We start from the raw sequence: 70,229 nt of genomic DNA on the forward strand, positions 1-70,229 counted from the left end.
GGTTTTTCTGAAATCATTCTGTTTGTCATTTCTTATGACACAATAAAATCCCATCACAACTTGTTCAATCATTTCCCGAATGATGGGCATCTCCTCGATTTCCCATTCTTTGTCATTACAATATTTTTGTACATACAGGTTCTTCCTGCACCCCACCCCCTTTTTAAAAAATTTCTTTGAGCTACAACCCTAGCAGTGGTATTACTGGATCAAAGGGTATGCAAGGTTTTCGGAGTTCCAAGTTACTCTCTAGCATAGTTAGATCAATCCACAACTCCACTAATAATGCATTAGTATTTCTGTTTTTCCACATCCTTTCCAACATTTATTATTTTCCTTTTTTAGTCATATTAGTCAATTTAAGGGACATGAGGTGGTACCTCAGAGTTGTTTTAATTTGCATTTAATTAATAGTGATTTAGAGCATTTTTTCATGACCATAGATAGCTTTGATTTCTTTTTTTGAAAACTTCCTATTCACATCCTTTGACCATTTATCAACTGGGGAATGACCTGTTATAAATTTGACTCAATTATCAATAAACTAAGCCTTTATCAGAGATATTTACTGCAAACATTTTCTCAGTTTTCTCTTTTCCCTCTAATTTTGGTTGCATTGGTTTTGTTTATGCAAAACTTTTATTTTATATTATCAGAATTATCTATTTTATATTTAATAATACTTTCTACATCTTGTTTGGTCCTAAATTCTTACTTTATCCATATGTCCATATAATATATTCTATTATATAGGTAATATCTATATAATAACAGATAAACTGCTCCATGATTTCCTGATTTGCTTAATATGACTAAATCATGTACCCATTTTGACCTTGTTTTGATATATTGCTCTATACCTAATTTCTGCCATACTCTTTTCTGGTTTTCCCAGCAGTTTTTTTTACCAAATAATGAGTTTTTGTCCCAAAGCTTGGAGGGGCTATTGCCAACTGTCCCTCGGGGGACAGAGAAGACGCGCAGCAAGATTTCAGAGGGCCTTGACTGCCAAGCCGAGGCGTGTGGGTTTGATTCTGTAGCTGATGGTGAGTCATTCCATGTCCATAGACGAGGGTGATATGATCACACTGGGCTTCAGGCAGATGACTCAGACGGCACATGCAAGATGAACCGGAGGGAGGGAGGGCCAGCTTCAGAGTGACCAACTAAGAAGCCCCAAAGTGGGCACTGATGCCAGTCAGAGGGAGGCAAGATGAGTCACTCGGTGGGTCAACAAAGATCCCTAAGGGCTTACAAAGTGCCAGGTGCCACGCTGAGCACAAGATGACACAAAAGGTAAGAATGGCTGGGAGCCGGACCCCAACGACCGGGACTCATCTTGGATGCCTGCCATCCCTTCCGGGGAGTTGTGACCTCAGCCAGGCTCCCACAGCACTGCCTGGGGACCACTGAGAGCATTCCCCACTGCCCTGAGATCAGCTCAGAGCTACCTCCGGAGCCCTTGGAGGAAAGGCTTGGTACCCAGGAGCCCCCACGCCCACAAAGTCTCACACTTGTACATGTATACAAATTGATAAATAAATGAATATATTGGGAGATATATTGGCATATATTGGGAATGGCTATTAACGTTTTTTGCTGATAGAAGTGTTCAAAAAAGTTTGAGTTCCACTGGTGTAAAGTCTTGCTCCCTCCTCCCCAAAAATGGCCTTCTTGAGGGAAAGGCCCATTTCATTTCTGTTTGTACATGTTTGGTAAATGCTTATTGGTTGATTTAATGGAGGCAGGGCTGGACTTGGGGGAGAAGCAGTCATATGAAAAAGGAGGAAGAGGAGGAAAAGGAGAATGATTGGAGGAGGAGTGTGTGTGTGTGTGTGTGTGTGTTGGCTGCCACCATACATTGTTGTTCACTTGCAGGTCACTCAAATCCCCAAGAAAGCTTCAAATGAAATACTGCCTTGCCCTGCCTCCCTATTTTATGCTTTGTTTCAATTCAATTTTCTCTCTCACAAAATGGAGCCCCCCATTTCCCAAATCCATATAAAATCCTTTGCTTTTAGGGCCCCTTCTTTTGATTGATTGGTTCCTTCATTCCCCCCCCCCCAGGTTTTTTTTTTTTTTAAATAACTTTTTATTGACAGAACCCAGCATTTTTTACAGCATTATCCCTTGCACTCACTTCTGTTCCGATTTTTCCCCTCCCTCCCTCCACCCCCTCCCCCAGATGGCAAGCAGTCCTTTACATGTTAAATAGGTTACAGTATATCCTAGATACAATATATGTGTGCAGAACCGAACAGTTCTCTTGTTGCACAGGAAGAATTGGATTCAGAAGGTAGAAATAACCCGGGAAGAAAAACAAAAATGCAAGCAATTTACATTCATTTCCCAGTGATGAACCTTCATTTTAAGGAAAGTCCCCAGGCCAGCTTTATTTTTTTTTCTAGTAAATTTATTTATTTTTAATACACGTTGCTTTATGAGTCATGTTGGGAGAAAAAAAAATCAGAGCAAAAGGGAAAAACCATGGGAGAGATAAAAAACAAAAACAAAAATTAAAAAAAAAAAAAAACAGAATAAAGAAGTGAACATAGCACATGTTGATTTACATTCGGTCTCCTTAGTTCTTTTTCTGGATGCAGATGGCATTTTCTGTCCAAAGTAGTGGGATTGCTTTGCATCACTGAACCACTGAGCAGAACCAAGTCTTTCACAGCTGATTGCACATTCTCGCTATTACTGTATACAATGTATTCTTGGTTCTGCTTGTTTCACTCAGCATCCGTTTATAGGAACCTTTCCTTTCCTTTCCACACCTTTCTAAAATCAGCTTGTTCATCATTTTTTATAGAACAATAATATTCCATTACCTTCATATACTACAACGTGGGCCAATTTTATCAATGGCGGATTCCTCAAAAGCAAAGTCAAAGGATCTGAACAGTTCTCAAAAAAATTATAAATTATTCACAATCATTTGAAAGAATGCTCCCAAATCCTAATAAAAAGAAATGCAAAACATACCACTTTGAGCTTTTACTTCACACACTATGAATTAGCAAAAATGACAAAAGATGGGAATAGTCAATGTTGGAGGAGTCATGGGCACGCTGGTGTATTGTTGGTGGAGTTGCAGGTCAATACCACCATTTTGTAAAGCACTTTGGAAATACATAAAGAAAATGACTAAAAAGTCTACACCCATTGACCCAGAGACTCTTTATTACTGGGTCCACACTCCAAGGAAGCTATCAATAAAAGGACCCATAGACACCAAAATATTTATAGTTGCACTTTTTGTGATATCAAGAGAATTAGAAACAAAATAGTTGCCCATTGATTGGGGAATGACCAAGTATGGAATGGAATATTCCTGTTGCAAGAAACGATGCGTGTTGAATTGCAAGATGCCCGTTGATTGGGGAATGACTAAATCAATTATGACACATGTATGTAATGGAGTATTCCTGTTGCAAGAAACGATGCATGTAGAATCGTACATGTTTAACCTGTATCACATTGCTTGCTGTCTTGGGGAGCAGAAAGGGATGAACAGAGGGGGAGAAAATTGGAACCCAAGGTTTTTCAAGGGTGAATGATGGAAACTCTCTCTGCGTGTATTTAGAAAAATAAAATACTATTAAGAAATGATGCATGTGAAGAGAGATACCTTTGGAAGACCTCCTCTATGAACTGATGCAGAGGGAAATCAGCAGAGTCAAGAAAGCGCTCTACATGTCAATGGCGAGAACGACATTTCCGAAAATCAGAAGTCAGATAACAAAATGATAAAGCTCAACCAGGACTTGAATGGAGAGATGAGAGGCTGCCTCCAAATCCGGCCCTTCATGACAGTGGAAGGTCCTCATACACTGAACATGTTTCCAGGCTTTTTCCAATGATTAGTGGTGTCGAGTCTTCATCTCTTTTTATCTCTAAAGGGTATTATTTGTTATATGAATGCCTGTTTGGGAGAGAGACTAGAGAAAATTATGGAAATGTAAAAAAAATTAATAAAAATTTTAGAAAAAAGGGCTGGTACCTGTTTTTAGGGAACATTATAAACACCCACTGCCTTAACAGCCCATCAAATGCTCCAATGGGCAAGGCTGAAGTAAAAAATGTGAATTTTCATCAAGAACCACTTTATTTACCGGGGAGTGGCACAAAATCGCCCAACATGGCGCTCGGCATCATCCACTTGCCTTCTTCCCAACGGCCAATGAAGAGGCCAAAAGTGAATCCCATAGAGACTTTTTTTTTTCAAAAATCTGGGATTTGGGAATTTAAGTTTGGTCTTTTAGTGAGTAAATACGCTTAACCTTCTATTCTGGTCCACCTTCCATAGTCAGTTTTATTACAAAGAATAGTTATCAAAATTATACGACAATATAGTTCTTTATGAACAAGAGAAAACACAGCTTTAGAAAGAGCCCGAACCGATGAAGGTTTTCTCCCCCAGCGTGGGCAGGTGGTCAGGCGCTCGATGATCCGGTGGGTGGCTGACATTTCCGGGGGATTCCCACCAAAGGCTGTTTTCTTCGGAATAATTTACGTCGGCAATCAGGTCTCGGGAGGTTTGGGGAGGCGGCTCACAGGTCTTCGTGGGACGGTTTTGGAGTTTCCTTTGGTTCTTCATCTTCTGTTAAAAGCAAGCACGCCCCAGGGGTGAGCAGCCCTACTTGTAAAAGGGGGGGGTCTGAGCCACCACGGAATGGCGCCCAGGAGGACCCCGCAAGTAGCCGCAGCCACCAGTGTCTCCCCTTCAGAGCCAGCAGGGAGCTGGGGAGTCGCCGGGAGTGCACCTGCTGCCAAAGGCGGAACTGAGGCGGGTCTCTGCGGGCCGACACGCGGCTCCAGCCCTGCTCCTTCTCCCCCTTCCCTTGTCCTCCCTGGGGCCCATCTCCTCCTACACAGAGGTGACCATCTCCTGGCCACTCCTAGCTGGGACGTGGGCCCTTTCCTGATACTGGTATCGCCTGGGCCAGATGGACAGTGCCAGGAGCCGAAGGCCACAGAAGAGCCTCTGGGGTCCTTTCCTCACTTTCCCACACCCGCTCTTCCCAGCTGTCCAGTGCTCATGCACAGGAGACCCTCCCGCCCTCCTCCTTGCTCCTGGCTCAGATTCTCCCCGCTTGGAGCAGTGACCGCGAGCACCCCAGTAAACAAGCAGTTGGGAGGCTCTGCCCCTCCAGGGGGCTCATGGGTGAGCTGGCTGGGACATCTAGGGGAGGGGGGAAGGCCTGCCAGGCCTGGGAGGCCTCGGGGCAGAATAGCACAGGCCCTGCAGCGAGTAGCGTGAGCCGGGTCTGGAAAGGTGGCCAACCAAGGTGCATTTTATCCTACAATCTGAGGGGAGCCACAGCAACTGCTGTTGCTGCTGGGCAGGAGCATGCAGAGTCTGGAGGCAGGAAGGCCCAGGAGGAGGCTGGAAGGGCCAGGAGGGCCCGTCTCTCCTTCCAGCTGCTGACCTCCCCTCCCAGGCTCCTCCTCTTCCCAGAACCACCCCGGAAGGATCTCCCTTTGCTAACATCCTTGGTGCAGCTCAAGGTCCAGGCCCATCAGATGCCCCAAACAAAAACCTCCCACCTCCTGCCTGGGGAGTGCACAGGGCTGGGGGGGGGGGGCGAGGAGGTGCACAGGGCCGGGAGGATGCACAGGGCCGGGAGGATGCACAGGGCCAGGGTAGTAGATGGGGCTGAGGGGACGCCTTGCAGGGGGAGGGATGCAAGGAAGCCTCCGCTGGCAGTGCTGTCACTCACCTGGGGTATCCTTGGCGGGCACACAGGTGCCATCTTTCTCCTGGAAGCCCTCGGCACAGGCGCAGGCGTAGCTGCCCGGGGTGTTGAAGCACTTCTGGTGCTCCTGTTCACACGCCTTCTCTGGGAGGGAGCACTCATCTACATCTGCACAAGATGCCCACGTGCCCCCATGAGCATCCAGGACCTGATCGGTGTGGTGCCCCAGCTTCCGAGGGCCCATCGACTCGGCCAGAAAGGTCTTGGGCTGCCTTTCCCTATGGAGCCTCTCCCTTCCTTCCCCAAGGACCTCCCCCCAATGGTGCTTAGTAAAAAGAACCAAGAGAACACCATGTCCGCTGATGACTGACCACTGAGCGAGCAGAGTGCTCAAAGGCTGCTGACCCCTCCTCAATGGGAGATCATCGAAGGGCCTGGAGAGCAGATGAAGCCCACCTCCCCCTTGTGACCCAGCCAAAGAGGTGGGAAGCTCCTGGGACAGGAGCTGTATACACTGCCGGGCAAGATCCCACCCACAAAGGCTTGGGTCCCAAGGGAGGGGTCAGTGGGGCTGGAGGAGGGCAGGAGGACACTGGACCAGAGCCGCCAGTGTTTTGGTGCTTTGTTCTATGTCCAGAGCCCGCTGAGGAGCAGCCCGGAGGACGGGGGCCCTGGGCCCCCTTACCCACCTTGACAGGAGCCATCTTCCTGCGCATAACCGGCCGAGCAGTTGATGCAGTGTTCCGGGCCCTCGCCCACACAGCCCGAACAACTGGGGTCACACTCTAGGAACAAAAGGGGCACACTCAGGACGCCGGCTCCCAGCCTCGGGGCCTCATCAAAGTCATTCACTTACACTGCAGGTAAGAGAGCCAGCACGGGGTGGGAGGGGAGCCCCAGGGCCCGGGTTCCAGGTTTGGCTCTGGACTGCGAGCATCCTAGGCCAGCTCCAGGGGAAGGCCGGGCTCCCTTCCAGCCCCAGAAGCTCCCCAAGCCCGGCCTTCTGGCCATAGCTGGGCATCTTTCCTAAAGATTCACTTCCCAGCTTTACCGCTTCCATCCTGAATTCTAAACATCGGCTCCTAAAACATTCGCTCAATTTGGACTTTTGCCCAGAGGGCTCAAACTGTGCACACCCTGAGCCGGCAGTGTCTACTGGGCTTATATCCCAATGAGATCTGAAAGGAGGGAAAGGGACCTGTATGTGCAAGAATGTTTGTGGCGGCCCTATTTGTAGTGGCCAGAAACTGGAAACTGAGTGGATGCCCATCAGCTGGAGAAGGGCTGAGTAAATTCAGCTCCAACAGCCCAAAGACCCGGTTCCCTCCCCTGAGTAAACTGTGGTATATGAACGTTATGGAGTATTATTGTTCGGTAAGAAATGACCTGCAGGAGGATTTCAGAAAGGCCTGGAGATCGCTGGAGATCATTAGGCATGGCAACAACAAGATTATATAATGATCACTTCTGATGGACGTGGCTCTCTTCCACAATGAGACGATTGGGATAGGGAGAGCCATCTACATCTACAGGACTGTGGGGACTGAGTGTGGATCCCAACGTAGCATTTCTACCTTTTTGTTGTTACTTGTTTTTTTCTCATTTTCCTCTCCCTTTGACCTGATTTTTCTTGTGCAGCGTGATAAATATGGAAATAAGTTTAGAAAAATTGCACATTTAACCTATATTGGATTGCTTATTGTCTGAGGGAGAGGGACAGAGGAAGAAAAACATGGAGCACAAATTTTTGCAGGGGAGAATGTTGAGAACTATCTCTGCACGTATTTGGAAAATAAAAAGCTGGTATTTTTTTGGTTTTTTTTGTTGAGGCAGTTGGAGTTAAGTGACTTGCCTCGGGTCACACAGCCAGGAAGTGTGAAGTGTCTGAGGCCAAATTTGAACTCAGGTCCCCCTGACTTCAGGGCTGGGGCTCTACCCACTGCACCACCCAGCTGCCCCAAAAGCTGGTATTAAAAAAAAAAAAAAAAAAGAAGAAGAAATCTCCAAGCATTTGCTTTTAAAACTTTGAGTGTACCAGGCAGCTTGCTGCAAAGCTGTGTGCCCCTTACTTCCTAAGTCACCTGCCCACACTCACTCCAGGGCACGAGGCAGAAGTGCCCCAGGACAGGACCGTGAGCCACAGGGGATGTTCGAGGCCCCAAAAGCCCCCAGCTCCTGTGAGAACTACCCAGAGACCCGGGGTGGGGGCCGACCTTTGCAGGAGAATGAGCCGTTGTTGTTGAGGCAGTAGAAGCCCTCGTCACAAGCAGGAGTTTCTGCCGCGCACTCGTTCACATCTGAAACAAGAGGGGTGAGTATGACTGGGGCTGGCTCCCGGCAAGGCTGCAGCTCAAAGGCCTCTGTTCTCCTGAGATGACCCGTGACCCTCCACACCAGCAGCCAGAAGGGGCACCCCCTGCTCAGTGGTCCTGGTCTGGTCACATGCCTCACACACTGCCCACCCCGCCTCCTCCCCAGAGACCCGGAGCCCCAAAGAGGGAGCAAGGCAGGCTGGCAGAGGGCTCCGAGCCAGGGAGGCAACTTCTTGGCCCAGTTCTGCTAGGAGCCCACAAGGCTCCTTGTCCTGGAGGCTCAGCCCCAGCACCCACCTCACCCTGGACCCTGCCTCCTCCAGACTCAGTCTCCCCTTCTGTAAAACAGGTGTGAGGATGAAAGCACTGTCATCAGACTCATGAGAAAAAACCGGACGGGGCCCATATGTACATGTCAGCTGTTCCCCAGTTCTGCTTTTAGGGAGTCACAGGAGGAGGGGCCCTCTCGGCCGACTGGCTTAGAAACGGTTCCGAGGGGCCAAGAGCCTCCCCCCTCTGCCTCCACCGGCCACGTCCCAGAGTCACCAGCCAGCCAGCGGCGAGGGCCCAGCCTCAGGTAATCTCAGAGCGAAACGGATTCTCTGCGGGACGTAGACCGACCCACACCTGAGCGAGAGTCCCTTCTCCACTGTTCCCACCATCTAATCTCTGCTCAAAGACCTGATGGGGAGCTCACCACCTGGAACAGTGGCCCACCCCAACCATTGGCAAGTTTTTCCTCTGCTCATTTATTATTGGTCTCTGCAATCTCCACCTATTGCTCCTAGTCTTAGGGCCAAGACCAGCACCACAAACCTGCACTCGGCAGGTAAGATGGCCCCTCACCGCCCCACCGAGCTCTCTGGACACCTGGCCCGGATGCCTGCCCGTGGCTGTGGAGCCCCCACAGAATGGCTCTGAAAGTGATGGGGCCTCCTCCCGGTCAGCTGTGCGTGGTCTTGGACAGCCCCCCTCTGTAACATGAGGGGTCGGGGTCTGGCCCCTCCTCGCAAAGGCTTCCAGGACTTGGATAAAGCCGCAGGGAGCCCCAAGGCCCGACCCAATCTGCCCCCTGCCTCATCTTCAGCTCCAACAGCCCAAAGACCCGGGTCCCTCCCCTGAGCCTCTACTCTCCCCGTGGCTCCCAAGCTCGCCCTCCAACCCAGGGCTCTACTGCGCGTGCTCCAGACCCAAGCCCGCGTCTCCGAGAAGTCTCCCGGCGGCCCCTGCCCACCCCCTCCTCCCTTGGCTCTGGAGCTCCTGGGGCTGTCAGTCGCTCTGGCTTGGGAAAGCCCGGGTTAGTGTCCTGTGTGAGCGCTTCTCCAGAGTCTCCCCCAGTGCGCGGCGAGTGTCCCGAGGCCCCCGAGCGCCCTTCCCCTGTAGCCCCACATGGAGCCGGCGCTCGGCAGCTAACCCCGGGGACGACCGCACGTGGCCAAAGAGCTTCAGTCAGAGCTGCCCAAGCTACTGCTTGGCAGAGCCTGCTGAGGCTACTGGGAAAACCTGACGGACTCTGTGTTTGCCAAGGATCGGCGGGCAAAGGAGAGGAGGAGGGAGGGAAGAGAGAGGGGGAAGGATGGAAGGAAGGAGGGAAAGAGGGAAGGAGAAAGGGAAAGAGGGGAGGGAGGGACAGAAGGATGGGAGGAAGGAAGCAAAGAGGAAATGGAGGGAGGGAAGAAAGAAAGGAAGGGAGGGAGGGAGGAAAGGGAGGGAGTTTCCCATCAGAAAATTGTGGATGATGATAGAATCTCTTCCTACTTCTAGCCTCTCATCTCCTAGATAGGAGGGAGGGAAGGAAAAAAGGGAAGGAGGGAAGGAGGTGACAGAATCTCTTCCTACTCCTCTGGAGCTGTCAATAATTAACCAGCACTGGTGAAGCCCCTGCGGGCCCCAGACCTGCCAGCTGGCACAAAGAACGAAGCCGTCCTTGAGACTCTCGCCAGGACAAGGATGCCCGGTGGGGCCCCTTGGGGCCTCTGCCCCCAGCCGGTCACCCCCTCCGAAGGGGGCCAGCTCTGCCCTGGCACAAGCCTCCGTGCCCACCATCAGCCTTCTCCCGGGCTCAGGGTAGGGGCCACCTCCTCCAAGTGGCCTAAGGCGCCAATGCTCCCCGGGCATCCTGCCTCTTCCCAGCATGCACCTTGCCCTGCAGCGGCCAACCAGCAGAGATGGCAGGCTTCACCTTCTGTACTTAGTCCAGCACGCTAAAAGCAGCAGGTGGTCTCTCCCTGGCCAGTCACCCCTCCCTCAGAGCAGAGGCCCAGAGGGCAGAGGAGGGGGGCCCCCCCAGAGCAGCAGGTGGTCTCTGACACCTCCTGTGGCCATCCTGCCCCACCAGCAGCGGGCTTAGCTGTGTAAGCTCTGCCAGGCTTGTGGGCATCTCCCCTCCCCCCCCCCGCCATACCACGGCCCCATCAGAGGACAGGGGTGCAAGAACACCCGATCTCCCAACCTCTCTGGGGGGAGCACTGGGCTTGGAGACAGGAGAGAGGAGGCCCCGAGGTCAAATCCACCCCAACACTCACCCTTACTAACAGCATTTTGGGATCCTGAGCTCCCGGGATCCCCACAACACTCCTGAGAGACTGGGCTTCTCGTTCCCATTTCGAGGTGGGAAAGCCGAGGCAGGCGGTGTGGAGCGACCGGCTGGGGTCTAACGTCGCTTCCCGGCCGCCTGCCTCGGTTTCCCCGTCCGTCAGCGCGCTGCGCCCCGAGGCCGCCCTGACTCACCTCCGCAGGTGTCTCCCATCCAGGCCCAGCCGGCTTCACACTCTCCGCAGTCGCTGGCGGTCGGGCCGGTGCAGTTCTTACAGGCTCGGTCACACACTGGAAGAGACCCGGCCGTGAGCAGCACGGACCCTCGCACACCTCCCAGATCCCTCCTTGGGGACCCCCCAAATGTTAATGAATCAGAATCGGAGGCGAGGTCCGGGGAAAATGGGGGCAGGGGAGGTCCAAACGTGGCCAGCCTGGGCCCCAGACTCATCTTTGTCCCGAGGGGCCTCAGGGCCTCGGCTTTCCCTCCCCCGGGGTGGGACGCCCTGGAAGGTCTGGCGGCCAAGTCACCTATGCAGACGGAGTGGGTCTCGTTCCTCCAGGTGCTGAAGTAGCCCTCCACGCAGTCCATGCACAGCGGCCCCATGTAGCCCAGGTGACACTTGCACTTGCCGTCCCCGCCGCGAGTCCCGTCGCCGTTGCAGTAGCCGTTTCCCCCACACGGCCGCTTGGACCCCCCGGGACACTCTGGAGCCGGAGGGGAAACGGGTCTCACTTAGAAGGGCTGCTGGAGACCAAGGGCCCCCCGAGATTCGGCCTGAGGGCCCCGGCTCGGCCCTCCTCCCCGAGGGTCCCCTTCCCCGTCTGTCTGCCGCTCTCCCTGCTCTCTGTGCCCCCTTCTGCCCCGACCGGACAGCCAGCAGCACCCCCAAAGCCACTCTGACTGAGAACCCCAGGCGGAGGGACCCCATAGGGCTCTGTCTGGTACCGATTAAAGTAAAAGTCCAAAGTACCGACAACGGGGCCAGAGGGAAGGGGGTCACGATGCACACCCAGAGTATGGACAAAGCAAGGGAAGAAGGGCTCATTTACTGCCCCATTCCCTCATCCATCACCGGAGGGTCCGCAGCGTGCCAGGCCGGGGTGGGTGCGAGTGTGTGAGAGACAGAGGGGGCGGGGGTCACCCACAGTGCCCCCCCGCACCCCCAGGCGGCTCTCTCTTCCCCCCCCAAGGGGGCAGGGAGGGTGTACCGCGGCACTCTGGGCCGTAGGTTCCAGGAGGGCAGCACACTTTTAGGGTTTCCACACAAAACCACGTAAATAAGTCGGGGTGGTTCTTCTTCCTGAGGAACGAGAAGCAGGTTTTATCACCGAGCCTGAGAACGTGCTGGGTTCCCCTCAAAGGAACGCACGCCCGGCCGAGCGGCGAGACGGGGGCCGGCGCCGAGACGGGCTTCCCCACAGTGGGGGGCCGGGGCAGCCTCCTGGCGGGGAGGCAGCCGGGGATCCAAGCCCCCCGTGGGAGACGCCTCTGCAGGGTCCGCCCGGTACCCAGGGCCCGGGGCACCAAGTCTGGGAGAGGCAGAGCTGCCGCCCAGAATCCCGCGAGGAGGCTCGAACCCTGGCTCCCCAGCTCGCGAACCCACTGCCTCCGGACACGAAGGAGCCGGTGACGAAGCAGGGGCCGTTCCCAGGACGGCGGCAGACCTAGGCTCGTGTCCCCCTTGGGCAGACGAGGGTCCCAGAGGTGGCGGCTCCCGTTCCCGGCCACGCGCCGGGTGGGATTCACACTCGGCCCGGTCTGCTCGGGCATCGGTTCTCTGGCCGGGCAGCCCTCCGCACCCCACCAGAAATAACCCAGGCTCTACCTCCCTCGTCCGTCTCTGGCGGCCCAGGAAGTACAACAAGTCCGCCGGCCCCTGCCGGCCCCCACGCCTCCCCCGCCCAGGCCCCGGACCCTCTCCCCCAAGCACCGACACTTACTGATTGAACCACCAGTCCTCGAGGTGCTCCTCGTTGTTCTCCACCATGTTGTTGCAGTCGAAGGCGTCGCTCTCGCACAGGGTTTCGATGATTTCTAGGAGCCGGATTTCACTGGAATGGGAAGCCACGAGTCGGCGCTAGAGGAAGGGAACCTTTCCTAGTGCCGGCCTGCGGTGGTGGGGAGGGGGCGGCGGAGGGCAGCCACCGCGGGGTGGGGGCAGACTCTCGCTTCCAGGAGCGGCTCCTCATCCGGCTCCGAGGGAGAAGGGAGACGAGAGCCAGGCTTCTCCTCCTCCGCGAGCCCAGCCCGGGTGGGCCCTGCCCACGCCTGCTCCGGCCTTTCCCCGAGTGCTCCCGATGGCCGCTGGTCGGCCCGGTTCTGGTTCCCTCCTCCACGCCCACCCCCGGAGACGGCGGCCGGGGCCTCGGAACCAGCCGCACGCGCGACACAGACCTGGACTCGTATTTCGATAACGTCTTCTCTTCCCAAGCTGTGTTTCCACCGCCGAAGTTTTTCTTTTCTGTGTTTGCCAGGCCCTGCCAAAGGAAGGCCGGAATATTTGTTCGGGGAGGGAGAGTTTCCACCAACTCAACGACAAGTGTTATCGGGAAAGCGACGGAGGCGCGAAGAGTCCCTTGGCTCCCGCTGGGACCCGGGAGCATCGCGCCCTGGGCATCTCGCGGCTCCTCTTTCAGAGCAAGCCTGGAGAGACGCCTCTCGGGTCCCCTTTGAGTCTGGCTGCGGTTGGATCTGGCAGAGACTCCGGTCACTCCCGGTCCTGAGCAGGAGCCCCCCCCCCCCCCACTGGCACCCACCGAGCGCTTCCTGTCCAAAGCAGGGCAGGCGCTGGGGCCAGAGGGAGAAGGGGGCGGGGCCCGGGCCGAGCCTCAGAGGGAGCCGGGGAAAGGAGGGGTAAGGGAGAAGACAGAGCCCCCCCCCACACTGGCACCCACCGAGCGCTTCCTGCCCAAGCAGGGCAGGCGCTGGGGCCAGAGGGAGAAGGGGGCGGGGGCCGGGCCGAGAGAGGCCTCCGGGCAGGTGGGAGAGCGCAGGCCGGGGAAAGGAGGGGTAAGGGAGAAGACAGAGCCCCCCCCCCCCTGACACTGGCACCCACCGAGCGCTTCCTGCCCAAAGCAGGGCAGGCGCTGGGGCCAGAGGGAGAAGGGGGCGGGGGCCGGGCCGAGCCTCAGAGGGAGCCGGGGAAAGGAGGGGTAAGGGAGACGACAGAGCCCCCCCACGAGCAGCCTCGGGCCATGGCAGCGTCCAGGGTGGCATCCTGACGTGCCCACTTCTCCAGGCCAAGGCCCCACGGGGGTCACACTCAGCTCCCTTCTGAGGGATTCCCCGGCACTTCCCAAGAGCCGCTCCTGAATGCTCCGGCCAGCTGTAAGGCTGCGGGGGCTGCCACACACGGGTGTGTATCACAGTAGCCCCCTGAGGTCCGAGGGACCTCGGAGACCCCAGAGGCCCCCCCCCCCATCTGACGGCTGAGGAAACTGAGGCCCGGAATAGCGCACACCCTGTGGGCGGCTTCCCACCTCCGACAGTGAAGGGAAGGGGGAGGGGCTGCAGTGTCAGAGGTAACCGGGGCATGGGATGCCGGGGACCAGGGACAGCGGGGAGACCCCAGAGGGGACCCGGCCGTGTGCGACCCCGCGCCCTCTCTGCTCTCCCCCCTCGCACCTTGTTGAACTGCTCCACGATGTTCTTGCAGACTGTGCACGGCTTGTGGTTATGCGGGGAAGAGGAGGAGGACGACGCGGAAAGGGAGGCTTGGGACAGCAGGAGCAGGAGGCCGAGCTGGAGCAGGGGCCGGAGCCTCCGGCCCCGCGGACCCCCGGGAGGACGCATGGTCCGGACAGCGCGGACCAAGAAGAGACAGAGGGAGGATGGACAGGGAGACCCACGGAGAAAGGAGAGATCCGGGATGGAGGCGGGGGGGAGGAGAGATCCGGGATCAGCAGGGAGAGAGAGCAGAGCAGAGATCCAGGATCAGAAGAGGGAAAAGGAGGGAGGGAGCCGGGATCAGCAGAGAAGTCCGGGATCAATGAGGGGAAGGAGGGGCTCGGGATCAATGAGAGGAGAGGAGGACTCTGGGACTAGGAGGGAAGAGGACGGGTCTGGGATCAACCGGGGGAAAGGAGGAGGAGTCTGGGATCAGGACGGGAAAGACGGGTACGGAATCAATGAGAAGAGAGGAGGGCTCTGGGACTAAGGAGGGAAGAGGACGGGTCTGGGATCAATGAGGGGAAAGGAGGAGGGGTCTGGGATCAACGAGGGAAAGGAGGAGGGGTCTGGGATCAGTGAGGGGAGAAGAGGAGGGATCCGGGATCAGCACGAGGGATCCAGTAGGAGCCGGGACACGGGAGGCTCCGCCTCCAAGCCTCGGCTGGTCCCTGAGCGACCCGGCTCGGGACCGAGGCCCGAGCTCGAGACCGCGCAGGCGCAGAGAAGGCCAGCGAGGCTCCACCTCCTTCGCTCGGAAGCCGGGTACCTTCTGTGCCGGTCTATTTCATGAGGATTCTAGCCAAGCCCCACCCTCCTTGCCAACTCTCGGACGGTCATTGGTCGAGAGGCCGCCGCCCTGAGAGTACGTGAACGAATCAGACCTCGCCAACAAGCTCGAACCAATGGGAGAGGCCCGTGTCAGCACAAAGCCAGTATTGGAGGTTCGAGACCTGCTCAGCTCCGCTCCAAGAGTTGCGTCATAATGGATGGCCATCTTGACTAGGGGCAAAGGCTGTGGCTTCCCGCCCGTGCGGCGGCCATGTTTGGTCTGGCCGCACCACCCGAGGCCTTTAAAGGGCCATACCCCCGAGGCCTCCTCAGTCTGTGGCTTTCCGTGCTCGGAGCGCCCCGCCCCTCGAGAGCCGCTCAGCGACCGTTAGCCGCTGACCGCGCGTGCGCCGCTGGCCACGCCACGCCGCGCCACGCCGCGCCACGCCAGCGGGACGCGACGGGCGCGACGAGCCAGACGGGACGGGAGTGATTCCCTCCGCGGAGACAGAAGCTGGAGCTGTGACCGGGAACGTGCCGGAGCCGAGGCGGGCGGACCGCTGAGCGGAGGAGGGTGAGGCCGGGGCGGGGCCTGGAAGCAGGAGGGTTGCGAGCCCCGGGGCTGACACGTGGCGGCGGGAGCTCGCGGGGCAAAGGCGCCTGTTCCCCTTCGGCGTGGGTAGGGTGTTGTGCCGCCGGCTCCCGCTTCTCTTCTCCCCGCGGGGCCGGCCGAGGCGACCTCCTTCCCTCGGTCAGTCTGACTGAGCGCGCTCCCTGGTCAGCAGCTGGGCCGGAGGGGGAGGCAGGGAAGCGCCCCAGACCGTGCTGACCCGGAGAGGGGCCTCGTCCTGGTTCCGGGGGCGCCCCCAGTCCCCCGGGGCGTGAGCGTCGGTGCTCCTTTCCACGTGGAATTAGTTCCCCTTTTAGGGTTGCAGAAACCGAACCGGCTGGAGGGTAGGAGCAATTTGCAAAACTTTGTTTTCCTTCTTATTTTGAAAATCCACTTGTTTCTCAGAGGCCAGCGTTCTTTTCAGAGCATCCTGCTATCCCTAGTTCGCCAGCAGGCAGCGCACAGCTAGCCCGCCGGCTTTTTAAAGCTCTTCATTAAGCGCCTGCTGTTTGCTAACCTTTGCCGCCTCATCCCCCGGCCTCCTGCTTCCTCGGTTCTCCAAAGCTCGCCTCCCCCTCCCGCGGTCCCGTTTCTCCGTCGCTGGCCGCTGACCCAGCTCTCTGGGAGTTTCCCAGCTCCAGGCCCGACCAGCCGTGGGCCAGCTTTTTCTTGCATTTGGGCAGAGCGAAAAATTGGGTTCGGGTCCTGGTTCTGGTACTGACTAGCTCTGTGAGCTCTGAGCCTCGGTTTCCCCCTCTGTAAGTAACGCTTACCCTGTTCATCTCTTGGAGAGTGGGGAGGAGAACCGTATCAATGTGAGTTTTGCCATTTTAACGTGCCGAATCACAGTCCGCCTTCCCCGTCTCCGAGCTTTTCACCAGAATGTTATCTTCGTACTTAGCTTATGTTTCCTTTGTTGGCTCCTCAGTCACCTGTTTCCAAGAAAACTCCTCCCTGACAGCGCTGCTTCCTGCTCCGGACACATGGGCTCTTTGGCTTCAGATACTGAACAGACTCTCCACCGGGCCTGCTTTGCTGTGGGATTCTTGAGATGGCCTTTGCCATTTAGAAATTTGCCCTCACGTTGACAAAGTCCCCAAAGGAGGGGGTGGAGAGAGGGAGGGGAAGAATCGGGACAGAAGTGAGTGCAAGGGATGCTGCTGTAGAACATTACCCTGGCGTGGGGTCTGTCAATAAAAAGTTATTTAAAAAAAAGTCCCCAAAGTCAGAGGCCACTCAGCGTTCTGTGAAAAAGCCAACATGGCGGCCAAATCTTATTTCTCTCCAGTGACTTTCACCCGTTTTAACGACAGCGGCGTTGAGAGTACCACCCACCTGTTCTCTGTGGAGCCGTGTTAAATTTCCCCCCTACAGTCGTGCACAACTGTTGCTAGATGTGGAGCGTCTAGATGGGCGTCAGGTTCTCTGTCTTGTGGCCCCGGTTCACAACTGGAAGGCTCCCCCCAAGGGCAGTAGAACTGGACAGTCTTTATTTGGGGGGAATAGGGGTAGAAGGGCAGGGGCTAGGCAGCGTAAAACAGCCCCCGATACGCTTCCAGGGACCCTCAGAGAGCTTTTCATACCCTTCTGGCCAAGATCACCAGCACGTGGCTATTGGGACCCGAGATCGAGAGCTGCAGCTAACTGATCCCCACTCGGCCCTGGTTCTTTCCTCTGACTTCTCACAGAAAACGTCCCCGTCAGTTGGGGGCCGGTGGCGGCGGAGGAGCGAGAGAGAATCCGGGCATTCTGCGGGGATGTGTTTGTTTGTTATTTGCATATTATACACTGTATTTTATATTATCATATATTCGTTAGCTTTGGCATTCTGTTTGTTCAGAGGCCTAACTCTCGGGTCTTGAGGTTGCCGTTTCTCTCCCTGGGGTGACACGGGCCTCAGGTCAGCGGCCGGGATGAGGGAGTTCCCATCCAGGTTCTCGGCATTTCTCCTTTTGTGTTTTCCTCAGACAGAGCCTTGTCTTTCCTCGTCTGCCAAGCCTGGAAGGGCAGTGCCGGGCTCGCGCCGCTCGCTGACCCAGGCTCCCAGAAGGGGCTGCCATGGCCGGGAAGAGACAAGGGAAGCGGCAGCCCCTGCTGCTCCTGCTGTTCGTTGCTGTCGCCTTCATCCATCTGGCCGCCTGTCCCTACGCCAAGGTGGAAGAGAGCTTCAACTTGCAGGCCATCCATGACCTGCTCTATCACCGCTGGGATCTGGACAAGGTGAGTGGTGCGGGGAGGAGGGCGCCCTCCGGGGGCCTGGGGAGCCCCGCCTCACCGTGGCTCTGCTTGGTAACCGTGTCCCCTTTCTCTGCAGTACGATCATCATGAGTTTCCTGGCGTCGTCCCAAGAACGTTTCTTGGGCCGATCTTAATCGCGGCCTTTTCCAGCCCTGCTGTCTATGTGCTGTCCGTGCTGGAAATGTCCAAGTTTTATTCTCAGCTGATAGGTAAGGAGCCTTTAAGGTGCAGGGGGAGCTGTCCTCCCCCACCAGAAATTCCCTTCTCGGATGCCGAGCCCCAGTCTGCGGGCTAGGAAATCCAGCCGTCGCGGGGACGAGTGGCCGGTTAGGAGCCGGCTCCACGGCCCGTCTGTGCCAGGAAGGGCTCGCTCTGTGCGTGGTGAACGGAGGCCCAGAGGAGTGCGGCAGGTCCGCGGCAGCAGCCGTGGCGGTCGGGGGGCTGGCGCGCCCTGGGGGCTGCCTTTTCTGTCGGAGCGCCGAGTTCTTTGCCTTCCGCCAAGCAGAGAGAGGGTACGTGAGGAGGTGCTTGCCTGCGTTTCCCTTCCACAAAGAGTACGTAGCTTTATGGTTCATCCTAGAAGGAGCTGAGGGTCGCTGAGGGGCCGGCCTCGGGCCTCCCTCCCTCTGGGTCGGTTGCAGCAGATCCTGCCTTGCCAGGACACCGCTCTGCAGCAGGTCAAACAGCAAGACGACCAAGAGAAAGCCTTGGCTCAGTTGGAAACGATTCATTCCTGGCGAACGTTGGCCTTAGGCCAAGCTTTTCTGCCACAGTTTACGTTCTGACAAGAGATTCCTTGTTTGGGCGGCTAAGGCAGTTTCCCTAAATTTTATGATTTGAAGTGAGTTTAGTGGAAAGACTCAGCCTCACCAGGCAGCCAGTCAGCCCCTGCTTGATGAGCCACCCTCGGGACACCGTGGAGGGAGTGCCCTCAGTTCTGGTGATCCCCATCTCCAATTGTCCAGAGGGCCCCGCAGGGGAGAGTGAGATGGGGCCTTGCCCGGCCTCCCTCGCCTTGCGTATCCCGGCATCGTCTCCCTGATGTCCAGGTCCTCCTCGAGAATCAGCGACGAAGCTTTTTGAGACCTTTTCACTACAGGAAGAGCGGTGTCAGGCAGCCCCTTGGATGGGCGCTGCCCGCTTTCTAAAGCTCCATTTAGACTCGGTCCTGGTGCCACGAGCCCCTTCTGCCCCAGGGGACCAGTGTGGACGGCTTGTCCGGCACCGATGAGGGCCATTAATGCCGATTCTGTTGTGGCCAGAAGGGAGATTTAAAGGCCTAGCATCCGATGGCATCAGGCTTTAGGCGTCCTGTGCAGCCTGGCCTGGGGCTGCCCGGTGTTGGCAAAGGTTCGGGTCTGTCACGGGGCGTTCCTTCTGTGTCGTGTACCCGACCACAGAGGGCTGACCTCGGGGAGCGCGTCTTGGGCTTGTGGCCGCTGTGTAAGGCAGCTGGCAGAAAGGGTCGATGCTTGGAGGTGATACTGCCAGGATAGAGGGGAAGGAAGGCTTCCTGGAGGAGGTGGCGTTTGGGCTGAGATGGGCAGGACTGGACAGGGCAGGACAGCTGAGGGTCAAGGTATTGCAGCCAGGCTTGAGATGGCTTTGGAGGCGCTGCCTCACCCAGAGTCTGCCTTCCTGAAAGGTGTGCGAGCACCCGGTGCCAGGCGCGTTCCTGAGTCACAGAAGGGGGGGGCGACTTTAGACAGAATAGAGCTGCCCGGATCAAGCTCGGGCCCAAAGGCCTGGCACGGCCAGGGGCCTGTGGGCGAGGAAGAGTGCCCGTGTGCTGACTGTGCTTGTAGCTGTTACAAAGGGGGAAGCTGGTGGCTGGGTGCACGCAGGAACAGCTGGGGGTCCCTGTGCAGGCAAGTGACTGGGATAGCTCTTCCTGGAAGGATGGGGAGCAAGGCTAGATGGTGGGGCGGTGGCTGATGAGGTGCCGGAGATGTCTGAACAAAGGCAGTGAGAAGTCCCTGAGGTGGGACCGAGCAGGAGGGCCCATGGGGGCAGTGCCTGTGACTTGTGGGCACCAGCTCCGGCCTGGCCCATCCATCTTGCCTTGGGTCCTCACACTGGCAGGTGGGGCGCGCCCTCCCCCTTCTCTGGGAGCCAGCTCTGTGCCCCGAGAACAGGGATCGAGGGCCCCGGTCTCTTGTGGGAGTGGGGGCCAGGCCGTTTGCCCTTGAGGGTCCGTACCCCCTGTTCTGGGAGCGCGGCCAGCTCCCCACCCACCGGTGACCAGTGTTTCCTTCTCCCTTCCCCCCAGTGAGAGGCATTCTGGGGCTCAGCGTCATCTGGGGCCTCTGGAAGCTGCAGAAGGAAGTGCGCCGGCACCTGGGAGCCACCGTGGCCACCGTCTTCTGCCTCATCACCGCCTCCCAGTTCCACCTGATGTTCTACTGCACGCGCACGCTGCCCAACGTGTTTGCGCTGCCCCCGGGTACGTGGGGGCCCGGGGCGCCCGCCCGGGGAGGAGGGCGGCGGCGTCTGCGCCTGGCGGGGCCGCGGCCGAGCCTCCTCTCGTGTCTCCGCAGTCCTGCTGGCCCTCACGGCCTGGATGCAGCAGAAGCGGGCGCGCTTCATCTGGCTCTCGGCCTTCGCCATCGTCGTCTTCCGGGCAGAGCTGAGCCTCTTCCTGGGCCTCATGCTGCTGCTCACCTTGCTGAGTAAGAAGGTCACCCTCCTGAAGGTGCTGGGCCACGCCGTCCCCGCCGGCGCCGTCTGCTTGGGTGAGTGCGCGGGCCACGGTGGCCCCCGGTGGCCTGGCCTCGGGCTGCTCCCCTGCGCGCCCCCCACAGTGGGTGGGGGCCGGGGCAGCGAAGGATTGGGGGAAGGAAAAAGCCAAGGGAACGGGGGAGGTTGGGAATACACTCGGGAGACGGAGGGAGGGCGGAAAGGACTCAGTGGCAAAGCCCTCGTTCCCTCTAAAAAGCAGAATGGCAAGGGGCGCCGGTGGGGGAGGAGGAGCTTCCCCTGGCCCTGGGGATGGAGGCTCAGGTTCTTTGCCAGCCTTTCTCTGACCCCCCATGGCGCAGAGCAGCGCCCGGGGCCCCTCCTCACTGGCCCAGCCCGCAGGCTCCCATGGCCTTGGTGCAGGAGTCCCTGCCGCCGGCCAGCCTCCTCCGCCTGCACAAGGGGCGCGTGGCCACGTGCAGCGCGAGCGGGGCCGGGGCCGGTTCCCTTTGGGCTGCACCCTCTGCCTTTGTGGGCGGCGGCTGGCTGGGGGCTGAAGACCGGCTCTCTCCTTTCTAGGCCTGACGGTGGCCGTGGATTCCATGTTCTGGCGCCACGTTCTGTGGCCGGAGGGCCAGGTGCTGTGGTACAACACGGTTCTCAACAAAAGCTCGGACTGGGGCGTATCCTTTCAGCCTGGGGGGTGGAGAAGGGGCGGCCCCGCGGCCGGGGGTCTGCTCGTGGCCGTCTCCCCGGCTCGTGCTGGGCGCTCGGCTCTGCCCGTCCCTCGGGCCCCTGGAGAGCCGGGTCAGACGGGGCTGGGGGGGGTGCCGCCCGCTTGGCCACTGCCTCCTTGACCGCTGCCGCCACCGCAGACCTCGCCCTTCCTCTGGTACTTCTACTCGGCCCTGCCCCGCGCCCTGGGCTGCAGCATCTTCTTTGTCCCTCTGGGCGTCTGGGACCGCCGGACCCGCCTGCTGATCCTGCCCGCGCTGGGCTTCATCTTCCTCTTCTCCTTCCTGCCCCACAAGGAGCTGCGCTTCATCATGTACACCTTCCCCGTGCTGAACATCGTGGCCGCCAAGGGCTGCGCCCGCATGTGAGTGCCAGCCGGAGGGCGGGCCTGGGCTGGCGCGGGTGTTTGCGGTGGGAGACGCTCTCGCGGGGGTCTCTGGGCACCCAAGGCTGGGGGGCCGTGTTTGCGAGGACCTGGGCCGGACTGGGAGCAGCCTGCCCCTGGGGTCGAGATATTTGCAGGTGGGGGATCTTGGGCACCCTTGGTGCCACCTGCTCCCAAACCCCGCTCCTCTGCCCATCAGGTTAAACAATTACAAGAAGTCTTGGCTGTACAAGCTCGGCTCCCTGCTGGTCGTGGCCCACCTCCTGGTGAACGCCATGTACTCGGCCACCTCGCTCTACGTCTCCCACTTTAACTACCCCGGAGGGGTGGCCATCCAGAAGCTCCATGAGTTGGTGCCCCCCAAAACAGGTAGGGGGCTCGAGACTCCATGGTGGGAGAGGGGGCGGGGAGTGGGGAGGGGCTGAGCCGCAAGGGGATCCTTGCCCGTGTCCTCCCGCTTCTTCCCAGATGTGGCGCTCCATATTGACGTAGCTGCTGCGCAGACGGGCGTCTCCCGATTTTTGGAGGTCAACGATGACTGGAAGTAAGTCTGCCACTGCCCTAGTGCACGGCGCCATTTTGGGGCTAATTTAAATAGTGACCCCCGGTGCGGCGGGAGGCCCCCGGGAGGAACGGAAGCCCCTTCCCCCGTGCTGGCGGGCAGGGTCACCTCCTCCCCGCCTCTCTCCCAGGTATGACAAAAGGGAAGGCCTGCAGCCCGGGACGGGGCCCATGATGTCCTACACGCACCTGCTGCTGGAGATGGACCCGGCACAGCTGTCCCACTACAAGAACACCCACCGTGTGCTGGCCAACATCGCCGGCACCACGGGCGTCAAGCTGAACCTCACCAAGCTACCTCCCTTTGACCTGAACTTGAAAACCAAGCTGGTGCTTTTGGAGAGACTGCTCAGGCCTTCCTGAGGGCGCGGGCCCGCAGCGCCCGGCCCTGCCCACCGCACCCCGGGGCCCTCCCTTCAGTGACGGCCGGACGGCACGGCCGACACCGCCTCTGAGCCCGGAGCGGCGCCCTCGGGCACGGGCCGCCTGCCCACAGACCCGCCACGAGACCCTCAGGAGAAGGTAGAGCATCCGGCGGCGGGGTCTCGGGGCCCGCGCACTCCCCGGCCTCAGGGATGTACCTTCCGTGGTCTCCAGGAGGGCCCAAGTGAGGGGGGCCTTTCCCCAGCCCCAGGCGTGGGGTGCTGAGGTGCTGTCAGCCCCGGGGGCGGGAGCGTCTGTCCTCGCGGTGTGGGACCTCACCAGGCCCGAGGGCGGACGTCAGCCGCCAGACTGGGCCGTGAAAGCGCTACTATGCCAAAGTCCTAAGTAAAGGAATCTTCCTAGTGGTGTCATGGTGGGGTTTGTGGCTCCTGGGCAGGGGGACGTGGGCTGCAAGGGTCCCCATCTGGCCCGAGGTGACTTCGCCTTCCTGTCCTGGGGGGGTCTGACGTCTGTCCAGGGCTGTGGTGCAGGGGAAGAGTCTGCCCCAGACTAAGCAGCACTGGGGGCCAGGGGGAGAACCTGGAGTTCTTAGGCAGGGCGAGGGGGCAACAGAGCGAAGGGGACACATGGCCTCGGGCGGCCGTGGATGGAGCTGGATGTTGGGGGCCTTGCCGCTCCTCGACACTGGGATTCCCCACATCGGCCTCCCAGGGACAGCTGCCTGCGGTGCCCTCGAAGGACCCGACAGGCTGGGCCTGGGACCGGTGGGGGGAGCAGGATTTGCATCCGGGCCTTGTCGTCCCCACCAGGGGCCTCGGCTTGCTCCTCCATGGCTCCACACGATGGGTCGGGTCTCCCCTGGCTCTGGGTGCCGTAAAAGGGAGCCTTGGCTCCAAACCCCAACCATCTCCTCAACAGGAACTGGGTCCCAGCCCCCAGACTCTGGGGCCTGTTGGTCAACACACATTGAGTCGGCACTTACTGGGTGCTGGGAGACAGAAAAGTCCTGCCCTTGAGCTTTCAGCCTAGGGGCCTGTGAGCATTCAGCACACATGCCCAGAGAGTGACCAGGACACGGAAGGCTTTCTGATGGAGGGCAGAGCTGGCTGGAGCTTTTGCAGGGGGTGAGCTGTGGAGGGGAAAGTGAGGACAGAGGGGCAGGACGCTGGACAGAAAAGCAGCATTGTGCGACATCTCGTCCAGGTCCCTGGGACCTTCCCCCACCCTCCCTGTGCTCCTTGGACGCAGAGCCAAAGGCCTTGGCCTGAGGCCTTCCTCTGCCACCTCTGGCCCTGGCCTATTTCCTGCTCTGTAAGGGGCTGGGCAGTGATCTACTATCCTTTAGGGCCCCTTAGCTAAGGGGCCCCCGCTGGGCCGGCCAGTGACCTCTCTGGTCACCCTGCTGGCGATACAGCGCGTGGAGGCTGACAAAGCACTCTGCAGATCCTCCTGCCCACCCTGGGAGCCAAGCGCTTTTATGGTCCTGTTTTACAGAGCAGAAAACTGAGGCTCACCCAGGAAGGGTGGGAGCACACACAAACTCGGCTCCTGCTGAAGCGGTTCTGGTCTAGTTTCCCCTCTGGTTCTGTTACTTCCTCTGCCTTGGGGTGCTGGTACTGAATTAAGGCAGAAAGCGGGCAAGAGGTAACAAGAATCTAGCTCAGGGTGGGGGCACTAGGGTGCTAATCAGGCGCACAGACCTCTGACAAAAGTAAGTGCCCAATGCCGCAGGGGATGAGGTACCTGGTACCTGGGAGTGGGATGCTCTTCTCGGGGCCAAAGAAGTCCTTGCTGGACTTTTCTACCGGAAATAAGGGGAAGAGATCTCTCAGAGTTTGAGCAACATCTCGGGGGGGGGGGGGGGAATTCAGCGGGAAACTGGCAGGAGGGGGGACCGTTACACACCCCCTGTGCCTACCCACGTGCTGGGGCACCAGAAGGGATCGAAGTTAGGTTTGCAGGGGAAAGGCTCTTTCAGAGACATTGGGGAAAATGGACCCAGGAAATAGGGAGGTGGATGCTGCCAGCCCCCTACCCCCAGGATAAACCAAATTCCCTCACAAAACAGTAAAAACAGGTTTCCTACACTTGGACTTCCCAGAGAGGCCTTTCCAAAAGAAAGAGTGGGGGAAAGAGATGAAAAGTCCTAATCACTTATTGAGAGCCCCCAAATTCTGTCCCTGTTTAGCTTAAAGCCCCAACAGGGAGTCTGTCTGGGACAGCCTTCAAGGATGCTCCCATGGATTTGCAGATTTATGCTCCAGAGATGAAGAAACCCAAAGGACTCTCCCCTTTCTTAGTCTCCTTGTCTCCTCTTTCTGCCTCCCGTCTCTCCACTCCCGATATCTCTTCTCCTTCCTTTCTCTTTTCTCTTTTCTCCCTTTACCTTGTCTCCATCTGTTTCTCAGCAGTAAAATCCACGACTTTTCCACAAGTCCTTAGTGTTGTCTCCAAGCCATGGAAGGAAGCCCATGTCTTCCACAGCACAGACCCTCATCTGGATATATGTGGGGTCTCTCCCAGTTGCTCTTCTCATTACTGCTGTTTTAGCACTACTTTTACGCCTTCCTGTAGCCCTTATTCTGGCCTCTGAGTCTCCATGTGGTAGCTCCACCATTCCTTGTGAAAAAAGTTTTTGAAAATCTTTACGAGTGTCTCACTTCCTACCCATTGCCTTCTGGTTTATCTTTAAATGCCCTCTGAGAGGGTCCTGTGCCAGGCCTTTGCACCATTTCCCCCTCCACTCCTCTTCCTTCTTTAGTGATTGTCCAGCATCCCTTTAAGACCTGACGAATAGGTTTGTGCTCCAGACGAATGTGGCTCTAAGCTGCCATGTCTCTGCTTGAAAGGAGATCAAATGTTTGCTGGCTGCGATGGGTTTCTAGGCTCTTCCACCCTCCTTGTTACAACCGACATCCATTAAACTGCCTTAGGAAATAGGCCAAGGCCATGTCAATGTCCATTCTTGCATCCATTTCCCATTTTCCAATACAAGAGCTTGTTTAAAGGGTGCAACCCCATTGGTCTCCTTTGGGTTCCAATTTTTACTCATTTTGACCTTTCTCTAACAAGTTGATGTGGATCAGTCCTTTCCTGTCTGTAGAAATGGGGTCCATTTCAGTTGTCTTGAATATCCAGGACAAAATCTTTGTGGCTTCTATAGAGAATCAGGTCTTAAATCTTTCATCGCTTCCTCCTGAGTCACGTATGGACCAAGACAAAAGGGGAGCCTGGTATAAGAAGCCAAAACACACCATGTCCAGGCAACAGATCCACTCTGTGCCAGACCCTAGGGCACTAAGGCAAAAATAGTCTTACCCTCAAGGAACTTGTGTTCTATCAAGGGTACCCTGTGCACGTGCAGGTATACACACACACACACACAAAAAACCCCATAAATACAACAGAAGGGGCAGTGAAGCATGGGAAATTCTGCTGTAGAATGTGCTATTTGGGCTGAGCTTTGGAAGAAGCTATGGATTTTAAGAGGTGGAGAGAAGCGGTCAGGGTGCACAAGGGCAGAAATTGGACATGGAGCATCATGGGGGCAGAACAAGGGACTATAGAGTAGAGGATGTGAAGGGGACAAGGTAAGGAGGCAGCCAAGATGTGAAAGGTCTTAAGGGGAGCAATCTCTGGCCAAAGATGCAATGGTAATAGTGCTTACGGCGTGTTTGAAGGTTTGCAGAGTGCTTTACAAATTAATCCTCATGACAATCCTAGGAAGCTGGCTGATAATGGTCCCAATTTTATAGATGAGGAAAGTGGAGCAGACAGGGGAAGTATCCCATCCGGTATCACGGGGTTAGTTTGAATTTCTATCTTTTTGATGACCACTCAGCTGTCTCTAAAAGTCAACAGAGAGTCGCCGGAATTTACTGGGAAGAGAGAATTTGGCTTTGGGTCAGCCACCGCTGCCAATACCAATGACATAAGTCCAAATTTTCGGTCTCTCCGCAGCCCACAATCCATTCTTTCTCAAGAACGTGGCAGCTCGAGGCTGATTGTCTTTGACCAAGAACAGACCTCTTCTACTTTCTTTCATTCAGTGATCTAAGGGCTGCCCATCTCCTAAACTTAGCAAGGAAAGACTTGTTTTTACTTAGTTTATGTTGATTAATTCAAGAGAGTTCCCTAGGAACGGTCTAAGATGGATAGTCACTGATTTAGCAACTCAAAGAGTCACTCTCATCTGATAGATTTGAGCTTCTTAAAATTTCCACTTGCAACCCCTTTTTGCTGGGGGAGTTTTTAACACAACCCTGGGTATCATAGGTATATAAAACAGGTAATCAAATCAAACATAATAATGTAAGTCATATTGTTGTAATTATTATATTACAAATATAATAATTATGATAATATAAGTTGTATTTTTGCAACCCCCACAAATTTACAAGACCCCACATGGGGTCTTGACTTGGTTTAAGCAGCTGGGGGCTAGATGACAATATGCAGGCATCAATTATATAAATTTGGGCTGAGGAGAGTGGGACACATCTCACACTACTAAGGCTATATATAGATCCTCGGGGATGCAGGTGTGTTCGAGAAATATTAGGAGCCTGGCACAGGGTACAATGCAAAGAGATGCACAGCATCAGTTACTCAGATGGAAGGGGAGCTGTCAATCCCAAAAGGAGACTAACTAGTTACCTGTCTGACTTGCCTTAACCACAATTTCATTTTTTAAACATTGTAGGAACCAGCAAGAGGAAATTGTATTCTGAATTTGAGATACACAAGAAAGTGAAAGCTGGTATAGAAATAGTGGAAGAGAATAAGGGGACCACTCCTTCCTAGAATTGTGAAGGTGGGAGGCAAGTAGGCAAGATTGGGGAGGAAACATCAAAGGTAGAGAGGAAAGATAGAACCTTCCCTGTGTATCAAAATTCTACATGGAAAGTCAGTCCAGAGTCTCAAGAGTCTAATTCTGAAAGTCCAATTCTGATGAGGAAGATGAGATGGATGCAAGAGAGGCACACCAACAGAGCTTAAACGTGAACGGCAAAAAGGTAAGAGTGACATAATCCTATAAGTATAGTGTTGGGGCAAAAATGCTGGAGGGGTTATGGAAAGACAAGTAATACCAGTGCATTGCTGGTGGAACTGTCATTTGGTACAACCATTCTGGAACGCAGTAAGGAGCTACGCAGAGAAGTGGCAAAATAGATCCATAATATTTGGCTCAGAGATTCCTTCCACTACTAGGTACAAATTCTAATAAAAAGAAAGGTTCCGAATAAAGCAAAAGTATTTATAGCAGCAATTTTTATGGTGGAATTGAAAACAAAGTAGATAGTCATAGATTATAAGATGACTATAAAGAGATTGTGGTACATGATGTAATGAAAAATTACTGTGCTGTAAGAAATGATGAAACATGGTTTGAAAGCAGGAACACAGACAGAACTGATTATGAACTGATAGAAAGTGAAATGACTATGAGTAAGAAATGATGAAACATGGTTAAGAAAGCAGGAGCACAGACAGAACTGATTATGAACTGATAGAAAGTGAAATGACTATGACTACAGCAAAACAAATAAAAAACCCCCACAAAACACATCTGAATGCTGCAAAATTAAAGCATGCCTCAAAAGCAGAGATATTAGATGTTTTCCCACTCCTTTTAAGAAGTAAAGGTCTGCAGATGTGGAACTCTGTAAACAGATTTTTCCTGGCTGCGTTAAATTTTACTAAAAATCTATTATAAGGGATGATTCTTTGGGGAGATATAATCAGTTTATAAAAATATTAATAAAAAGAAGTCTTTTAAAAATGCCATCAGAAATCCTAAAGCTCAGAATGAGTTGAGGAAGCTAAGAATAAGGGATGAGACTGGTCTTTTGTTTTAGAAGTCATATTGAAATAGAGAGGAAGACAAAGAAGAGCTGGGACTACAGCTGGGAGTAAGGTGGAGTGGATGAGGTGGCAGCAAAGAACAAAGGGCAGAGCTGCTCAAAAGGTTATTGCTTTTGGGTTTTTGCTGCTAAGGAAATAAGAACCAAAATGGTGACCAGCCAGCTGACTCTGAGTGTGAGGACTGAGACAGTAAGAGCATCTAGCTGCCTTAGATGAAGCCATGTCACCTGGCCAAAATGAACTCCTTCCTTGGGAAATGAAAGATTTTTGCAACTGAAAAATTGTAGAGAAGGAGAGCACCATTCCATGTCTTAAGGGCAAATACTTAAATTTTGTAAAGAAAATTAGTCCTTAAATTATAAACCAGTGAGTGGGCTTCCTTGTCCTGATAAAATTTGAGAATTAAGGAGCTTCTAGGTAAATAAATTCAGGACAATCAAATGTAACTTAAGTGTTGGGTATTTAAGCCAACAGTTTTTCTTTTTATTTATTTGCTTACTTAACTTGCTTATTTATGCTACAAAGAGAGGCTCTTGAGATAAGGAGGATATATTTAAAGAAGATAATGGACAAATAAGTAATCTTTTTTTTAAAAGATGACATTAAATAAGGGTTGAGTATTAAGAGAGCTCTTAAAATAATCTTCCCAAGTATAAAACAGGAGAGGTTCGATTAGACATGTTTATCTGAAAAAGAACAGTTTGCAAGTCCAATTTTGCAAGTCCAGTGAGTTAGCAGTGTGGAGAGACATCCAAAGATACCATCGGGACATTCATTTAGAAGCATCGCTTCTAGGCTCATCGTCTGAGAGGTATTCTGTCATTGTCAGCTGCCATCTGAAGACTTGTGTTCAAGCTCTGAGTGCCACAACTTAGGAAGGCTATCTATCAGCTGCGGGTCTCCAGAGAACAATGACAGGAATTGGAAACTGGTTGGTTGTCCTTCATTCTCAGAGGGGAAAAAAAAAAAAAAAAAAAGCAAAACCCATTACTTTGTTAGAGTCAAGTTAATGTGTCTGATTGTGGCCAGAGCAACACGAGCTCAGAGTACTCTACACAGATTGGACGCAAATAGTCCCTATGAACATTTGGGGTGGACTCTCTAACTCAGTGCATTTCACATTTCTTTGTGAGCTAAATTCAATCCTGCTTTGCTCATACAGCACAGAACCAGTGCTCTCAGGGCACGCCATACTGGGTGGCCCTGTGCCAGGGTTTTCCATGTCATACAATCAATTCTAAAGTTCTTAAGATTCACTGTGAGTGTCCTTGAATCACTTTTGCTGATCCCCTTGTGAGTGCTTGCCTTGTGTAAGTTCTCCATAAAATACTCGTGTACATTTGGCATTTCAACAACATGAACATCCCATTGGAGTTGTGCTCTCTGCCTTAGCGTTCAGATGCTTGGCAGGTTAGTTGGAGAAAGGACTTCAGTGTCTGGTCCCTTCTCCTGCCAGGTGATCTTCAGAGTCTTCCTAAGATAATCCAAATGAAAGCAATTCCGTTTCCTGGCACAGTGCTGGTAGACTGTCCACATTTCATAGGCATCCAACAATCAGCTCTTCAGTTGGGTAGTCAGTTGAATCCCTCTCCTCCTCCATACTTTTCTTTGGAACCTTCCAAACACTGAGCTAATTCTGATAATGTATGTGTTGACCTCAGTATCGATGCGGACATCCTGGGAAAGTAGACTGCCAAAGAAAGTGAATTTATCCACAGCATTTCAAACTTCTCCATGCGCTGTAGCCAATGGCTCTGTAGATGGATGATGTGCTGGCTGATGTCTTATTGTTAATCATTAGGCCAAAATGAGCACAAGCAGTGGAGGATCAATACTTTGTTGCCTCGCAGCTTCAGAGGCTGCATTGAGTGCAGTTATTTGCAAACAAAAACAAACACCAGAATTCTCTCCACTCTGGTTTTGGCTTGTAGCCTTCTCAAGTTGTAGAATTTACCCTCAACCGGTAGCTGATGCTGTGTAATCCTCATTAAACAACATGCTAAAAGCAAGGGAATAAATGCCCAGCCTTGTTTCATTCCGCTGGTGCCTTGGAAAGCTCGAGAGCATCGCCTGCTGTCCAGAACCCGGCCCGCTACCAGGAAGCTGACTCACCACACTGATGAACTTCTCTAGGCAAATGTTGACAATTTTCCATAAGTGCTCACGACTGGTAGTGTCAGATCTACAAATGTTCCTGCTCTGTTCTGCTCCTTGCAGTTCTCTTGGAGTTGTTAGGAAGCAATCACCTTGACTACTCCCTTCCTGGAGTCACACTGGTTCTCAGGTAGATGATCTTCCTTCAGGACTCAGGCAAGAATTTTGACTGAGAGAGACCCTTCCCTCCCACCCTGAGATTGGCACAGGAGACTATTCTTTTTGCTGTTACAAAGATGGACAGTAGAGGCATCCTTCAGCTCCTGGGGGATAACCTCCTCTTGCCACATAATCCAGAAAATTTCAGTCGGTTGGGCCACAGACCCCTCACCTTGGAAACTTCAGCTGGAATAGAATTGGTACCAGGGGCTTTGCCACATGAAAGCAGCCCAGTAGCATTCCAGACCTCTTTTTTGGTTGGAATTTCAGCGAGGGAAGAATCGACTTCACCCTGAAGGAGACAGTCAGTGGCTTCAGCTTTGATTGATGACAGTCTGTTGAAATGTTCAGCTCATCTTCTAGTGTCATGTCATTATCAATCGATGGGGTTTGATCAGCAGAGAGCAGTGGAGATGCACTGTAGGTCTTTGGCCCATAAATAGCTTTCAGTGCATCATAAAAATGCTTTGGATGGTTACTATCAGCATAAAAGGAAATTTCTGCTTCCTGAATCAAGAATCCTGAAGTTTTGATTGTACTTTTATTTTTTGAAATGAGATATATTGGACTGGATGGCCACCAAGGTCCCTTCCACCTGGAGTTCTGTCTTTGAGTTGAGTAGGGGGACTTTGGAGGTTGGTTAGTCAACATTTTTTATTTTTTAAGCAGAGAAAGGGAGGGGTATATCTTAAAGATAGTTTTTTAAAAATTATTTCTTATTTTATTGTTCTTCTCTTCTTAGTGGGCACAATAGGAACCAGCCTGAGCAAGGACACCCCTGAGGAGGACTGAGTCAGAAGGCTAGCAGGGTCTTAGTTTCCAAAGTTTGGGGATACTGGTCAAAGGAGGAAGTGTCCCACTACAAGGATATGAGCCACTTAATGCCATCAGGAACACTAAGTCTGATGGGATTTGCCCAAGTCTTTGTGTTACTAGAGAGGGCTTCTCCAGGGAGAGAGAAGATTGGGAAGCAATTCAGGTGCTTTAAAATGGCCAGTTTCCTATGCTTGGTTGTACTTCTGTATAAGGGAGGACTAGTAAATGACAATTTTTTTTTTGACATCAGCAAAACATTTAAAAAAAAAAAAGACTGGGGAGGAAAAGGTCCTACATACATAAAATGATTTATAGCAACTTTTTGTGGTGGCAAAGAAATAGAAATGAAGGAGGTGCCTCTATGAGCTGATGTATGTGAATGTGCTGTAAGAAAGGAGGGCCAAGTCTTAAAGGTCTTGTGATGGAGAGAGCCATATGCACCCAGAGAGAGTTCTGTGGGAACTGAGTCTGAATTACAACATAGCATTTTCATCTTTTTTGTTGTTGTTTGCTTCCTTTTTGTTTTTTTCTCGTTTTTCTTTTTTGATCTGATTTTTCTTGTGCAGCAAGATAATTGTGGAAATATGTATAGAAGAACTGCTCATGTTTAATACACTGGATTACTTGGCATCTAGAAGAAGGGGTGGGGAGGAAGAAAAGGATAAAAAATTTGGAACACAAGGTTTTGCAAAGGTGAATGCTGAAAATTATCAATGCATATGTTTTGAAAATAAAAAGCTTTAATTAAAAAAAAAGAGAGAGAGAATGGAAGGCCAGATTCAGAAGACTCCCATGAACGGATGTTGAGAGAAGTGAGCAAATACCAGGAGGACCACTTCCTCCAGAACAATCTTGTCAAGACAGTGCTGAGGGACACCATCTCTGATCAATACAATGAGCTCCACCAGAAGCTGAGCTAAGTGGCCATTCGACAGAAAAGTCACACTGAAGCCCAGATGGGTTTTTCCAAGAAGCCAGACTTGGGAGCTAATGCAGAACAGACTGAAGCCTTTCTGTAAGCATAACTCTCTTAAAGTTGTCAGGCAGCCGACACCTCGACTATTCCCTTCCTGGAGCCACACTGATTCACAGGAAGATGACCTTCCCTCAAGACTCAGGCAAGAATCTTGACTGAGAGAGACCCTAGCGATCTAGGGGGGGAATCCCACCTCTCTGCAGACCAGCTGCCACTCGAGTCTTGGAAGATCAGGAACTAACCATGGTGGGTCTCAGAAGCAGGACTCACTCACTCACTCACTCTTCCCAATCTGAAAGAGGAAAGCTGGCTCCTGACCCGACGTGCCACATCCAACAAAATGAGAACAACGCCTGCTTTTCAAGTGCTCCCTTGGCTCTCTGCAGTAACATCTGAAATGCTCTTGGGACTGGGAGGTGTGGGCACCTGCCTCATCACTGCCCAGCTCACACCGCTCACTACACTTGTCAGTTAGCACTGTTTCCCCGCACAGGTCTCCTGCCTTCTATCTCACTGCATCAGAAAGGAGCTTATTATAAATGTGTGTAAACAGGAGTCAGTAGGCTCAGAGAGAAGGAAGAAAGCACACCTTTTGGTCCATCCAGTTTTAGCTCTTCAGAGACCTTGTTTACTTCCTTCTTGGTTTTCAATTTTGGTCTCCATAGACCAAGTTGACAAATAGTTTCCCACCAAATGGGGGAGTGTTAATTTAAAAACAACAACAACCAACAAGGCATCTGTAGAAACTTTAAAGGACCTGAATAGTTAACTCACAAAAGCGTGAATGCTATTGGATTCTGCTCCAGACCCTCCTGATGTTACCTGGCTTTGAGTTTACAAAAAACCAAGCACACCTGCCCCTGAGAGGCAAGAAAGGGCCCCCTTATGCTGGGGAATGGGGTATGGAGAACTAATGGGAATGGTAACAGACAGGTTGGCATACTGAGCTTCAATCTGGAACCAAGTTAGACTTTATGATGCTGTATGGATCGGGAATTTGCTCACACAGATCGTTTGTACTTAGAAATAAAAGTCAGGATTCACCAGCACTAGAAAATTGCAAATAAAATGTTTAATTTCAGAAACTGAATTCACCATTTATAAATACACTAAAACATAGTAAATGCAAAAATTAGATTAGGCAAAGGTACAGTATTTTAACAAAACTACAATTTTTCTAAAGGTTCATAGGCAAATGAGTGACTTATTACCCCCCAAATATTTCATCTAAAAACTGAAATGAGAAATTGACCCCTTTTCTAGATGTTAAAACAAAAAAAAAATAACATTGAGAACATACTGTCCAAAGACAACCTGACTCCTTTTATCCTGATGTCTTAGGATTCTAAAATCTCCCGCCTGCCTGCTGAATCACCCCTAGGTACATTTAAAAAGACTAAGCAGTGTGCCACGTCTATAAGGCTATTCTTGTGAAGGGAATACAGTAATCAGTTTTCTACAACAGATTCTTATGCATTCAATCGACTCGGGAGCCAATGCTTTTTGACACCAGGAGCCTCATAGCTTGGATATACAAAATTGATTTTAAAGGCTTCACAATCAATTAGCTGAACTTCTGCTGTAGATTTCTTGCCATCTTATGCACTGTGTTAAATAACATAAGCATGAATTCACGAACCTTGGTGAAAATACCAAGCAGCTTATATAAATACTCAGAATATTTCTGAAGTTCAAGGACAATGTAAAACCTGAATAAAAAACAAACACAAAAAAACAAACACAAAAACCAATGGGAAGTTTCTTTAGAGATCCCTGTTGAAGATATTCGATAATACCTCTAATTTTAGTTGCATGTTTGAATACTAAAAAAATTTCCTGTCTTAGTAAGCGGCTCTCCCCCTGTCTGGTTCATTTGCACCCTCTGAATATCTGAGAGCCTGCGGTCAACAACTGCTTAGGAAAGGATGGCTTTTGATCTCCATCTTTGAAATCCAGCTTTCACTGGACAGCTTCAAAAGCTGCTCTGCTGCCATAAGAGCAAAGTTTAACTAAAATACAGTACCTGGTTCATGGTTTTTACATAATTGAATAAAAAAAACTATTATAGAGTCAAACTGTGTACATCTCTCTCTCTCTCTTTTTTTTTTTTTTTTTTTTTTTTTGCCATTCTATTAAAACAAATGACTGAGACCCCCCCTCGCCCCCTTTTTAAAGTTTACAGTTATGGATTAAAACCTAATAATCATATTTTATAATTTGACAAGACAGACTCTACCTAGTGTGGACTTCTTAAAAAAAAACATATATACACCATCTGGCCTGAAGAACTATGGATAAGGCACATGTAGACATTGGATTGAAAGCTGGAGAGTGGCGCTAACCTTGGAATCAGGGTCACTGATTGGATGTCATACATGGCCCCTAAGTGGAGCAACTCAACAATCCCAGTCACAGAGACAGTGAATGTCTAGTAGGCGTCAATCGTTTGAACCTGGCAGCTTGTTCATTCATTTCAATACTGAAAGTATATTAAGGGAAGATTTACTTTCAAAAAAATCAGTTTTTCAAAGTGTTCCATCATTAGCCTAGATTGGCTAAAGCTGCTGTTTTCGTTGGACGTGTTGTTGAACAGTCTTTCTGAAGGAACAATGCTTGGGGGACAGCCCAAGAACCTGACGGCCAGCTTGGCCAGGGCTGGCCAGGACGACTTCTTTAAATTCCAGTAAGTTAGGGGGTCACAGTTGTGTTCGAGCACCTCTTCCTCCAAATAGGCAAGCACCATTTCTTCTGGCAGCTTCGTCTTGTCTTTTAGGTCTTTTCTTTTTAGCTTGGCCATAAGCGACCAGAGGCTGTCCTCTCCAACAGAGTTTGTAGATGGTGAACCTATATCGCACCCATTGGAAACAGGTTTATCATCTGAGGTAGAACTCAATATTTCTAGTTCCCTGATTAAATCTTGCTTGTACTGTTCAGCCTCCTCTTCTGTAAATAAGGAAGCTTTATAACGAGGGTCCAAAAGTGTAGCAAAAATGTACCTTGGGTCATGAAGGGTAGAGGATAATCTACTTACCATTGCTTCTTTCAAAGACTTCAACATGGTATCAATGCCCATCGTTTCCTCAAATAACATTTCTATTTTCCTATTGAGAATATGGATCATTGGGATTACCTGGCTCAGGGTGGACATGTGTGTGCTCATCTCCCGGCTTGCAGCCTCAAACGGCTTCAGCGCGTGGCACACAGACTGCATGACTTCCCACTGGTCACAGCTAATCTGTTCTCGGAAGCTACATTCGATTGACATTTCATCAATTGCCCTCTTCTGTTCAATGAGGCGCTCGAGCATATGAAAAGACGTATTCCATTTGGATGGAACGTCTTGAATGAGGTGGTGTGGAGGCAGCTCGTATTCTTTCTGCAATTCGGCAAGCTTCTCTTTTGCCTTTGCTGATCTGTGCACCCGCTCACAGATCTTCCTAGCAATACTAAGCAAGTTCTGAACCATCCTCTGACTCTTAATAGCCTCATTGACAATCAGATTGATCGTGTGACCAAAGCACGGCACACTGGAGTGTTCCCCTTCATTTAATGTTTTCCCAATGCTCTGATTATCAGTCACAGTAATCCCAATCTGAAGACCAACAGAGGTGACCCAGGCTTCCCACCAGTATTCCAGCTGCTTCTGAACACTGACCCCGCTGTAGTCACAGTCCACCTGGGACACGTTTAAAAGTGCAGAGCAGTGGTAGTCTTCACAATGAGGCCGGACCGAAGACTCAAACGTGACCCAGTGTGCAGTGAGAGTGAGATACTCCCGAGTCTGGCTACTCATCCAGATCCCAGAGGTGAAATGGATCACGCCGCTCTCGGCTTCTTTAAGCTGGGAAACGATGATCTGCTTCACATTATCATACATATCTGGGATTGCGGTCCTAGAAAAGTAAGATGGCGCAGGTAAAGAATATTGAGGTTGCAAGTATTCAAGCAGCCTGTTAAAGCCAATATTGTCTACAAAAGAATATGGCTGAAGGTCAAGTGCAATCATTTCTGCTACAAGACTTGTGATTTTTTTGGCAACTGGGTGAGAGTCAGAAAATTTTTCATTGGTTTCATCTAAGGATGATGATCCTAGTAACTCTGTGCTCAGGGGCACACGTATCTCGGCAGCAGAGGGCAACACCGTCTCTGAGGTGTCAGTTTTCAACACGTTGCTATGAAACCGTTGTAAGTGTCTTAGAAGGCAACTGGTACCCAAATTGGTTGGCTTCTTCCCCCGGCTTATCGTACGTCCACAGTGCAAGCATATTACTTTTGTTGAGTCTGCTGAACAAATCGAAAAATGATTCCACAGTTTTGAGGTCTTTTTGCTATTAACAGGAAAGATCACCTGATTATCATTCGTAACCATCGTTGGCAAGTCAGTCAATTTAGAGGAGGAACATTCTGCAGAAGCCAAGGTGGCATACGGAGAATTTGCCAAACTAGCATCAATAAAGCTCTTTTGGTTCCCAATCACTTCCGGGTGACGCCTGTAGAGATGCCTCATCAAACAACTTGTACCGACATCACCCTTCTTCCCACGACTAATCATACAACTACAGTATCTGCAGACTGCTTTTAAATTGTCTGTGGGAGACAGCGAAAAATGATGCCAGACTTCCGACTTCAGTCTTTTCATTATCTTTTTATTTTGTTGAAAAACAGTGCCCGGCTCAAAAATTAAAGTACTCAATCCATCCCCTTGCTTCTCTGGCGAAGACACCACGGAAGCTTCCCCTACGTCGTCAGAAGATGACAGAACAGACACATCTTCCATTAATGCATCTCCAGGATTGAGGTGAGAATGTATTTCTTCTGCTAGTCTGTCAGGAGAAGAAGAGGCTGAAGGGGATTCTTTCACCAGCTTTCCTGGAGAAGACGCCACAGAATTCAAATCTCCCTCCGAGGGCAGCAGAGAAGGCAATAGAGTCGGAGGAGCGGAATAAAGAGGTGGGATACTCGTGCCACCTCCGTTCTCCTGCAACACAATGGACCGATGGGCTCTCCACATGTGCCTTATTAAACAGCTTGTGCCCAGGTCTTTCCCATTCTTTCCTCTACTAAATTCATTCATGCAGTGTATGCAGACAGCTTTAGAATTGTCTAAAGGAGACAAATAAAAATGTTTCCAGACAGCAGACCTTCTCCTGGAACCTGAAGTGCTCTTTGGGACTGGAACAGTCTTTTCTGCTATGTTCTCCACAGTTTCATCGTACTGGGCACCGGGCAGGTGTGGAGAGGAGCCCACCAGTGCTTCTTCCTTGTTGTATTTCTCTGAGATGGACAAGTCAGATGACATTTCTTCAGAAGAAATAACAGAGCCGGATTCCTCCATCACACGATCTGGGGAGGGCATCTTGGAAGCTATCTTTTTAACCAGTTTTATAGGTGATAACACGGCATTCAGGTCGCCGACTTCTGCAGGCTGTGGAGGAAGGAGTAGGGATGGAGACGGAAAGGAGGCAATGCTGGGCATACTGCCATTTTCCTGAATGAGCACAGTAGGGTGAGCCCTTCGCACATGTCTCATCAGGCAGCTTGTACTTAGGTCCTTCTCATTCTTACCCCGACTGAATTCCTTCATACAGTACATACATATTGCTTTAGTGCTATCCCGAGGAGAAATAAAGAAATGATTCCAAGCTGGAGACTTTTTCCTTGAGCTTATGTTTCTGCTAGAAAGGAGGCTCTGTGCCACAGCTTCCATCGCCACATCATACAGTGTGCTGCTATACTGAGAAAATAAAGAGCCATAATCCTCCTCATTGTCAGGAGAAGAGTATTTCCCAGGGTGACGACTGTTACAGTTTTTTCCTTTGAATTCTGCTTGTTCATCACTGCTGTCTGTCTGTCTCATGTCCTCTTGCTCACTTTTAAAATCCATTCTTTCCAAACTATGGTTAGTTATGTTATCTTCGGGTTCTACTTTAAAATTTATCTTATCTAACACAAAACTACTATCCATTTTTGGACATATTTCCTGATTCTTATCCATGATTGGGAGTGATTATTCTGGCTGTACCATCGTACATTAATAACTTAGGAATACAATTTGATCCAAATAATGGAGTTTGTGCAAAAGCACAAAACATCCAATCTTCAGTCTTTTGTAATGTGGCCGTTTTTGCAGACAGAATTCATTGTCAACTCTTATTGAAAATCTGCAGACATAACTCACAAAACCCTCTAATTCTCTTTAGGAGCAGATCATCCCAGGGCCTAAGTCACCGTTCTCGAGCCTCTTGAGTACTATGTGCTCCATATTCTGAACATAAATGTGGGCAGTGACAGTTCAGCTTCTCTTCTCAAAGTCAGAATCCCATTCATCTTGGAAATGTAAACATGATCCTTTTGTATCACCTGTAAATAAAAGATGGAATCGAATTAAATTCTAAACAGAATAAAACATTAAAAATCTCTATTCTACAACAAACACAGAAGACATAATTCTTATATAATTTCTCCAAACTACCAAGGAGAATTAAAGCAGGTAAGAATGTCCTTCCATTTTAACTTTTTGCATCCCATTAAATAAAGCCTATGAAAAAAAGCATTAATAACATGAACTTGCCTAACAAAGGAGATTCTTTAAACTTAAAAACCTCACGTTTGAAAGCTGAGAAAATGTATATAAACTGATGCAGAGTGAAGATGGCAGAAACAAAACAATAATATAGAAACATAACAACTATAATGATATCTATGAATACAAACACTTAAGCAACCACACTGTTGTCAAAGACAACAGATGATGCTGGTTCCAAAGCAAAAAAAAAAAAAAAAATCAATTATATCCTTTTGGTAAACAAACAGTAAACTACAAAACTGGAAAGTGATGGGCACTGTCAGTCATAATCACACCATTACACAACTGGGCTTAACTCTTTTTTTCATTGGGAAGGGTGTGTGTGCGCCAGCACTTGCTTTTAGGAGATGTTTTGTAAATAAAAGGTACCAATAAAAAGCCCAAGGAAAGAAAAGTAACAAACATCATGATAAACACTGATAAAGGGGAGGGAAAACAAGGATCTCTAGAACCCCAAAATGTACCCTTTCTTGATTTATGAAAATTTGACAAAAATGTTAGCAAGAGCTGTCATAAGATGAAAACCAACAACCTTTCCCCTCCTTAATTTACTATAATTATCGATAAGGAATGAAATGGGCCAAAACACTGTAAATTTAAAGAAGGTCTAGAAATGATAATTAACTCTGAACTGAGATTTAAGTGTAGAAAATCAAACCTCATTCAGTAAGTGTGCCTAGAAACCAAAACAAGGTTGAAAAAAAAATGCTAACAATTGATTTTCACTAACCCTGAGCTCAAGAGCAGCTAGAAGGCACAGTGCATACAGTACCAGGCCTGGAGTCAGAAGGATCTGAGTTTGAATCCAGTCTCAAACACTTATTAACTGTGGGAGCCTGGGCAAGGCATTTAATCCTTTTTGCCTTGGTTTCCACACCTGTAAAATAAACTGGAGAAGGAAATGGCAAACCACTCCAGTACTAAACAAGAAGACTTTGAACTCATTCAATACACACTTCTGCCTCCCACAGTTTTATATCAAAACCCATCCCTGTGCCCCATTCTCCCTTTCCTCTTTCCAATGCTGTTAAAGTCCCAGCTTCAGGATTTAGAAATTTGCTCAGGCATCAATAGCCATCTTGGCCACAGCCCTTCAGTAACAAGTGAGAGGCTGCAATCTGGCAACACCAGAGGTCCAAGTTCTGAACTGCTGGTGCTGGGGAATGCAGGCTCTGAGCTGCTAGTTGGCCAGAGAACAAAAGAAGGGAGGGAATAAGACAGACAACCCAGACAAGAACTGGGCAACATTCCATTATTCCTGTGGGACCCAGCTGGAGTCAATGTGTACCATCCAAGAATCATTTGGGGCAAAGAACTACACTGGTGAAATATAAATTTCTCGATGTGTTGGAAGAGGCTAAGGTACTTTGGGATCCAACCTCTAAAGAAACTATAATCAGAAGGGAGGGAGTCAGAAGGGAACAATAAGGAAGGGGAGAAAGAAGACTCAAAAGTCATTCAGGAAAAGAAATGTCAAAATCTTGAGCTGTTTATAAACAAATCAGTAGGAAAAACAGAAACAACAAGAGGAAATATGGTTTCCAAGTCTAATAAATAAGTCCAGCCAATTCTATGAATACTATAAAAGGAAAATGATTCAACATTTGATGAGACAGAGGACACTATGGAATGTGAGGAGAGCACGAAACACAACACGAAACAAGCTATCCTTAAGTGTAAAAGAGAAATGAGAATTATGACAACAGGACTTAGGGCTTGGGCAGCAAAAATATTGAATGGAATGAAAATCCAGAAGTATGAAGCCTCACCAAAGAAACAAAAGAGAGAACAATAGATGGGCAGTGCAAATAAACAGAAATGAAGGAAAACCTAAAAGTGAAGCAAAAACCAATAGCATATATTAAAAGAAAATATGGTCATGATGCAAGCAAAATATACAGATCCTGAAGACAAAATGAATAGAGATAATTTAAGGTCCTAGATCTGTCAGAACATGACAAGACAAAAAACAACAACACAATTATGAAGGAAATAATAGAAGAAAGATGCCCAGAACTTCAAAATATAGAAAATTAAAATTGAAAGAATTGACAGATCACTTCCAGGGAAAAACCTAAAGCTACAAATGCCAAGACCCAAGGTGGTTAAATTTAACAATTCAATTTAGAAACAAGAAGTTCTGCAAGCCATTAGGAGAAAGGCAAGGGAAGAACACTTGAATAACACAAGACTATTCCACACCCACTGCAAAAAGCAGGACAGGATAGATTACTGTGTTCCAAAGAGCACAGGATGAAGCCCAGGGTGACCTATCTTGCTAATCTGAGCATAACCACATAGGACAAAAGATGGATGTTCAAAAATAAAGAAGAGTTTGAAACATTTTTAGAAAAGAAAACCAGAAATGACTATTTGCACCTCGAGTACCTCAAATAACAGAAATGCAGAAGAGAGAATAATGCAGCAGGCAAGGAGGGACAACAGAATGACCAGTTAGACTTCTTCCTAAAGCGTGTTGGGGAGAAGAGGAGAAATCAAACAGAAGCTGGCAACATCCGGCCTAGTGGTGAATGTATCATTTGTGGGATAACAATCCGACATGCAAGGACCCACAAAAGGGGAGAGAAGGGACAGACCAGAGTGATACAGGTCAAAGCAGGGCCTAGCAATGAAGACGCCTCCTAAGGAGAGAATAAGGAAGAGGAGGGACAAGAAAGGGACCTTTCTCGGGGGAGGAGGCTTCTCCTGACCAGCATCTTCTATGCCTTAGTTCCCTCATCCATGAAATGAGTCAGAAAGAAATGGCCAGCCACAGTATAACCTTGCCAGGAAAACCTAAAATGGGGCTACAGAGACAGAAACAACCCCCTCCCCCCAACAAAAAGGGTTCCACTGCTCTGGGGGCAACTGCAGCCGGAGGAGTGGGAGAATACGGGCATAAAGAGCTTCTCAAGCAAATGTAGGAAATAAAAGGGCCACAAGACAGGCGAGAGCGCCTGACCACAGGTCAGGGTAGTGTTCTGATGCCTGCCATGACAGACACTGGAAAGGGAGCATCAGGGGAAGTCAAGGGTAACGGGCTGGCAGTGGTAGAGAGCACCAAGAGGGGCACCTTTGGCACAAGGGAGAGACCAGACAAGCAGAATCAGAGAAGGAGGGTCTAGAGTACACAATGGCTAATGAAGGAGCAATGAGAAGAGGGAAAAATGGGGGCATTAAAAAAAAGATTTAAAAACTAAGGACCAGGACTAGCTGAATGGGAGAAGAGAAAGGGAGATTATCAAAGGAGAAGAGGGGATTAGGGTGAAAGGAAGGGAATCAGTGGAAACAGGGTCTCCTTAAAAAAAGATTATAGTAAAATAACTGAAGAAACATAATATGGTGTTTACAGTAGAAAAGAGAACTGAAACTCAGAAGCTTTGGCACAGACATGAAAGCATCCTGGAGAAGAAGAGAAGAAGAAGAGAAGTGGCCAAATGGGAAGGAATCTTTGTATCAAAGTTCTCCAGTAGGTCTGGTATCTAAGATATAGAAATGATTAAAAAAAAAAAAAAAAAAAGACTAGTAGTCATCCCTCAAGAGATAAACAGAAGGTATGAACAAATCGTTCTCCAAAGAACTGCTAAGTACTCACAACTGCATCAATACTAATGACTAAGGTAACAATCTGAGCTATCTGATTTATTAATAAAATAGGCTATGACAAATGGATCAGTGGACTCTCCAGTCCCAGTTTAAAGTCCCTGAATGCAAAGACATATATATTAAAAACAATTCATCAAATAAGATAAATTAATTAAAACACTTAACAAGACACAAGCCAGGATACAACATTAGATAACCTGATTTCCAATTAGAGGAAAGATTAGATTATGGGGAGGGGGAAAAGTGAATAGGAGCAATTTCCTGAAACACTAAAAAAAGGCATTCACTGCCTCCACAGTGTCTGTAAACAATCAAAGGAAGATGGAAGTAGCTGACTGACCAGGACACCTGGTGTCCCTAAGCAATAGATAGAAGTGGCCCAGCTTCCCAGCCACGAGGGGCTAGGTTTTACCCGCCATTGCCACAATTAAATAAAGTTTTCTTACAAGACAGAAATCAAACTAGACCAAAACTGAAAAGAAAAGGACCTGAGCTATATTAAATCATAAAATGCAGTTGGTGTACTACCACATGAAAAAAAATCCCCAAACACTAATAAGAGAAATACAAATCCTGAGGTTTCATTTCATACCTTACATATTGGCAAAGAGGATAATGCAGAAAGAAAGGCACACTGATACATTGACGATGGAGCTGCAAAATGGCACAATTATTAAAAATTAGGTAAATTTAAAATGATGCAAATAAAGTGACTAAAATATCCATATCCTTTGAATTAGACACTCAATTACTGAGCTTATAGCCACAAGGTAGCCAATGATAAGAAAAAAAGTTCCTATATACTCTAAAACATTTATGGCATTTTCAAAATAATAGGTTTTTTTAAATTTTCAAAATACATGCAAGGATAGTCTTCAACATTCACTCTTGCAAATCCTTGTGTTCCAATTTTTTCTCCCTCTCTTTCCCCCACTCCATCCCCCAGACAACAAGTAATCTAATATAGGTTAACCATGTGCAATTCTTGTATACATGTTTCACAATTATCATGCTGCACAAGAAAAATCAGATCAAAAAGAAAAAAATGATAAAGAAAAAAAACCAAGCAAAGAACAACAAAAAAGGTGAAATGCTATGTTGTGATCCACATTCAGTACTCACTGCCCTCTCTCTAGGGGCAGATTGCTCTCTTCATTACAAGACCATTGGAACTGGTCTGAATCACCTCGCTGTTGAAAAAAGCCACATTTATCAGAACTGAATCCTATTGTTATCACATATAATGATCTTTTAGTTCTGCTCACTTCATGCAGCATCAATTAGTTCATGTAAGTCTCTCCAGGCTTTCTGAAATCATCCTTTAGCAGCATTTTTTGTGATAACTGAGAAATGAAAGTACTTAGGTGGCATAGTAGAGCATCAAGCATGGACTCAGGAAGACTCATCCTCTGAGTTCAAATCCAGCCTCAGATATTTCCTAGCTCTGGGACCTTAGGCAAGTCACTTCACTCTGTTTGCATGAATTTCCTCATCTGTAAAATGAACCGGAGAAGGAAATGGCCAACCAATCTAGTATCTCTGCTAAGAAAACCCCAAATGGGGTCTTGAGGAGTCAGACATGACTGAAAGAACCAAACCACAATAGCAAGAGCTCAAAAATAAAATAGATTCCCACAATCTGGGGAATGGCTAAACATACAGTGGTCCATAAATGTATTAGAAATATTACTGTGTATAAGAAATGATGTGTAGGACGAATATTGAGGAAGAAAGAAAAATCTACATGAACTATGGCAGGGTAAAATAAATAGTTTAGAAAATAATCTACACAGTAACTCCAACAATATAAATGGAAAGAAAGATGACACGCCAAAAACCCAGAGGCAAATGTGACAAAATAGTAACAACCAAGCAGGATTCCAATGATGAGAGAAAAGATATCTCCAATCAAACCCTTTGTGGATGTGAAAGATCCACAGATGTTACATACTACACACATTTTCAGGTTTTCTTCAATGTAAGGATAAGTTGTGCTGATTTCTTTTTCTTCTTCAAAAATTCATTATTTGTCTCATGGAAATGGGCAGGGAGAAGGGATGATGTAAGAAACAGAAAATATTAATAAAAACTTTTTTAACTTAATTTTTTTTTTTTTTGGCTGAGGCAATTGGGGTTAAGTGACTTGCCCACGGTCACACAACTAGGAAATGTTAAGTGTCTGAGGACAGATTTGAACTTAGGTTCTCCTAACTTTAGGGCTGGTGCTCTATTCACTGCACCACCTAGCTGCCTCTAAAAATTTATTTATTTTTTTTTAAAGGAAGATCATTTCATTTATAAGAAGTTGAAAAGCTGAAATGAAATGAGGATAAGAGAAAATTAATTGGGGAAAAATCTTTGCATCAAATCTCTGATAAGTGATATTAAAGAATTGAAAACTATTGAATAACCAAATGAAAGACTGTTCTAAATCACCAGAAATGTAAAAAAACCAAGCCAAAATAAAATGTTTCATCAGAAATCTTAACTCATGATGACAAAAAGATGAGTACACTCAGTTCCTGGGCACCATTAGGAAATTTTCCCCAACCATCCTGTTAAGTCATTTAGAAATTATGTGTATTGGTTTAAGGGCTCTACTATGCTCCTAAGCCAGGCCCTTATGCAAAGGGGGGGTCAGAGACAGAAACAGTAGTTATAGCAACCTGCCCCTCCCACAGGGAAAGAATAAACAAACCGAAGTATGTAGGGGCCACAGCCTGTCACTGCCCCCTACAAAGAGAACAGAATGGCGAATGAGCCAGGCAGTGTGGCTACACGGAGGTAAGGACACAACGGGGGAGACCATTACGATGTCAGAACGATTACACTTTATAACCAAGTTGGATTCATCTAGAATTCAGGAATAATTAAACATAAGAAAAACTATTAGCATAATTATGTCAATTACAAAAGCAACAAAAATCAAATGATTGCTTCAATACATGCAGAAAAAACTTTTGGACAAATTAAAAAAACACTTGAAAGCATAGGCATAAATGGATTTTTCCTTAAGATGATAAGCATTTACCTAAACTATTAGCAAGCATTATCTTTAATGAAGATAAGCTAGAAGCTTTCCCAAAGACACCAAAATGTCTTTTTGTCACCAATTTTATTCAGTATTGTACTAGAAATGCTAGCAATTGCAATCAGAAAAGAAAAAGAAACTGAAGGAATCAGAATGAGCAATGAAGAAATAAAACTCTCTCTCGCTTTGCAAACAACAGAAAATTCTAGCTATTCCATTAAAAAATTAGCTGAAATAATCATTTTAAGCAAAGTGCAGAATACAAAAAACCCTACATAAGTCATCAGCATTTCTATTATCACAACAAAGTCCTGCAAGAAGAGATATTTTATTTAAAATAACTGTAGTTAATATAAAATACCCAAGAATACATCTGTCAAAATATACCTAAGAACTATAAACTATACAAAGACATTTTAAAATTCTTTTTGTACAAGTCAAATCAGATTTAAATAATTGGGGAAATATTGTTCATGGATTGGCTGAACTAATATAATAAAAATGACAATTCTACCTAATTAACCTACTTATTTAGTGCCATCCTAATTAAACTATCAAAATTTATTTTATTAAGCTAGAAGCAATAATAACAAAATCCATTTGGAAAAACAAAAGGTCAAGATATCAAAGGAATTAATGAAAAAAATGTATATAAGGCAAGAGTTCTAGCAGTACTAAATCTTAAACTATTAAAAGATAATTATTATAGAGTTTCTGAAACAAATGGTGAGATAGATACCAGATCACTCCTCAATTCTACCTCTAGGCCATAAAATTAGCATCTCAGTGACATAAAAAAACAGATTTCTCCGTCTCTTTCTGTAAATTTGTCTTCTTTCTCCTCATTTTTTGCTAAATCATTCTGTAACTTAACCCACAATTACAATAAACTTTGCCCCTTGACTTGGGGGAAATATTTTAGTTATTATTAAAACTATCTGGGAATAGCTAAGAAATAGAGTGGTAGATCAGTAGAATATCACAAATATGCAATACGCAATAGCTAATAAATATAGTAATCTTGTGTTTGACAAATGCAAAGATACAAACTTTTAGTTTAAGAACCCACTAATGTGGTAAAACCTTCCAGAAAAACTAGAAATCGTCTGGCAGAAACTAGGTGAAGAGTAACGTCTTACATCACTCACCAAGAAAAGGTCAAAAAATATGACCTAAACAGAAAGGGAGATATCATAAGTATATTAGAGGAATATGGAACACATACCTAACAGATTTATGGGTAGAAGAATTTATGAATTAAAAAAGAGATAGCGAGCATGGTCTGATTACATTAAATTAAAATTTAAAACTTTATTTGCAAGTAAAACTGATGTAGCAGCGAAGATTAAAAGGAAAGCAGAAAACTGGGAGGAAAAAATTATAATTTCTCAGATAAAGGCCTCAAATCTCAAATATATAAAGCATGAGTCGAATTTATAAGAATATGAGTCATTCCCCAATTGACAAATAATTAAAGAATATGAACAGATAACTTATGAAAGAAAAAATCAAAGGCATATATAGTCATATGAAAAAATGTTCTAAACCATAACTTGATTAAAGAAATGGAAATTAAAACAACTCTCATTTTATCCTAATAGATAAGCTCAAGTGGTAGGGGGAAAAAAATGACAAGCACTGGCATGCATGGAAAAACTGGGACACTGTTATAATACAATATTGTTGGGATTGTGAATGGATCTAACAATTTTGGAAAATAATTTGCCCAAAGAGTTAAAAAACAAAACAAAATTGTGTATATCCTGTATGATCCTGGGCAAGTCACTCAATCCCAAATGCCTTAACAAAAAAAATTAAATGGAAAGTTGTATATAGCTTTTGGCCCAGCAATGCCACTATTAAATCTATTTCCTAAGGTGATGATTGGGGAAAAAAGAAAAGAAGCTATATGTGCACTAAAATATTGACAATATCTCTCCTTGTGGTGGCAAATAAGTCAGGGGATGCCCGGAATAGATGAATAAATTGCGATATAAAATTGTAGAGTACTAGTGTGCTGTAAGAAATGATGAATGGGTAAATTAAAAAAAAAAAAAACTTTTGAAAGATATGCATGAAATAACAAAGACTGTTAAATAAGCAGAATCAAGAGAACACTGTATATAATAATAATATCATTTGAAAAATAAATATGAATAACTAAGCTATTCTGAGTAAAAGGAACATTCACATCAACTACATGCAAATCACTAACTGCTTGCCTCAATATCCCCATCTGTAAAATGGGCTGGAGAAGGAACTAGCTAACCATTCCAACATCTTTGCCAAGAGAATCCCAAAATGAGGTCATAACAGAGCTAAAATGACAGATCACACACGTATATCAAATGCTAGTCTTCTCTAATGAAGAAGAGAGGGAGGGAAACTCAAAATGTAATCAAAAACAACTAAAATAAGAATATGTTTCTTTCATTTTATAAAGAAAAATAAAACATCAGGCACAAACAGAAAGCCAAGGTGGATTCTGAAACAAAGAAATTACCAATATAATTGTTTTGCTTTTCTTCAAAAATACACCACACATTTATTATATACAAGTGAGAATCCATGAAGGCAGGAGTTTGTCTCCAAGCAGCGAGCTAAAATCCGTTAACAAGGAAATAGCTCAGGAAAGACAGACCTTTCAAAAAGAATGGCATTGGTCAAAGGAAGGGCAGAAGGGCACCCCCTATCTAATCTGGCCACAGCCTGCCAGAGTTCACCCCTCTAACCCTTGTAATCTTACCACTCCTGGTCCCCCGCCCAGGGCATGCCCTCACCCCCTCAGGCCAGCAGACCAGTGGCTGCTGGGGGAGGTCTATCCCCTCTCCAGCCCACCCTCCTCTCAGCTGTCCAGGTGATCTTAAAACTCCAGTGCAACCATGGCCCCCCACTCAACCGACTTCAGGGCTCGAGGCCTCCAGGATCAAACACAAACCCCTGTGTTTGTTGCCCCAAGCCCCTTCCTCCCTTTCCAGTGTTTGGTCACGACCTCCTCCATTTGGCTTCTCCAGCCTCCCGGCTGTGCCACATGACCCAGCTCCTCTGGACTTGGGGCATCCTCCATCCCTGGAATGCTCGCTCTCTTCCGAGCCCACCACTGACTTCCCGTAGGCCCCAACCGAAATCCCACCTTACGATTCTTAATTCCCCCATTCCTCCCCCTTAATTCTAGTGCCCCCTGCGCTGTTCCACTTTATTCCACTCCTGCTGCACACACAGAGCTGTCTTCTGGTGGAATCCCCCACAAGGCTGATCTTGACAAGGCAGGAGGGTCTTTTGCCTTGGGGTGCATGGTGGGCCCCCAAGAAACATTCAGTAATATGAAGAATTCATCTTTACATCAAAAAATCCTCCAAGCTGAGGGGGAAGCATGACACTGGGAAGAAAAAGCAGCAGGGCACCCCACCAGCTCCTGCAGCCAAGACGAGGCCTCCACGGGTGGGACCCCTGCGAAAGGCCAGCCAGATGCCCCCCCTGTTTTCGTCACTTCAACTGTCCCCCAAAGAGTCTAGAGAGGCCATACTGAGGAGTTGGCCATGTGAGGAAAGGAAGGACGGAACCCTAACGCTGGGCCCGGACGCTGCGGCTACAGAGAAGTCGGGGCATCTGAAGACTGAAATGGGAGCTGGGAATGGCCCTCAAGCCCCACGGAAAGGAGGGTTGGGCACCAACAAAGGCTGACCAGAAAAGGAGGCTCCCACTAGTCTATGACTCCCGAGTCACTCAGAGATTGCTGAAAGGCCATGGAAGCACAAACAAGTGCTCCCCTCTACAGGTGGGGGGGGGGTCTACAGGTGTGCAACGCCACACATACACTCACGGGCTGGGTGTTCTGCCACCCCCAAGGCCCAGCCTAGCCCTGCTCAGGGATGGAAGGGCTGGCCGCCTTTATTCTCTGGACCTTGGCACTCCTGGTAACCCCCTGGGGATAGATGCTTCTGCCCAGGGCCCGGAACCCGTTCTCCCAAACATCCCACCGGACGTCCTGCAGACATGTCCAGCTTGATAGCTCCCAAACAGAACCCCCCCCCCTGAACTTCCCGGTCCCCCCGGAGGCCTTTCTCACAGCCACATACCAGGGTCCTGCCACACCATGCCAGGGCTGCTCCGGCACTCTCCCTGCCCCAACTGACCACCTGCCCAGGTGCAGCTCAGCAGCCCCTACTGCCTATCTAGGGGCCCTCTGTAGGGCCTCGTCCCAACCTGCCTTTGCCCATATTACACCCCCCTTTTCCTGTTCCAAGGGGCTCGCAGCATCTCAACCCGTTTGGCCACCCACCACATATGGATCCCAGCCCCCTTCCCCTCACAATCGGCCCCTTCCCAGGTAGGATTCCCTCCAGGGCACCTGCTCCCTCAGCCTTCAGGAGAAGGGAAGCTCCCTGAGGACAGCTGATTTCTATCTTGGGGGCTTCAGAGCCAAGCATACCGCGGTCTCTAAAAGACAGCTTTGCTGAGTGGCACTGACTTGTCTTTCTTGTAAAATTTCTACTCAAAGAGCTGCATCCAGTAAGCGGGAAGCGCAAGAGATACTCAGAAAAATGACCTTAAAATCAGTGTTTTACAACACAAGTCCCAAGAACAGAAAGAGCTCTTCCAGAACTGCACACTGACCTGTGCCCAGGATCAGAAAAAGAGACAAGAACAGTCTGCCAAACCCAGGCCCCAGAGCCGGACGCATCACTGAACCCCGGCTCAGGTGGCTCCCTTCAGAACCAAGGGCGCCCCGCCCAGCATCTGGCGCAGCTCCCCTCTCCCCTCTTGGGGGCGGAGTGCAAACTTGCCTCTTCTAGGACCAGGCCACAAACCCAAAGTCCCCTGGCTTTCATCGGCCCAGCACGAGCCCCTCTCAGCCGTGACGCCGACACCAATGATGCAGAGAGAACTAAACACGGGCAGAAACCCGAGGCTGTCCCCTGCCAGGTGGATGGTTTGGGGGTTTGGGTTTGTTTGATAGGCAGGAGAGGCTGTCCTCTGCCCCGTTTTTTCTCTGGCTTTATCCCTGCCTGGACATCATCTTAGTCAGACCAAGATCTCCCAGTGCGAGCCACATGTCCTCACCAGCAGCATCATCTCCTTATAGCCTGGGCTTCCCTGAGAATGGAGGGTGGCAAAGGCCATCACAAAGAGCAGATCACCCAGACCAAGGTCATTATCTTACTCTCTGGCCAAAGCGGGGCACATTATGAACAAAGGCTCCAGTAGGCACTTACTGAGTGCCAAGGACTGAGCCAAATGAGGGGGATACAAGAGATGGAGAGCTGGTCTCCGGGTTCACAGCACTCAAGGAGATAATGCGTGAGGATGCAAAAGTCCCTGGGCTCTCACGGTCCGGCCTCATCTTTAATGCCATTTCCACTGAGGAAATCCCATATGCTTCTGGCCCACGGAGCGGGCCGGGACTCTGGTAGCAGCCCCTCCTCCTGAGTCCTCATTCCCTGTGGCTGCATCTCCCTGGATCGGGGCAGAGGCATTGGTCTTGGGATCCGGGCCTTGGGCTGTCTGCCTCAGAGTCTGAGGGGAGGTGGAGGTGACTGAACCTGCCCTATCTCTTCCTTAGGACCCCCCGCTTCAGCTAACCTGCCCTGTGGGTGACAGCTGGGAGCACAGTTGGCCCCCACTCCCCAAGAGCTGCCTCCCCAACAATGACGTTAGGACTGGACTGGAAGCAGAGCCTGTCTGAGGGAGGAGGCCCAGGCCCCTGTGCCCATCTATCTGCCTATCAGTGGCAGCTGGTCAGCAGCTGGCCCCCTTTCCCCAGTGACTTCGACTCTCCATAATGGTTCTAGTAGCTGAACGGGAAGCAAACCTGATGATCCAGTGTGCATACACTACACAGAGAAATATAATTTACCCCAATTTGACAAAACAAAATCTGTAAGAGGATATTCTGGTGGAAGGGATGGAGGTAGTGTATGATGAGAGTAGGATTAAGCAGGGTCTTTAAGGAAGGCGCCTCCAGGACCTGTCTGGCCCTGCACTGCTTAGGATTTTTATGGCTGACCAAAAGTCCAGTCATGTGATCATCACATTCACAGGTGACAAAGATGGGAGGGGGAGCGACTCAAGATAATAAGTGGCCAGCTCTGGTGAGAAGACATGTCAGATCAAAGGAGATGAAGTTCTTCCTTTGAGGACAATGCTTGAACAGAATGCTCTGGAGAGGGTCTGGGGGCTTTTTTGTTCCATGAGGGCAGGAGGAGTCAAACAGTGGGCTGGAGGGTGCTGCCCCTGTTGGGTGTGAGGTCTGTTTGCCCAGGAGAGCGGGCAGAGAAACAGAAGGAAGAAACAGATTTAGAGCTGCAGGATGACCAGCTGAAAGAGACGGGGCCGCCCTGATCAAAACAATGGCTCGAGGGAAAAGGAGAATCAGAGAACTTGAAGAAACTGGGAGCCAAGAAATCTGTAATTATGCAAAGAAACTGAAAATAACATCCACACCCGTTGGCCCCCAAACCCCCACCGCGAGGCATGTACTCCAAGGAGGCCAGTTATAAACAGAGACCATATTGAACCATGGGTAGTAACACTCACTCTCTTCCAGAGAAAAGTCTTATTTTTTATAGTCTATGTCGGATGACGGGGGAATTGGGTACAGAAACTGCAGTGCCACAGAGATGATGAACATGATGAGTACCAAGAAACCAACAAGATGAGTGGGAACTCACTGGGACCTGGCCTTAGTGGCCCGCAGGAGAACACCAGTGACCCGAGAAGAAAAAACAGATCTGAGAACAAAACCAAGGTAAAGGGAAAGCCCCTCTGCATCAGAGATGGAGGCCTAGGGCTGTGGAACGTCCCATCAGACTTTCTGAAACAGAGCTCAGCGGAAGCCCGTCAGGTGAGACAGATATAGGATGGGATACAACCGTGCCGTAGGAAACCATGAGGGGAATGGTTCTGGGAAGATCTGAATAAGCTGATGCCCAGTGAGGTGAGCAGACCCGGGAGAACACTGTTCATGGTAACAGCAATGCTGCAGGATGACCAGCTGAGAGAGACGGGGCCGCCCTGATCAAAACAATGGCTCGAGATGATTCCAAAGGACCCAAGAGCTTGCCTGCCTTGGGAGACAGCACAAGGACGAAGGGGGCTGCTGTCTTCCTTTTCCCTGTTTTTTTAAAACCTTGGAATGCTTCTAATGTGGAAATCTGTTCTGTAGGTCTCTCTTATTTGTATCTGTAATGGATACTGTTTTTCTTGCCTTCTCAATGGGTGAAGGAAGGGAAAAAGATAAAATAAAATGGGATGTTTTTTGAAAGAAATGTTGGAGCGCTTTGCTACACTGTTTCCTCTCTCTCTGACCCTTTGTTACAAAGGATAGGGCTCTCTGGGAAAGGGAAGGCCACCCCAGGAAATGAAGGTGACAGATAAACAAGAGAGTGCAGTAACATTTTATTTAAAAAATAAAAGGGAAATAAACAGTCAGTAAAGGGAAAGAGAGGGCTGACATCTCTAACCTGGAGGAGGAGACTCTACAAGAGACTCAGTGGCCACGTGCTAGTTTTGCTCTCCAATTGCAAACCTTGCCCCAGCACTCCCGAACGTCAGAATTGCTGGTTTTCTGTGAATGACAAACAAAGACAAACATCACACTGTCTATGGCAGCAGTCTGCAGCTACGAGGAAAAGCATCGTCAGTGTCTGTCCCTGTGGCCGAGCAGATAAGAAGCCAAACTGAGACTTAGGGAGACTTGCATTCGAAATCCATCTGAGACGCTCCCCAGCTGTGTGAGCCAAGGCACATGACAGCCTCTCTGCCCTTAGTTTTCTCAACTGTAAAATGGGGATAGGACAGCATCTATGGGTAGAGAGACAGCCTAATAAAACGTTCTGCAAACATTCAAGCAAAAACAGCTGCAGGCAGACAGCCCCTCAGAGTTCTTTTCCACCTGCCTGCCAAGGGGCCTTCCAAAGCTCAGGCGTGGCCCCTCTCAGGCTTTGCCATCTGGCTTCTGCCTTCCTGTGCCAGTCTTCCCTCCCAATGCTCATGTCTAGCCCAACATGTCACTTCTTCTCCACCTCGATGCCCTTTAACAACCGGTTCTTGGGGCCTGTGATGTTCGCCCCCCACCCCACCCTGCATTGATGCATGGAATCCCTCACTTCAAGGTTCAGCCCATTGCCAAGTCTCCCAGAAAAGCCCCCCTCGATCTGTGATGACCACACTCTCGTTTGCATGTGGCCTGGAAGTCCTGCAGGATTACCTTGCCTCTTTCTCACCTTAGCACCCAAGTCGGGCCCTTGCAGATTTCACATGTTTCCAACTTTCTTCCCCTCCCAGCCCTCACCACATAGCAGCACCCCACTTCAGGGCAGGATCTCCTTAGGTCCTCACCCTCCCACAGAGACATCAGCCCCTGCACAAAACATGCAGAAAAGACAGAGGGCTCTGGAGGAAAAGGCAGGGTTGGTGACCCAGCACTGCCCTCCCTCCCTCACATGTCAAGGCATCCCCTCTCTGACGTCACGTCCTCTTGGAGGACAAAGGACAAACAATGAGAGAATGTCCTAAAATGCCACGCCTCCTTCAGAACCGCTCCATATCAGCTAAACAGGACCTGACCCAGAATGATTTTCCTGCCCTGAATGGTTCTGTGACACTCCTTTTAACATCACTTGAAAATAAGGAATTCAAGGTTTTAAATATTCTAAATATTTGCCACTGCTCACCTACCAATATTCTCTTTGGATAAAAGATACAATCACACATTTTGAATTAAAGTGTTTCCTAAGTCATGTTACTTCTCACTCACCCAAATACAATTGTTAAATTCTCAATGTTAAATACTCTGATCAGAGATTAAAGTCCCTATAGGATGACTATCAATTCTCTGAGCTCCTTGGTCCAGACACGTCAGATCAGGCCCCTCCCCATCTGGATCAGTTAGCTGCCAGTACTATTAATGATGGTGGCCTAGGGCTCATGGGCCTGGAGGGAACCACAAGATATGAGGCAGGGGAACCCAGCAAGTGCCCAAAGTAAGCTTTACCCATCCCTCCAACTTTTTATAAAAGAGAAATAGTCCCAAGCCAAGGGAACACATGAGTCGGAGGTCCTTCATCTGACCCACACACGGGAATCAGAGCAAGTTGCCTTCAATCTACAAGAACTGATTAAGTGCCTATGGTGCTGGAGTACAAGTACAAAGAATGACACAGCCCCTGCTCATACACATCAATACCTACAGCAGCAAATAGGCAAATAAAAGCAAATAAATAGAGGATGTAGCTAAAAAGAAGATGGTGAGGGAGGGAAAGAAACAGCAGCTGGGGGAATCAGGAGAGACTTTGGGCTGCAAATGGCGATGTCTGAGCTGTGTCTCCAAGCAAGGGGGATTCTAGGAGATGGGGAGGGGGGAGAGGAAGGCACAGTGTCATGTGTGAGAGCCAGATGGAGAAGTGTGGCAGGTGGAGCGAACTCCAAGGCCAGCAGCTAGCTCCTTCCCATCCTCCTCGCTTAGAACCCCTGCCCCACCCCCCCAAGGCATCTCTGGCCACCTTTTTTTCCATCTGTCTTCAAAAAGACATGGGGGCTCCACTCTCCATAAAGGGGCTCCCAATGGGCCCACATGGACTTTCATGAGAGAGAAGAGCTCAAGGGACAGGATCCCCTCCCTCACCAATTATCTGCTCCAACTAGCCTTTGGCCCCCATCTTTGCTACTCGCCAGCCCTGGCAGGAGGAGGCCTGTCCTCGCTAGGCACGCTGGAGTGTTGCTGCAGCCATCCCTCCCTGGCTGGGTCCTGGGTGCAGTAACAAGGATGGGGACCCCAGGCCACCTCCTCTCTCCCACAGCCTGGGGCTCTACACCTCCGCTCAGTCCCCTTTCCAACGGCCAGGAGCAGGGAGCCTCCCATCCGCGCTCCATTGCTCCTTCACAATGCCCTGCGCCTTCTTGTTTAACCTATATTGGATTACTTGCCATTTAGGGGAGTGGACGGGGGAAGGGAGGGAGAAAAATTTAGAACATAAGGTTTCTAAAGAGTGGATGCTAAAAACTATCTTTGCATGTATTTGGAAAATAAAAAGCTATTATTTAAAAAAACAAAACAATGCCCTATGCCTTCTGACTTGTTCTCATTCCCCAGGGTGTACTAATTGTACCACTGTTCCCAGTCTTCAAACTTACTCCTTTAATCTGAATATCTGGTCACAAATCCCACTTATCTGCAAAATTTTCCTTAGACAGAAAGACTGTAATACATTATTCACTGAGTTAATTTAAACATAAATAGTGGTTAAGCAAGTTTAGTGGGTTTTTACTGCTGCTCAATGCCAATCTGTTAGTAAAGCATTTTTTAAAAGCACCACAATATCCCCCAGAAACAGTAAAAAAGGGTTGGGAAGACTAAAAAACAATATGGCAGAAACTCAGCATAGAGCATAGACCATTGATCAAAATAAGGTCAAAATGGATACATGACTTAGATATAAAGATATTTCAAGACAATTTAAAGAATATGGGACATACTACTTTTTGGACTTATGGCTAGGCAAACAGTGTATGAAGAAACAAGAGACAGAGACAAAGTCAGGTTGATAATTTCAATTATATTAAGTTTAAAGGTTTTGTATAAATAAAACAAATGTGGATGAGATCAGAAGAAAAGCAGAAAATTGGGGGAAAGTTTTTAGGTCGATAATTTCGATTATATTAAATTAAGGTTAAAAGTTTTGTATAAATAAAACAAATGTAGATGAGATCAGAAGGAAAATGGAAAATTGGGGGAAAATATTTAGTTTTTCAGATAAAAATCTCATATCTCAAATATGTAAAGAACTTTGTCAAATCTATGAGAATGCGAGTCATTCCTCAATTGATAAATGGTCAAAAGATATAAATAGGCAGTTTTCCAATGAAGAAATCAAAACAATCTATAATTATATGAATAAATGCTCTAAAACATCATTTGTTAGAGAAAAGCAAATTAAAATAACCCTGCAATATTTTGATTGAAGGGGAAAGCAACAAATGCTGAAAGGGAATGTTGAAAAATTGGGACACTAATTCATGATTGGTAGAATTGTGAACTGCTCCAACAATTTTGGAAAGCAATCTGGAATTAGGCCCAAAGAGTTACAAAATGGCTTATGCCCTTTGACCCAGCAGAACCACCACTAGGTCCATTTTCAAAGATGATTACAGAAAAGGAAAAGAATCTATATATTTTATGATGTTTATAGCAGCTCTGTTTGTGGTGATAAAGAATTGAAAATTAAGGAGATGCCTCCATCAATTGGAGAATGGCTAAATAAGTCCTGATACATGATTGGGATGGAATATTATGGTGCTACAAGAAATGATGAACTTAATGATCTTGGAAAAACATGGAAAGACTTGCATGAAATAACAAAGAAGGAAAGGACCAGAACAAGAGAACATTGTATACAGTAACAATAAAATTGTTTTTAAAATGAGCAAATAAATCACTTTGACTATTATAAGTATCCAAATTAATTACAAAAGTCATATGAAGACACTATCTGCATCCAGAGGAAAAACTAATATACAAAAGTATGTCTAGAATAATTTATATATATTAGTATATATTTATATACATATAATAATAATATATAACCATTTGTGTGTAATGATAGCCGTTTCTAGAATAGGGAAGGGGGAGAGAAAAAAAAATGGGGGGAAAGAAATTTAGATAATAACTTTATTATATACTTAAAAGAAATAACTAGTTATACATAATGGATTTGCAGGTTTAGGTACAATCATTTTTAAAAATTATAACGTTATGGAAATGCTTGTTTTATCCCATAAATTAAAAAAAAAAGAAACACAGCCACCACTTCCATCCTCATCCAGGACCTTACTACCATTCAGTTCCAGGATTACAACAAGGATTGGGCCCTCATCCCCCAATTTCTCTTACATAGCACTAATCTGGCTCAAGAAATAATACTGATAATAAAAATCCATTTGGGTAGATGAGTTGCTCATGTGTGCATTCCTTCTGGCCAAGGGATCCTGCTGCATGGCACATGGCCCAAGAAGGCCACAGCCAGAGGGAAAGGCCACATAGACATCCAAAAATCAGAGTGACAAAAGTGCAGGTGCAAAGGTCCAGTGGGCAGAGCGGAACAGAACCAGACAGATGTGTATGAGCTGATACAGAACATGCCAACCCCAATACCGCCAAGAACGCAATGGCCAGCAAATCCAAATTAATCATGGTGGCCTGCCTCAACCTCTTCCCAAGGGATGCTTTCCTAGCAGTGGAAGGCACTACTGGAGTGATGGCAACAGGGGGAAATGTCACCAAAGGTGGCCTAACTATGATCATGTGAAATTAAAGGATCCCACCTTCAATACATTGGAGGCACAAAGAAGAAATGCCCTTTCAGGCCTATGGATTGAGGGAAAATTCATAACTAACTATGATCATGCAAGATAAAAGATAATTTTAGTTATATAGAATTTAACAGCTTTTGTGCAAATCTAATATAGTTAAAAAAGAGGGAAAACAAGTTAATGAGGAGAAAAGAATATTGGCAGCTAGTTTCTCTGATAAATATTTCATATATAGGCAGCTGATTTGAATTTAAAAGACTAAGCAACATTTCTCAATAGATATTCAAAGGATATGAACGGGCAGTTTTCAAGAAATTCAATCAATCAATGGTTAACAATATGAAAAAAAATACCCCATATTACTACTAATAAAATAACTCTGAGGTGTCCCCTCAAACCCATTAGATTGGTAAAAATGACAAAAGAAGGTAATGATAGATAATGGAAATAGAATTTGTGGGGAAAAAAGACATGCTCATTGTTGGTGGAGATGTGAATTGTCCAGCCATTCTGGAAAGTGATTTGAAATTGTGCCCCCAAAATTAGTGTTATATATAATCAGTGACCCAATTAAACATAAATTATCAAGATTATCCCCTAAAGAAATCAAAAAAGAGGAAAAATACTTATACATCTTCAAATATTTGCAACAGTTTTTTTCACAGTAGCCTCAAACCAAAGACTTAAGGTCTATTCCTTCTTGGGCAACAGCTAAACATACTGGGGCATGAGAATGTAATGGAATATTATTATCCTGAAAATGATGAAATGGATAACTTTAAAGGAAACTTGGAAGGATGCAAAGTGAGCAGAATTGGGAGAACAATTTATACAATGACAATTGTATAAAGAACATGAGAGAGAAAAGAAACTCTAAACTGTTATCAAGGGGATGATAACCATGAACTGAAAGGAGTGAAGATGAAACACTCCACTCACTTGTACCAGAAAGGCAAAGAACATAAAATGCAGAGACAGACTTGACATCTTCAGGCTCACCGAATTTGTTTTGCAGGACTATGCATACTTATGATGAGGGCTTTGGTTTGGGGGAGAGCTTTTTTACTGTTGTGGACAGAGGCAGTGGGAGGGATAGAAGGAAAGTAAAAATAAATACATATATTTCTGAAATTAAAAGATCAATAAAAGACTGTTATTAAAAATAATTTAAAATACATAGTCTTTTATAATTTCTAAATCACTTTTCTTACAACAGTGTAAAATAATATTATCACTATTTTAAGGACGAGAAAATTTGGAATAAGGGAAGTTAACAAATTATCCCCAATCATTCAATTTATTCATTCAATAAACATTTATTGAGCACTTACTATGTGTCAGGCTCTGTGTCAGAATACACAAAAGAACTAAATAAAAAGGCTCTCAACAGTACCAACAACCACAATGATGTGGTTACTGATCTAGAGCCAGACATCCTGGAGAACAAAGTCAAGTGGGCCTTAGAAAGCATTGCTAACAATCAGGCTGGTGGAGGTGACAGAAATCTAGCTGAGCTATTTAAAACCCTAAAAGACAATGCCGTTAAAGTACTGCACTCAATAGGCCAACAAATTTGGAAAACTCAACAGTGGCCAACGGATTAGAAAAGATCAGTTTACATTTCGTTCCTAAAGAAGGGCAATGCTAAGAAACGTTCAGTTACAGAACATTTGTATTCATTTCACAAGCTGGCAAGTTTACGCTTAAGATTCTGCAAGTTAGACTTCAGCAATATATGAACCGAGAATTAAAAAAAAAAAAACAAAAAAAAAAACAGGTTAGCTTTCTAAGAGGCAAAGGAACTGGAGGCCAAATTGCCACCATTCACCCAATTATGGAAAAAGTGAGGTAACTTCAAAAAAATCGACTTCTGCTTCCCTGATTATATTACAGCCTTTGACCATGTGGATAACAACAAAAAGTGGCAAGCCCTCAAAGAGATGGGAGTATCAGATCATCTTATCCGTCTCCTAAGGAATCTATAAACAGGCTATGAAACAACAGAGCCAAACATGGAACAATCGATGGGTTTAAGACGGGGAAAAGAGCTCGACAAGAATTTATTTAACTTATGTGCAGAGTACATCATGAAGAATGCTAGCTGGATGAAACAACAGCTGGAACGAAGGGAGCCAGAAGAATTATCAACAATCTCAGATGTGCAGAGATACCACTCTGATGGCAGAAAGTGAAGAGGCATTAAAAAGCCTCTTGATGAGGGTGAAAGAGCAAAGTATAAAAGCTGGAATGAAGTTTAACATCAAGAAAACTAAGATCTTGGCAACTCATCTCATCACCTTCTGGCAAATAGGAGAAAAAACGGAAGCAGAGTCAGATTTTTATACTCTTGGGCTCAAAGATCACTGTGGTCAGTTGACTGCAACTATGAAATCAAAAGACGCCCCTCCAAAGGGAAATCTAGGCAGCAAACAAAAATTCAGAGATATCACCTTGCCAACAAAGTATAAGTTGAAGCTGTGGTTTTTCTAGTAGCAATGTGCAGGTACAAGAGGTGGACTATAAGGAAATTGAATAAGTCTATACTTCAAGAAATTAATTTAGACTATTCATTGGACTTTTATGGAAATGTTTGTATAACCACAGGTGGTGTCTTCACTGTGTGTAGGGATAAGGAAGAGAACCTGGAACTGAAAAATTTTAAAAACAAATGTAAAAAAAAAAAATTGTGTTTTAAATGTAACTAGAGAAAAAAACATTAAATAAATAAATCAAATACAGACTATTTGTTGGGTAATGAGGTGAAACAGTGGTTAGAGTGCTGATCCTGGAATAAGAAAGACTCATCTTCCCAAGTTCAAATCCAAATTCAGATACTTCCTAGCAGTGTGAACCTGGACAAATCACTTAACCTGTCTGCCTCAGTTTCCTCACGGTAAATGAGCTGGAGAAGGAAATGGCAAAACTCTAGTATCTCTGTCAAAGAAACTCCAAATAAGGCTCTGCAGAGTCAGATGTGATTGAAACCAGTGAACAACAACAAATTCATTGGAAAGACAAATACTGAAAATGAAGCTTAAATACAATACCACAAAATGAGAAAGGGCTCACTAAAAAAGATCCTGATATTAGGAAAGACTGAAGGCAAAAGGGAGGGATTTAATAGGTGGATTGTGGGATAGAAGCAACAGAGTTCAGGAGGTAGTAGAGGACGGAAGGCCTGGCTCGGCCGCAGTATCACGAAGGGCCAGAATGAACATTTCCACCCATCAGGCCCGGACTTCAGTGCTGGCGATACAAAAAAGGGCAAAAGACATCCCTGACCTCAAAAAGCTTATAGTATAACAGAGGAAACAACACAGACACACAAAGCAGGTAATATACTGGACAAACAGGGAAGCCCTGGGAGGAGGGGTTGGGGAAGGCTTCCTTAGAAGCAGGATTTCATCTGGGACTCCAAGGAAGCCAGGAAGGTCAGCAGGTGGAGAGGAGAGTCTTCCAGGCCTGGGAGAAGGCCCAGAACAGAGAGGGAGGGCCTTGTCCCTGGAGCAAGGAGGACGGGTGTCCGAAGCCTGGAGAAGTAGGAGCCGGATTATGGAGGGCCCTGAACACCAGACCGGATTTTGTATTTGTTCTTGGGAGTAACAAGGAGCCACTAGAATTTACTGTGTAGGCGCAAAAGAGTCACACCTGAACTTTAGGAAAATCACTTTAGCGGCCAAATGGAGAATGGACTGGAGCAGGGAGAGACTTGAGTGGGGAGTACCTGACAATGGAGGATGGACTGAAGTGGGGAGAGACTTAAGGGGGGCCGACTCTTCCGAAACCACCTGGCATGAGGGGAAGAGGGGAAGTATTAGAGAAGGGAGAGAGTCTCAGATGCTACAAAGGAAAAACCACAGGCCTTGGTCACACTCCAGGACTGGTTCCATTCCTGTCCCCAGCACGCTCCTAAAGGAATCCAAGGGAACTTCCCAAATATGGCCTCAGATGTGCTCTTAAACCTCCTCAAGGAGCCCCATCATCAGTGTGCTTTTCCTCCCAAAAAGGGACTTTTTCTCTCTGGCCACCCCAGCTTCCCATTCAGGCCCCATGGTTCCTCCAAGGAGCTTTAGTTAATCACACTCCCTCCCCCCCAATTCTAGAACTGTCTGCTCCACACAATTAGTACATTATAACGTACACTTCTAGTCTCTAATTGTACACTGCACAATTCAGTAATTTATATCTGTATATAATGCCTACAAGGGACCGTTTCATGCCTAGAACATTAGTCCTTAAGGTGGAACCTCATTTTCACAAAAATAAACAATTCTTAATCAGCTTATAACTTACTTGGGCCAAACTAATTAGGCCAGATAAGAATGAGGGCAGGGCCAAGCACCATTAGGACTTATAAGGGGGGCAGCAAGGTCAGCACAGGGAGGGAATCACCGGGCCAAGAGAAAAGTGATGTTCTCAAGCAAGGCCCAAGTACCAAATACCCAAAGATCAGAGGAGACAGGAAACGGTTTCAAAAGGGGAACTAAGAGGCCTAAGGGGCATTATTGATCCCAGGCAAATTGGCCCATTTGTGTGACTGGGATCAAGCTTCCGCTCCAGACCAGACTGGGTCCTGGCTTTGGCCAGGGAGGCCTCAGGGAGAGCTGTTGACACCTGCCGAGCCCACCATCCCTCTCCTGGGCACAACCACCAAGAGATGGAAGAAGACAACAGAATACCACATACAGAACGTTCTTATCAGCTTTTTCTAAGAAAATGAAGCTCACGCCGGGGCCTATCAGTGAGGAATCAGCTGGAATCAGCTGACCATCCCACTTGGAAGGGCTGAGGCTGGGGCGCTTCGTGACAGAACATGGGAGACCATTGCCCCAAAGAGGAAAATGGAGAGAGACAATTCCAGGGCAAATTGCAACACCCAATCTGGGGCTCAGCAAAGTTCCTCAAGAATCTCCTTGGGGAGGTAGGGAGCCCCCAATTAGGGTGCTGCATACCCAGCTTCAAACACTTTCTCTTTGATTTCTCCTCCCCTCCACCCTTCCCCAAGCAGCACCCTGGGAAATGACAGTGGGACAGAAACCAAAAAGCCCTAATTAATCCTTCTTCTTAAGGGCGGGGAGCTCCCTCTAGAGTCTCCTTTCTGAAGCTGCCTGCTCTCTCACACATCCAAGCAGGAAGGGAAGGAATCTCAGAGCCTTGGGAGAATTGGGAAGGCTGGCCAGGAAGGAGCAGGGTGCTGACCGCTGGGGGGTCTCACTCATCCCTCCTCTGGATTCTGAGGGCTCTCTGCCCCCCTGCAGGCAGCAGCCCGGACCTTCTTTGTTCTCTCTGCACATGGTTCTAGAGAGCAGGTCTCCTTGGGAGAGGGACAATGGATTACGGCCACGTCTCCGACACGTCCCTGGGTTTGCCGGTCCATCCTGAGGGAGGCCAGTGTCTCCCAGTTTCAATGAGAAGCTCTTCACCTTCCCCCGCTCAGTGCTGGGTACAAAGGGCTCTGCAAACCCTTGAAATCTACGACTAAGAAGCTTCCCTTAACAGTGCAGCCAAAGGATGAGGGGTCAAGGGCCCCCCAAAACTCTTCACATTGTCACATTTGTATACAATCTCTCCTCACGTGTGCGGCAGCTCAACCAAGGCCTTGTCCTCCCACACACTTCAAAGTTTATTTTTTAAAAACAGGTTACTGGGGCAGTGGATAGAGTTCCGGCCTGGAGGTAGCAGGACCTGGATTCAAATCCGGCCTCAGACACTTAACACTTACTAGCTGTGTGACCCTGGGAAAGTCGTGTAACCCCAACTGCTTCACCAAAAATCAGGCTATATTTCTCTATCAAATCCTGACCACGTATACACAGGTAGGGGCAATAATGAATTTATCCTGGAGCCTTACTGATGGCCTGCCAACTTGTGAAAAGTGCCTTCCTTCTCATTCATTCTTAGGAGAGCAGGCTTTCTGAGAGCACAGGGGCACTGGGGGAAGTCCAGGGAGGCAGAACACAAATCCAGACGCAGACACTCCCCCGTCTCAGTCTGTAAACTGTAAAATGGGTCTTGTAACAGCACCTTTCTCCCAGAGTTACTGTGAGGTCCAACGAGGGGAGTCATGAAGTGTTTGGCAGAGTGCTAGCAGGTCGGCCCAGCTTCCCAAAGCAGGCTCCCGCCATCAGTGCTCCCTCACAACTATCCAAGGAGTCCCAAGCAGGCCTGGAGGCCTGATGAATGTGGATGGAAACAGATGTACCCCTTCATATTCCCTAACCTCTAACTGAAATTTCGCTTTTCTTTCCTTTAAAAGTTTTTCTTCAAAAGCAAAGCCAAACAATTGTCAATGTTGTAAAATTATCCATGCATATAACTTATAAATAAAAAGCTATTAAAAAAAAAAAAAGCCAAAAACTGAGCCCTGATCCTGAAAAAGGCTGTGTTCAGCACAATCCAAGGTGTGAGCCCTGCTTTCCAGGACCTGGGGGTCACACTGAGAATTCATCTTCGCTCCCTATCCCAAGTTATCTCTAGAACCCGGGTCTGCTTTTGTTTTGTTGAAGCTGGGAAGACAATCTCCCCAACTATGATGACACATAAGCTGTAAACAAAAAGTTCAGGAAATAAGCCTCCTCACATGGATGGCAGGCCTGCTTCTATGTCATCAGTAGGCCATCATCCTGCCTTCGGAGTCATCATCAAGGGCCAGAAACTTTTGCTTTATAAAAGTATCCTGCTCCGGGACATCATCCCAGAGAGATCTTTCCCAAAATAGGGCAAGGGGAGAACTAAACACATAACCCTAAACCTAGTACTTGGCTGCTCATCAATTATGGCCAGGGGGTAAAAAGGAACAAGCTAAAACAATCTTTGAAACCATAAAAAATGAAATAAAATTCATCCAACGAGATCACAAGCACACACACAAAAAAAGTTAATAACTTAAAAAAATTCAAAACTGAAAAAGCCAACAAATTTGTCCCCTGCTGGAGGAAGCCAGGAGTTTCATTCAAAGATCTAATTTGATACCCAGCTGACAACGATCGTCTTCAGGAAGTTTTACCTGGTCTAGCCCAAACAGACAAGGAGACATCCTCCAATTTCAATGGCCTCTCTTAGGGAGTTCTGTCATAATCCTTCTCTTCTCCAATGAATTGACTCCCATATTCCCAAAGGGGTGAGTGCTGGTACTGCCTGGGAACATTACAGTCATGCCAAGTAAGCTGGCACCTTTGTCTTGGCAGCCCCTGAGCCAACAGAGAGCCCTGTCCATAACAGACAGTTAATGCATGTTTCTGGAGTTGAATTTATCTCTTTCACTCATCAGCCTTAAGAACAGACATTCCAAATAACGACAATATGGAAACCCAAGTGCCAATTTTCTCCTTAGCAAGGAGTACACCTATGTTTTCTGTTCAACCAAGGTTTACCTAGCCTCTGACCCTTTGGGGCAAGTTCCCCAAGTTCTCAGCATCCCCAGGTGATCCCTAATGACAAAGAAGGTCTGGGCTTCTTCCCGTGGAAGTTCCCATATCTCAAAGGTCCCTAGACTAGTAAAATCCCAGTTTTACGCTTGCATTTGCTTTTTTTTGGTGAATACCTACACAAAAAGTGGGTTAGTTCCTTGGATTATGTCTTTTCACACCAAATCCTTGACAAATGTTAAAGCAATCTCCCCAGACACACTTTGGGGCAGTTTTCTGGCTGCCTTTTCTACACGCCCAAACTGGGACAGTGAAAGTCTACGGGCTCGGTCCGAGAGCCCAGTAAATCAGAGCCTTTGGACACAAAGAAGGCAGGGTTCGCCAGCCCCTGGTCGGCCTAGTTCAAACTGGTAGATCGCATTCTTTCCTAGTGATGTTAATGCAAACGAGGGCCTTGTTTACGGGCAGAGAAGCAGCGACCTGCCTCTGCCCCTTCCTTCCTTCTAGCCCAGGGCCGACACACGGCCGCCCCCTGGCCCGGGAGCAGCCTGCCTCCTGTGTGGTGGGGACCATGGAAGGCCCACAGCCCGAATGGGAGGGGTCAGGCCAGGAACCCTTTCCTGAAGCCTGATAAGGCTACCTTAGTAACAAAATGCATTCCAGAGCAAGCAAACAGTCCAAGGGAAGGTCATCCGGTCCCTGTTCTGCCCTGGGCATGTTCTGGGTCAAATACCAGGATTCTGGATTGTGCTGTCAGTTCTTCTCCCAGCTCCCCAAAAGGAGGTGTCCCTGTACCCCCCAGTGACCACACCGAGGCTTAGGGACCCCCAGGGTCTTGCCAAGTTTCTTCCACTTCAACCACACAAGCCGGCTGGTAGAGTAACTGAACCTCTATCAGAGCACACCAGCTCCTGGGCCTAGCCAAATAAGGATAGACTTAAATTATCTCTCATCTAGTCTGAAGGCTTCAAACCCAACACTGTGGTTTAAGACAGAACAGCAGAGTAAGAGCCATGGCCTGCCCAAGAAATGGACTGGCAATGCCCAGTGGGGCCCAGCCTCACCAGGCACTCCCAGACTGATAGCCAGGCAGCAGGGGTTGAGCCATCTTGAAGAGAAGCCATTTCCTCAACATGGGAGGAGGCCCTGGAGCACATCAGGGAGTAAAACATCCAGGACCATCAGCCCTAGGCCTCTCCACCTGCTGCTATGTTCTGATTGTGCACCAGATCCTGTGTGAGATGGAATGAGGGGAATGAGGATCTCACAGAATCTGCAAAAAAGGAAGAGCTCAGGGAGCCACGGGAGGGAGAGGGAGTGGCAGAGGGGAAGGATGCTGCTGGCAACACTAGGAGCCTTGAAAAATCCACTGAAAGAAGAAAGTCACAGACGTGAGGCTTTTGAGTGGAAGGGGAAATGGTGGTAGGTATACTCAAAAACCCAAGAATAAGTATAAATGCAGCATCAACGATTTCTATAGGTGACCACACCAACAGGTTTTTCCTGCCTGCTCTATAGTGTTTGGCAAGCATCACAACGAAACTTTAAAAGATTCTGCTCTTTGTTTAGTTGAGCTCCCCAAGGAGAGTAAAATATGGTACAACAGCAGTCCCAGAGGGTAGCTTCCTAAAACTAAAATGCTCTAAAAACTAGGTTATTCAGTGTGAATGAAAAGATTAAAAGGAAGATAACTCCAAGTGAAAAACCAATAATGGTCTAATGAGGAAAGAGAAATAGACCCTATTCCTTTCTGCAAAGATCAGAAGTCTACCAGGGCAGAATACTGTGTACATTATTACCAAGTGTAATTATCAAGTATTTTTGATTGTTTTTCTTTGTCACGAGGGAGGCTTTGATTCTGGAGGAAGTATTACATACAGAAATGACTGTGACAAAAATAAATGAAAACCAACAATAACTTTCTTCACAGGATATTTATCCATCTCATTCTGAAAAGGGGCTGGTAGAGCAACCTGAAGCATAACTACTTTGCTACACAAGGAAATCAGGAAGCACATGGGCTCATGGGCTCTGCCAGCTTCAGGGGTCAGAGTCTATGCCATTTCGAAAACTTGAGCAGCTTCCTCCCAGGGGCCCAGAAGCCGTCTGAACAGTAGTGCTTCCCACCTGGCAATGCCCATGATCCAGCTCTAAAACCTTCACCAGCACCAGGAAAGATAAAAAGATAAGAGAAATACAACTGAGAAATGAAGAGAAAGAAAGCACTTACTCATCATCTTCTCCCTGGTCCTCGACTTCATTTCCCACACTTTTCTTCACTTTTCCAACCATATGTCCAAACAGGATCTGAAAAACAGGGGTTAAGTCAGGCTTTGGGGGGGGGGGGTATTAGGAGGGAACTAAGAGTTTCCCACCTTAAAGGATTCCATCTTTTTGTTATTTGCTTGCTTTTTTTTTTTTTTTCTCCTGTGGTCTTTTCCCTTCTGATCTGATTTTTCTTGTTCAGCATAAGAAACATGGAACCATGTTTGGAAGAATTGCACATGTTTAACCTAAACTCTATGTGATTGCTTGCTGTCTTGGGGAGGAGGGAAGGAAGAAGGGAGAAAAATTTGGAACAGCAAGTTTTGCAAAAACGAATACTGAAAACTATCTTTGCATGAATTAGGGAAAATAAATACTATTAAAAGAATTTTCATCTGCCTTTTGGAGGGACAATCTCCTCCCTAGTTTATATATGGAACTCAATTCTGCTAGCCTCATCATTTCCTTGAAATTTTAAAAGAGAGCGTTTCTTTTTTATGGGAATCCGGCGTATCTGTTTTTGCACAGCCCAACGCACTCGCTAACTACATACACCGAGTGAGGTCACAGTACAGAATGGAGGTCTCACAGCCCAAAACACGAGCCACTTAATTCAGGTATTAACTAGTACAAATGGGGGTGGCAGGAAGGATGACTGCTAAAGGTCGTTTAAAGTCAGTTTCCAGCGCTCTTCAGCAATTGACAAAGTACATAAAATTACAGCTAGCACAGCAAACTAATACCGAAACAATGACTTTTTTTTTGACTTCTGAAATACTGTTAATGTTTGTGACTCTGGATGTCATTCAAGTCTGGGGGGGGGGGGGGTACAGATTAGTACAAGACTATAATCTGGCAGCTATTTGTTTAAAGGACTTGTTGAAATACCCCACGCGTAATTTCGGTACACCTGTGCCCCAGAAAGCCTCCCCACACCATAAAATCCCTTTGAGCCGCTTTTCTCTTTTCACTCCGTGCAAGGAAGTGAAATTTGGCTCAGACGCCTCGCAGGCTGCCCCCGCGGTGTCACCGTGACCCATTTGGAAAGCTCCGGAGCACCAATATTTATTTATTTCCGGAGGCCGGCAGGTCGGAGCGGGCCGGATGGCGGGCACCGGGCACCGGGCCGGATGGCAGGCGGCGAGCACCGGGCCGGCCCACCGTGCTCCGCTTCCTCCCATTCAATACGAACCCTGGTTTCCTTTCTCCCCGCGGGGCCGGGGGAGGGGGGCTCGGGCAGCAGCCGCGGCGCCCCGGGGATGCACGCCCGACGGGCGCCCCGAGTGATGCAAGCACGGGCTCGGGCGGCCACACTCACGCCCGCCCGCCCGCCCCGATCACCGCGATCGCGTCCACCCCCCCACCCCAGGGAGACAGCGGGCAAGTTGGGCCGAGCCCGGGTCGGACCGTGCTCGGCGGGACGGTCGGCGGGCTCGCGACACCCCCCCAACACGGACGCCTCCCCCCGCGGCCCGGGGCAGCTGTCAAGGCGCGGGGCCGCGTGGCGGCCCAGCCGGGCCGGGCCGGGTCGGGGCCGAGGCCGCAGACAATGGGGGCCCCGGGCCCCGGGGGCGGGCGCTTCCTGGCCGCCAGGCATGGGGGGGGCAGCTCCCCGCCCCCCGCCGTGCCGCCCCCTCTGCCCCCCGCACTCACCTCCTCGGCTCTCCCGGCCCCGGCCTCGGCCCGGCGGCCCGGCTGCAGGAGGCGGAGGCGGAGGAGGAGCAGCCGGATCCGGATCCCGGTCCCCATTCATTAGCGGCCGCTTTGTCTCGGCCCCCTCCCCCTCCCCCTCCCCGCTCCCTCCCTCCTCCTCCTCCTCCTCCTCCTCCCCCGCCCAGCTCCGGCGGCCAACCACGGTGGGGGAGGGCGGGGGAGGAGGGAGGCAGGGAGCGCGCACGCCCTGGCACGTCCGGACGGGGGAGGGAGCCAGCCACCGCTGGGAGCGCGCACGCCCTAGCCGGGACGAAAGAGATCGGGGCGAGAGCGCGCACGCCCCAGCGGGGGATGGGGGTTGGGGGGGAACTGAAGGCTACGAGAGGCGGAGTTCGAGGGGGAACACGGGCGGGGGCGCGCTCAGGGCCTCAAGATGGCCGCTGTCCGCCTCCTCCCGGGGACTCCGCGCGGCCCGACCCCGCCCCGTGACGGAGGCGGCCCGGAAGTGCCTGCTTCGTGCCATGGTGGGGCCGAGAGGGACATGGGGAAAACCTGTCTCTCAGTGCAGGCCGCGGCCGTTTGGGGGATCGCCTGGAAACGCTAACGCTAACGTGAATGACGTACATGTCGTCAGGTCGCCCCACGCATACTCCCACCCCCGCCCTTTCCGTGATAGAGAATGACGGGAAGAGGCGTCTGTAAAGGGCCGGCGTGACGCCATGCGATGCCTCCGACCCCCGCGACGTGCGCATGCGCTTTCCTCGCCCTACTACACTCGAAGGGGTAAAAGTAAAACGGCCGGCGCGAGACATCAGTGAACGGCTGCCCCGCCCACGTCCGGGGGTCAGCCTTCAAGGCGGAGGCGG

At 48.8% G+C, this 70,229-nt stretch overlaps 3 protein-coding genes across 4 annotated transcripts; 1 reads left to right on the plus strand and 2 right to left on the minus strand.

The window, feature by feature from the left end:
* Positions 1-4,284: 4,284 nt before the first annotated feature.
* CRELD2 (cysteine rich with EGF like domains 2) lies at positions 4,285-14,984 on the minus strand. Its single transcript, XM_051962699.1, has 10 exons — positions 14,175-14,984; positions 12,945-13,027; positions 12,491-12,601; positions 11,759-11,850; positions 11,078-11,254; positions 10,742-10,837; positions 7,913-7,996; positions 6,389-6,484; positions 5,724-5,867; positions 4,285-4,603 (listed from the first exon to the last, which is right to left on the minus strand). The coding sequence occupies exons 1-10, from the start codon at positions 14,340-14,342 to the stop codon at positions 4,554-4,556; spliced, it is 1,101 nt and encodes a 366-aa protein (XP_051818659.1). The 5' UTR covers positions 14,343-14,984; the 3' UTR covers positions 4,285-4,553.
* Positions 14,985-15,448: 464 nt separating this feature from the next.
* ALG12 (ALG12 alpha-1,6-mannosyltransferase) lies at positions 15,449-22,977 on the plus strand. The gene is made up of 10 exons (XM_051962698.1): positions 15,449-15,561; positions 17,565-17,817; positions 17,912-18,044; positions 20,105-20,278; positions 20,373-20,567; positions 21,091-21,194; positions 21,387-21,610; positions 21,831-22,000; positions 22,100-22,175; positions 22,324-22,977. The coding sequence occupies exons 2-10, from the start codon at positions 17,656-17,658 to the stop codon at positions 22,553-22,555; spliced, it is 1,470 nt and encodes a 489-aa protein (XP_051818658.1). The 5' UTR covers positions 15,449-15,561; positions 17,565-17,655; the 3' UTR covers positions 22,556-22,977.
* A 10,626-nt stretch (positions 22,978-33,603) lies between these two features.
* On the minus strand, positions 33,604-69,490 carry ZBED4 (zinc finger BED-type containing 4). Of its 2 annotated transcripts, XM_051962697.1 has the most exons (4): positions 69,364-69,490; positions 67,676-67,752; positions 53,233-53,336; positions 33,604-38,906 (listed from the first exon to the last, which is right to left on the minus strand). In XM_051962697.1, exon 4 carries the CDS (start codon positions 38,539-38,541, stop codon positions 35,020-35,022), a length of 3,522 nt encoding a protein of 1,173 aa, XP_051818657.1. In that variant the 5' UTR covers positions 38,542-38,906; positions 53,233-53,336; positions 67,676-67,752; positions 69,364-69,490; the 3' UTR covers positions 33,604-35,019. The 2 variants fall into 2 exon arrangements, with proteins under 2 accessions (XP_051818657.1, XP_051818655.1); XM_051962695.1 differs by lacking the exon at positions 53,233-53,336.
* Positions 69,491-70,229: the final 739 nt, after the last annotated feature.

Source organism: Antechinus flavipes, chromosome 5 (assembly GCF_016432865.1).
Source record: "Antechinus flavipes isolate AdamAnt ecotype Samford, QLD, Australia chromosome 5, AdamAnt_v2, whole genome shotgun sequence".
NCBI classification, from domain to species: Eukaryota; Metazoa; Chordata; class Mammalia; order Dasyuromorphia; family Dasyuridae; genus Antechinus; species Antechinus flavipes.

Bases quoted from the DNA above. Each gene is read 5' to 3' on its own strand.
- ALG12 (XM_051962698.1), top strand. From the start codon at position 17,656: ATGGCCGGGAAGAGACAAGGGAAGCGGCAGCCCCTGCTGCTCCTGCTG. The intron at 17,818-17,911 runs GTGAGTGGTGCG...CTTTCTCTGCAG, and splicing joins ACCGCTGGGATCTGGACAAG to TACGATCATCATGAGTTTCC. The intron at 20,568-21,090 runs GTGAGTGCGCGG...TCTCCTTTCTAG, and splicing joins CGCCGGCGCCGTCTGCTTGG to GCCTGACGGTGGCCGTGGAT.
- CRELD2 (XM_051962699.1), bottom strand. From the start codon at position 14,342: ATGCGTCCTCCCGGGGGTCCGCGGGGCCGGAGGCTCCGGCCCCTGCTC. The intron at 6,485-7,912 runs GTCGGCCCCCAC...TTTTGTTCCTAG, and splicing joins CGGCTCATTCTCCTGCAAAG to AGTGTGACCCCAGTTGTTCG. The intron at 5,868-6,388 runs GTGGGTAAGGGG...CATCTTGTGCAG, and splicing joins GGAAGATGGCTCCTGTCAAG to ATGTAGATGAGTGCTCCCTC.
- ZBED4 (XM_051962695.1), bottom strand. From the start codon at position 38,541: ATGGATAAGAATCAGGAAATATGTCCAAAAATGGATAGTAGTTTTGTG.